The sequence below is a fragment of the Equus quagga genome, chromosome 7, assembly GCF_021613505.1.
Source record: "Equus quagga isolate Etosha38 chromosome 7, UCLA_HA_Equagga_1.0, whole genome shotgun sequence".
Taxonomy (NCBI): Eukaryota; Metazoa; Chordata; class Mammalia; order Perissodactyla; family Equidae; genus Equus; species Equus quagga.
In genome coordinates, this window is record NC_060273.1 from 48,378,466 (window position 1) to 48,448,828 (window position 70,363).

Here is a 70,363-nt window from a genome sequence, read left to right on the forward strand (position 1 = left end):
TGCTAGCAGACTCTCTTTATTGCCTCAGGCTTGCTTGCTGTGATGACGTCAGCTGCCATGTGGGAGAGGCCTGCGCAGCGTGGCACTGATCACAGCCAGCCAGGAAGAGAATGCTGCCAAGGACCACTGAGAGCCTGGCAGCCGCTCCTTCCCTGCTGAGGCTTCAGGTGAGACCGCAGACCCTGGCTGACGCCTTGACTGCAGCCTCCTGAGAGACTGAGAAGCAGAAAGCCCAGCAGAGCAGGTCCCAGATTCCTGACCCTACAAACTCTGAGACACCAAGTGTGTGTTGTTTTCAGCTGCTAGGTTTTGGGGTAACTCATTATACAGCAATAGGAAACCGGTGCCTACACAAACTATTAAATTAAATATGCTGTGTCCTTTGACTTTGACAAAGTGTACGCTAAAAACTGCCTAGGAGCTCAGGTTCAAATCTGGAATCTTTGAAATCCTTGGAGTTCTGCATCAGAACATGGTCAAGCGGGAGAGCTGGAGCTGGGCATGAGGCTTCCCCGCTACTCTTCCCCCCTTCGCTCCATCCCATACACCCCAGGTCTTCTGCACGCCTCAGGGTTAAAACTCCACACATAGCCCTCTGCACATTCCCACCCCTGGGCTGAGCCACGTGCACGCCATCAGCACGGTCTGCCCTCATAAGGCTGGATGAGGGGACGAGGCCCGCACAGGCCCTGGAGCTGGGCTTTAGCACAATTTGGCCCAGGAATCCAGGGTCCAAATTCCTCCGAGTGTGGTTTAGGAGGGAGGGATGGGCTCCCGGTGGGCACATCCTCTTCTCCTCTGGGACTCCTGACCCTGTGAGATGGAGCCTGAGGGCCAGGGCAGGATTTTCGAAAGCTCAGGGACCACAGCAGGGGCCCCTCGTGCCTCAGTCTGAGGGTGGTCCTGAGAGACCCCTTGTTCCAACCTTCTCAGACAGGGGTGAGGCAGCCCCAGGGACTTGCCAGAACCAAAGCAACCCTGGAAAGAGAGGGAGGATAGAAGGGATTAAATAGTACCAGTGCAGAGGTCATTGGGGCCCAGTCTGTGCCAAGCACTTGCCAGGCCCTGGCCATCATGGATTGGAAGGACACCGCCCCCGCTTCCCAGTTAGCAGGGGAAGATGACGCTCTAAGCGGACCTAGGCCGTCTCTCCAAGCTTGCGGGTTCTTGAATAGCAGAGGTTTTGGCTCGACGGTCTCTCATCAGTTAGAATCCACTGAGTACCTATTACATGCCAAGAGCTGGGGATGAAGCAGGAAGGGATTTATTAGCACAGGGGCTATTAGAAAGCTCACAGATTTGTGACAGAACTGGCTGGCCAGAGCTGTGGCTGCGTCCCGCCCACCAGCCTGATGCACGGCTGCCTGAGCCCATGGCTTTCTGCACGGAGCTTATTTTTAAATCAAAGGTGCTCACTGCCTTTGATCAGGAGCTTCTAATCCAACCACGTGTCTGAACATGAGGGGCGAAGGAGGCTGGGAAAGGCAGCTGTTTAGATTCTACATTGGGCAGGAGGAATTCACAATAGGGGAAACTATGAAAAAGTGAGCGAGGGCTCGCAGATTTGGGCAGCCATGATTGACAGCTGCCTGCCACAGCAAGAAGGACGTGGAATAGCAAGCTGAGCAGGAGTAAATCCAGCAGCCTTAACTCAGCAGCATGCAGAAGTGAAGTATTTACGTTTTCTTCTAATAACATGTCACTTTTGATTTTCAGAGGCCACTGATTTGAGGAAGAAGGATGGATCTGATCTTGCCAAATAAAGGATTTTCAATCCCTTCCAATTTTTTGAAAGTCACATTCTATTTCAATTCTGGATAAATATTTAAACAACCCCACGAATGAATGCTCACTCTGGCAGTTGCCGCAGTTTATAACCTCCAGCTCAGGACTTCCTCCCCCTTCTCACTGGTTTGTCACCCTCCCCCGTCTAGCTTTTGCCTGCATATTACCATAAAAAAAAAAATTGATTCCAGAATATAAAAATAAGACTGCAAAATCAAAACCAATCAATGTTTATATTTAAACATATTCTGCAAGCAGTAACATTATGCCAGCTGGTGAACTGCACTTGAATAAAGCACTAATAGAGTCATTTAAGGCTGCGTTCAAAAACATTTTAATATGTTGATGAGCTGTGGGGCAAGTCCTTCCCAATGAGTGTACCTGAACAGAAAGGACCTTCATCAGACGTCAAACTACAGGGTTTTTTAAACCTGGAAACCTTTACTATCTTGTTTGGTGACATGGGAAATAGTGATTTACTTTAAAATTGTGTGACTTTTAAAGCAAGTATTTACTAGGTACACAGAGGTGCTGGCACTTTGTATACATGACCTCATCCGATCCTGACTCGATCCTTAGACTAATGGTCCCTCCCATTTTACAGATGGGGAAACTGAGGTACAGATGAATAAGTAACAGCCCCCAAAGTTCCCTTAGAACTTGAACTGGAGCCAGAATTCAGCTCTTAGGGTTTTGAGGTCGAGAGAGGAGTGAGGGTCCTTCTTGGTAAAAACCTTGAGACCTGCAGTTTGCGTATTTGTGCTTTCTTCTTACCTTGCGTTGAAATAGAATTTGGTTTGTCAACAATGGGATGGTGGGCCTGGCCACACTTTCAGAGAAGTGAAGACAGGGGCCCTAATCTTCCCCCACAGCCTTAAGAGCGATTTTGGTCTGGTTCAGTTTCTTGAGCTTGAAACAGGTCGTGCTATTTTATATGTCACTTGCTGTCCATGGCAGACCAGAATTGATACTTCTAGGTAATCAAAATCAAAATTAGAATCTTTAAAAAAATGATTAGTGAGGCTGGCCCCGTGGCCTAGTGGTTAAGTTCAGCCTGCTCCACTCCCGCAGCTGGGGTGCGGCTCCCAGGTGCGGACATATAACACTTGTTAGCAGCCATGCTGTGGCGCCAACCCACTTACAAAGGAGAAGAAGAATGGTACAGATGTAGCTCAGGGCTAATCTCCCTTAAGCAAAAAGAGGAAGACTGGTAACAGATGTTAGCTCAGGGCGAATCTTCCTCAACCAAAAAAAAAAAATTAATTTGTGACCTTGTGGATATGGAGATATGAAATCCCTGTTGAGACATCTTCTTTGCCTCTAGGGGTTACCATGGATACCAACCTATGAATGGATTACCCAGAAGACAGCTCAAAAACAGAACATTCTTAGTATTTCTTAGTGCCAGGTCCTCACAGCCTGAAGCAAAGATTTGATGAAGCCAAATCAGTGGAATTGCTGTTGTCACCGGGCAGGACACTCCTACCGGTATGCTTTCCCATAAAGTTTGGTGGGCTGTGCAGAAGGGGAGCTGGATCTCTTGTTGCCCAGATGGACTGCTGACTAGTGTCAAGACCGGGGCCCACCTCTGTGTCCCTGAAGCGTGACAAGGACCACAGAGAGATGGCAGAGCGTCTTGGTGATACAGGAAGTCAGTGAGAGCATGCATGTGCCCGCCTTCTCCCAGCACGTCCTAGCGAGCCCAGGTGGGCTCAGCCAGTGTTTTCATAATGCGGAGTCAATCTCATCTCAGAAATAGGGTGGGTGGACCGGCTGCCCCTCCAAGAGAATGTCCCAAGTGCATAGGTATTTTTATTTCCGTCTTACATTTGGTGAAACGACACACACAACATGCCTTCCTCTTTTGTCTTGACAGATTGACGAGATCAGAAGTCGTGACCACTAAGAACATCCCTTATTAAAAGTACTTTTTATATAATCTTGAGTTGAGCTGAGCCATGGTTGACAGGTTATACTTGGTAGACATTGAAAGTATTGTATTTTGTAGATATTTAACTAAGCATTTATTAATTTTTTTAATTTACATTTTTCTTTTCATATTTTGGAGGCTCTGAAATTTTTTTTCAGGTCCCAAGTATCTTTGTAGTCTTGGAAAATCTTGTGCCTTTAGCGACTGATTGAAGGAGTGGCCCTGCCAGTAGGGGGCATTCCTGCCCACGGGCTGTGGTTAGAAACTCAAGATTTTGTCCAAGTGTAATTTTCAGAAGATTAAAAACATGACTCGTAAAAATGTATGGTCAACACGTGACAGAGATTAACTTAACCCATTAATGAGGGAACAAGCAGGATGCTGGAGCTGGCTCAAAGAAACATCTGAGGGACAGCTGTATATCTGGAAAGGAAGAATTTTGAAATAAGATTGATAAACTAGACACAAAACTGGGCAGTGTCCTACAGGACAATAAACCGTCCCCTTTGGTGTTCTTTTCTACTGGACAGAGATCATTTGCATTTCTACTGGGTCCAAAGAAGATCATTTGCAACTTATCGATCTTCCACAAGTTAACATGTAACTTCCTGGCCCCTAATCACAGAAAATAGTAAATCTACAGAGAGACTTTCCCCTGGAGAATCAGATAAGCCTGGTTGGGCCTGCTAGATACCCTCCTGGATGACACTCAGCGGACATGCTGTCTCCTGTTAGCCTTATTTCCAAATTTTGGATAAATTTTCCCAACAAGAGAAAAGGGCTTTTCTGGGGCAAGTCCTTGCAGGGGTCAGGGCTGGCCCCCGAGAGAGGGTGCCTGGCAGGTACACGGTTTGGCAGCCCTTCAGATCTACGCCTCTCACGATCTGGTCAACATTTATTCAGTGGAGTTGGGGAGAATGGATTTTCCTGTTAATAAAAACTATACATGGAAAGAAAGTCATTACTCCTTCCCATCATGGTCCCAGTGGAGTCAGTGCTGAAAATACTCAGTGAAACATTTCTCAACTTTTTGTGGTTATTCTTCCTTCTTTAGGCTGCCTTTGAGGAGTATCCAAATCAAATAACCTAGCTGGAGGCATAGTAGAGAGTTCCAATTTTAGGTAATACATGTTTTTGGGTAAGCAGCGTGATTTTCATTGACAAGCAGCAGGGACGTCACTGTGGATGCCCAGCTCACTCTGACTGCATGCGTCTATGGCAAAATGTCCAGAAAAGGGAATCTGTGGAGACAGAAGGCAGGTTAGTGGTTGTCAGCGGCTGGGAGAGTGACTGCCAGTGGGTATGAGGGTTCTTTTCAGAATGATGAAAGTGTTTTGGAATTAGAAGTCGTGATGGTTGCACAACTTTGTGACTATACTAGAAAGTTCTGAAGTGTATACTTTAAAAAGGTGCATTTTATAGTATGTAATTATATCTCATTTAAACAAACAAACAAACCCTGAGAGGGGATTTTAGGAACACCCCATCAGAGGGCACCATTTGCTTTGTCGTGAGTGTAGGGATCAACGAGTGTTTTGCCCACTAAGAGAGAGAAGGGCTCTGAAAGCCTCGTTAACATATTTGTGGTCTATTTCCACATTGTTTCAGGGCTCCCTACCCCACCTGGCAGGCTCAAACCACAGCTTGGCTTGGGCTGGCGTGTTTCAGCAGAGACAGTTTCCAAGAGCCGAGTGGACCCTCCCACCTCCTCTTCTCGTGGTGACATGAGTCTCAGCTATTTCAGACTGCTTGAAGCACCTGCTTAGATCTGCTCAGGGCTTTAGCATTCTATGCTGTGTGAGAGCTGATCTTCAAATTGGAGATTTCTATCATATTGTGTCTGGCATTGTGAGGCAGCCATTTTCTGGAGGATGTAACCATGAGGAAAACCCACCTCAAATAATTGTGTCTCTAGGTGTCCATCAGATGCTTTTATTCATCAGTTAATCCTCACAGCAACCTACAGGGTAGACTTTATGAACCCTGTGTGACCAAAATCACATCTGAGGGCTCCCGACCCCTTGAGAGATGGGCAAGGTTGGTTTGATCCCATCCATTCCCTACCCTCTTGGTAGTCCACAGTCTTCCCCGAGACTCTAGTGACTTCTCAAAGGGCTCGGATTCTTATGGTCTCCCCTGCCTCTTGGCACTTGCCTCCTCTAGGACACCTTCTGTTGTGTTCTATGTGGATACACATATGAAACTCTGTCTCCTTCCCAGATTCCCCACAAACGCCACTCACAAAAATATGCATGAGTGCAGTGAACTCTCCTGGAGATATTTTTGATGGAGGAGAGGTGGAGAAGGGTTTAGTGGATACAGTGCACACAACCATAAAGTGAACACTAGGCATTCCCTTTTCCTCAAATTGTTGTTTTGGGAATTTGCATAGTTAACTTCATCCTGTTCCCATCTTAGTGGCTCTTGTCTCTTTCCTCTTTTCCCATCCCTCCTCCTTACCATCTGCCACCCCAGACTGTGCCTTAGGAACTCCAAATTCTTCTCCCACCATTATGCAGATAAACGATTTTCAGATTCATCCAGGTGCTCAACAGAACAGGGGACCCAGTTACCAGTAAAGGGTCTTTCTCCTGAAAAGGCTGTTTAGGTTATAAATAGCATTAAGGAAAATGTGCCCAGTACCACTATTTCATGGGTGAGAAAATGAGAGTCAGAGAGGACTGCGTCTGTCACTCCCACTGTCCTGTCTGGCTCAGGCCCCTAGATCAGATGCACACTGGGTCCCTGGGAGAGAGCTCGGGGTAAACTCAGAATGAGCTCTGTCTTTAGATCTCTATGAGACGTTGGGTGCCCAGGGCAGCCGACTTGGTCTCACATCCTGGACTGAGTTTTGAGGATGGTGGGGGATCTTCCCACCTTTGGGAGGGGGGTCATCTGCCAGGTCTTGGCATTCAGAAGGCTCAGAACTGACAAAGCAGGAATGCACAGCCATTCAGAGCAGCGTGTGGACATCTCATGGCTGGAAACTACGCCCATGTGAGATCACGGGGGGAGGAAGTGGCCTAGGTCAGGCAGGGCTGGAAATGCCATGCGGAGGAGCATGTGCTCACAGTTGGTGAGAGCCACGTGGGTGTTTAAGCAGAAGAGTACTTAGAATGACTTGTATTGTCTCTGTGGCAATGGTTGACATTTACAGACCCTGTACTAGGACCCAAGTTCTTTTATCGCAGTGTTGTCCTAAGCACCTTGCAGGCATATCTCATTGAATCCTCCAACAACCCTGTGAGATGCTGTAGTTATCCCCATCTTATGGATGAGGAAACCGTGTGCAAGGATGTAAAGTAACTTTCCACACAGCCAATCAGGCACTGTGACCCACTCAACTCTAGGGTGCCTTTAGTGGTGCAATGAGATGGCCAGACATGTTAGAGGAGGAGAATGGGGACTGGAAAGCTGGTGAGGAGCTCAAGAAAGCCACGGCAAGGCCTGTCCCCCAGTGCTGACCATGGAGGTGGGAGGAGGACACACTGAAGACCCTCTCTGAGGATCTGGAGGCTCGTTAGATCTTTCTTGAGCACTGCAGAGAAACCTTGGTCGAGACAGAAGAATCCACATCCTCTCTGCACTTCTTCTCTGCTCTCCCCCCTCCCTCTCCAGCTCGCCCAGAGGGATGAGGGATGCACGGAGGGCTGGCAGTGTGGAGTCTGCTCTGGGTGGCAGGCCAAGTGCCACATCCCCACTCCTTCCTCCAAGGGCTCCCCCAGGTAACAGGGCACTTATCCTGTATCAGAGGCTAGGAACTGGCAGCCTTCTGGTCAAATGTGGCCTGTGAAAAGGCTTGGTTCGGTCTGTACAGTATTTTAAAAAAATTTCATCAACTTTTCAAAGATCGATCGATCTATCTGTCTATCTACCTATCTATCTATGTATCTATCTATCTGTCTCTATCATATCTATCTATCTATCTATCTATCTATCATCTATCTGTCATCTTTATCTATCATCTGTCATCTATCTATCATGTATATCTATCCATTCATCCATTTATTTTAACACTTCTACAGCATTTACTATGTGATGAGCGCTTTTCTGAGAGCTTTAGAAATATTAATTCATCTAATGTTACTAAAATAAATCCAGATTCATGGCTTCTCCTAAAGACGAGAACCTCAAACACATCCCCACGAGGCAACATCGTTGTGCAGCAGAGTTGCTGCTGCCCCTTTGGCCACCCCTTTTGGCCAGGTGATCCTCAGAATATTTACAGTAGTGTGGCAGGGGCATAGACAACAGCAGGGATGTGGGTTAGAAACCGCTGATGGTCTTTTCTGTTGTCTTTACCAGGGAACTTTGGTGGCCCCTGCAGGTGTCCAGGTCTGGGAGCCCCTGGGATGTGTGAGATGTGTCCGGTGACAGAGGCAAGCACCAGGAGGAGTGGTGAGCTATTATTAGGAAGCGGGACGGGGCAGTTTTGAAATGGAGGCGATGCCCAAGCTGGGATTTGAATGATGACTAAGGACAAACCAGGTTGGGAAGGCAATTCTGCTAGAGACACAGCCAGAGAGGGAGAGGACGTGAGAGAGCGTGGGCAGGGTGGGAGCATGGAGCAGAGGGAGAGACGTGTGAGACGAGCCGGGATCGTTCGGCAGAGCCACACCACGGGGCAGCACTGAATGCCCTGCCCCAGTGATTATAATTTAAGGGGGCCGTGGAAATGGCGGGGGTGGGAGCATTGAAGGGCCTTCAACCAGGCGGTGCCAAGGCCCAGGTTTGAGTGCTAAAGATATTGCTGCAGGCCAGGGCAGAGGATGAACATAGAGTGTGCAGGAGACTGGAAGCAACTGTAATACTGGGGAGTGGGGAGACTTCAAGAGCCCCAGGGAACTTCCAGTCGCTCTGGAGACCCAGGGCTCCTCCCCACGAGGGCCCCGCTCTGCAGAGCTCTGGAGCCAGGCAGCTTTCAGGTCCTCTCCAGGCTCCCCCTCTGTAGTGGACTAGATGGTCATGCGGGAACGTTCCCTCCCACTCCACCTCGATTCCATGGTAGGGAGATTTACTCACTCCAACCATGGCTTGGCCGTGGGATGCACTTTGGCTGATGGTGTGTTTGTAGGCCAGGTGCTCAGGAACTTGAGGTGCACTTCTGCTGCTGGGCTTGCCCTCGTGTGTCCCTGTCATTTCCACACAAAGCCTGCTGGTCCCAAGAGAGGATGAGAGGCTCGTGGAGTGAAGCCCAACCGCTCTAGCAGAGCCCATCCTGGATTCACTGGCCTACAGACTCGTGAGCTAAATGAATGTTTACTGTCATATGCTGAGAGATCTTTGTGGATGTTTGTTATGCAGCACTACTGTGGCCATCGCCAGCTGATACAGCTCTCACCAGCTGTGTGTCTTGGGCAGGCAGGGCTGGCTTCCTTCAGCGAGACCCCGAGGAGAAGGCAGGGCTTGGTAGAGCTCATGGAAAGCCTGGGGTGAGCCTAGGGAAGGCTCTGAGAATTCCTTCTGCCTCCATATCCTGTCCTGCACTCACTGGAGGTAGGACACCTCCAGGAGGAATATTCTCACTTCTAAGGGATAAAAGAAGCCACAGGCCATGGTAGAAAAGGCGCAGGTGGGATGGTGAGGCTGTGGGGAGCCAGCCCCCTCAGTATTGTTGGTGGGAGCTTGATTGAGCCACGCCTCTTGGGGGCCTATTGGACAGCACGTATGCCCCATGTCCAGAGGTACACTCGTAAGCATGCTAAACACATGTGCACACACACATAGCACCAACAAAGCCCACGTGCACATGTGTACAGGAAAACATTGTCAGATGATCAACGTATTGCTGTTTAAACAGCTAAAAATTAGAAAGGATTCAAATGCCCATGGGTGGGAGGACAGCTAAATGAACTGTGCGGTACCCGTCGCCTGGAACACTCTCTGGAGGTTACAAAGAGTGAAGGAGGCCTCTACGTCCTAATGTGGTTGAACCTTGAGACAAAAGATTGAGCTCAGTGCCTTAGGCGCAGTATAATTTTTATGTTTAAAACCAAACAAAACTAAACAGAACGTCGCACAGCAAACTGGGTACAGTGGGTGCCCCGGGGGAAATTGCTAGGGGAAAAGATGGGGAGAGGTGGCCAAGGAAAATCAGGCTTTCTCTGTAATGTCGCAATTTTGAAAAGAGGCTGTATCTATATATCACTTAATCTTTAAGAATTAATTTTATAGTATGAATGATAAAGAAAAGACCTGGATTTGGAGTGAAGCAGCTCTGGGTTGGAACCCCAGCTAGGTCACTTACTTGAGTTTTCAACTTTGGGTCGTCGTGTCCCTCTTCAGGCCCCAGTGTGGATGTCACGTTTACCTGGTAGGGCCGCCCAGGGGAAGAAATGAGCCAGTGCCCATGGAGAGGCCGACACAACGTCTGGGTGCACTGAGGGGCTCATAAATGTCAGTTGAAAGTGAAGGACAGGTTTATCTGGAGTCACACGGCCCAGGCAGCATGTCCCGCTGGGGCCCTATTTTCTTGGGAATCCAGCCAGGCCCCCTGGACTCTTGAGAGCCTTGGCAATGCCAAGTGAGGGCTGTAGTGCAGCCAGGCTGGAGCTCCGGCTGGCACGGGGGCATCTCGGGGTGTGGGAAGCATGTCCGCTGCGTGACCCTGAACTGGGAAGCCAGAGACATGGTGCCAACATCTGTAATGACCTCCAAAATCAGGAATTCTGAGCCCCTGAGGGCAGGGTGAAGGAGGACTTCTTCTAGTGACCCTGCAAGCTGTTGGTGATGGTTGAGAGCTTCTGAGTTATCACCGGAATGCTTGGAATTCTGGTGGGATTTTGGAAATCTGGTGGGAGATGTGTGTCCTCGGCTATCATTTCCTCCTTGAGTGACCTGGAAAGAGCCCCCTCAAATGGACACTGAAGATAAACTCTCCCAACACGCTCCAGATGGAGTTGAGTCAGCAAAGTGTGAACAGCTGGCTACTTGGCTGAGATGGCATTCCAATGGGATTTCCTCAATCCAGGCTACTGAGCACTCCCCACCACCCACCACACTTCTAACCTGAGTTTAAATGCAGCGTGGGCCAGCGTGCACCGGGTCCAGTGAATACCAGGAACGTTTCCCTTTAGAACTTGCAGGCTGCCATGGCACACGTCCTCCCACACTCCACACACTACCCCTTCCTCCTGGCCTTGGCGACCCCAGCACTTGTTCCCATGTCCCATCCCTTCCCTGATTCCCTGGTAATATTTAGGGACAAGGCCATCTCTTGGGCGAGGAAAGGAAGGACTGATTCCTTTGGGTTCCCAGCATGCAGCCCGACGTCTGCAGCAGAGTTCGGGTGGATCCTAATAAACTGTGACTGTGGGTCCCCCCGGGAGCAGGGCTGCTCACGCTCACTGTGCCTCCGCCCTGCTCCCCCAGTTCATCTTCCAAACTGGAGTCTGAATGATCTTTTCATAACACAGACTTCCTGATCCTGATGAAGACCGTCCAAAGCCTTCCCTTCATCACAGGTTGAGACAATGGTCCTTAATGCAGCTCTCTCTGGGGCCCACTCTGCTCCAGGACTCCCCGCGGCAGCCCCTTGCAGCCTCCCTGCCTCCTCTCTCTTCTCCCAGCCCTCCCCACCTTGCCTACGTAGCAATAATGGCTTTGCTTCTCTTCCGCTTCCCACGGGTGGAATCTAAACCTGTTGGAACGGGAGTCTGGAAATTGTGGCTCCCAGGCTTCCAGCCCTGGCTGGTTGCCTATAAAGCACCCCAATATTCATTGCACCCACGGTTATAGCCCAGGGGACATTTCCCTGTCATTTCTTTCCATCTACACAGAACTGCTGAACATCACCTACTGACTCAATCTTCCACTTCATCTTTCCCAAGTCTCCCTTAACACAGCTTTGTCTTTTCTGCCCTGAAATATATTTAAACCTGTTTCAGGCAGATCAGCTCCCATAAGCTCTGCTTGCGATGACTCACAGTCTCTTCTCCGCTTCCTGTGGAAATTCACCACATATGTTTTTACGGGTTCTGCAGCGAGGCCAGAAGTTCAGAACACCACAGTCTCCTACAGCCTCCTCCTCCCAGCCAGGGGACATACTGCGGTTATCAAAATGTGTCGTTGACTCCGGCCAGCTCCCTCCCTTCATTTTCCAAACCCTTTCCTTGGTGCCTTTGCGATCATTCCTTGTACGGAATCCATGAATGTTTTCTTGACCTGGTTTCTCACTTGTGCCTCACCCACCTACTCTCTATTGCAGAATTCCTTGATTGACGAGTTTTCCATTTTTAAGCTGTCTTTTTCCCCCATTTAAAAAAAGGCATGTCTGAACACGACACCTTCAGAAACATTCCATTCCGCAAACACGTGCTGAGCATCTGCCATGCACCTGGCTCGCCAGATGAGCAGGATGAAGGCCTGGTCCTTTTTGTCAGCCCATCCCTCATGTCTAACATGGTGTTTTAAGATGAAACTTAGTTTCCTGAAAACTCCTTTACTTTTTAAGGTAATTTCCAAGTTGTCCTTTACCCCAGCATTTTGTCATAACTTTTTCTAAATCAAGACGTACCGTATGATGAAGTTTGGGAAGTATTCCCTCACCAGGGAGTTAAAAATAAAACCGTGAGGCAGCATCTGTTTCGATAGCTTTATTGGAACATCATGAGAACATGGATTTGGGGGCCCACTGCAGATGCTCCTCTCTAGACAGCATGCACCCCACTTCTGCAGCCAGCAGAGGCTCAGGCCTCTGGAAGGGTGGGGGCAGCTCAGAGTCAGAGTTGAAGGAGCCCCATGCAGTGGCAGGTGGTGAGTGGGCACCTTGACCTCAGCCCTGATCAGCTGAGCCTGTGATCAGCCAGACCAGTCTTAGGGCTCCATGGCTTAGAGGCCCGCCTGGCTCAGACTCCTGGGAAAAATTCCCAAGATGGGATTCTGGGGCTTCCGGAAGAAAGCCAGCTGGGGGCCACTGGGGCAAATCATGCCTTCAGGGGCAGTGGCAGATAAACTGCTTAAAGCTCCTACTATGTGTCAAACACTCTTCTAGGGGCTAGACATACAATGATCAACAGAAACAGCCAAGACCCACGACCTCCTGAGTGGGGCAGACAGATAGGGCTCGGGGAATCACACGTACGATTGTAAATTACAACCACGCCAGTGGCTTCCAAGGTCACTTCTGGGATGAGTGTTGGGGGCCTGGTCTACTAGGAAGAGTCAAGGAAGATTCCTCAAGAAAGTGCTGTTTCAGCTTAAATCTCGTGGCTGAAAGGTCGGGAAGAGCATTTCAAGTCATGGAAACAGCTCTGGGCATGGCCTGGCGGCTGGAAGGAGCAGTGAGATAAACGAACCAAAAGGAGAAGGCCAGGAGGGCTGCGGTGAAGAGACAGAGGGCAGTGTGGGGCAGGCGGGACACGTCGGGTGAAAGATGTTTTCCTCCAAATGTGTGACATGATGGGGTTTGCATTCTGCACAGCCCACTGTGCCTGTGGGCTGGAGAGTGGACTGTAGGAAAGCAAGTGGGGAGTGCAGAGAGCTGTCAGGAAGCTGTCTCAATTATCCCCACAGTGGGGATGCCAGTGGGACCGCGTGATGACAGGGCAGGTGGAGAGCATCAAGCAGACAGTGGATACATGTGGGAGGACTCGAGAGGATTGACCATGAGGAGTCGGGAAAAGGGAGGTGCCAAGACCCTCAGCCTTTGAGGCCAATGGCAGGGCCTCTGTCTGAGAGGGGACCCCTGGGAGAGGAGCAGTGCAGGGACAAGATCAAGGTGCAGCTGTGGACATGCTGAAGGTGAGACGCCTTTGAAACACCCACTGGAGGGGCCATCTGGGCAGCAGTGGGTAGAAAGCTCCCAGAAGGAGCCGGGGCTGTAGGACGAATCTGAGAGGAATCTCCTCAGAGGTAAATTCCATGGTGACTTGAGTTACAAGGGTGCAGACGAGGCCATGGAGGGAGAAAAATCTCCACGAGAAGAGAAGGCTCAGGACTGAGCCTCAGGGAAGGACCACATCTGATGGCCAGGGAGAGGACAGTGAACTGCCAGGGGGACTGGAAAGGCATAGGTGGGCAGGGAGGGGACACCAGGAGGGGGTCTTGGAACCAAGGGAAGAGTGGGCTCATGGAGGAGCAATGGCCAGAGAGGACTGTCCCTTGACACTGTCATCACTCTGGGGCTGTCACCACCCCCACCTCCTTGGGTCTCTTCAACCACCCTGTCAATAGGAAAGGTAGCCTACCCACTTGGAAGAGAAATAAAGAGCTGCTCAGAGGGGTCCCCTGACATGCCCAAGGTCATGCATCCAGCAGAGGGCACTGTGGGGCCAACTCCCCCACTCAGGTCTGTTGTGCCCCCAACCTCCACCTCTCCTCCCTGTCACGGGGCACTTTCCCCAGCAAGTCCACGCCATGCCACTTGCTGCTGACAAAAAGCACCAGAGAGGGTCAGGACTGCAGCATGAAGGGCCCCGGGCTCCGGGCCTGAGCCTCGCTAGGAGGAGGGAAGGCTGAGTCAAGGAAGCATCTTGACTTCCCTCCTGAGAGGCAGTGAAGTGTCCTGTCAAGAGCGTGGGCTGGCGGCCTGGCTCCTCACCCATCCTCCCACCCGTTCATTTATTCATTCAACAACTATTTTCCGAGCATCTTCTATGAGCCTGGCACACGTTGTAGCGAGTGGCCTTGGGCAGGCCCCATACTTCTCTGAGCCTCAGCTTCCCCATCTGTGGAGTGGGGACAGTGACCCTTACTGCAAACGGTGTCATAAGGGTTCCGTGAGTCAGGCAGGTGAGGACCTCGCACAGGGCAGGTGCTCATTAAAGGCTTGTTTACTTCCTTCCCGTTCCCTTCTCTCTCCTGGCCGTCATCCTGCAGAGCCCACGGGGCAGTGAGAGGCTAACACTTTATTGGCAACACCCTCTGCTCAGAAGGCAGCGTGCTCCAGCACGTACACATCTGTGCACACACGTGCACGCATTCCCGAACGTCCCGCCACCCCTGCTCATGACTCAGGGCCAGCACCAATGTGAGCTTTGAACCCATGGGATTCAGCGGACCTGGACCCAGGGGGTCCTGAACATCTGTCTGGGAACGCCGAGCACAGAAGGCTGCTCTGTCTTGGGCCCGAGGACCCTGGCACCCCACTGTGTGCTCTGGGAGTCCCCAGACTCAGCCTCAGCTGTGACTTTGGGGGGGCTGCTGGCTCCTTAGTGGCTCCAGGAGTCAAATCTTGGTGGCCAGGAACAGTATCTTCAGCGTCCTGAGGCTGGGTCTAGACAGCCTCGGAGGGCAGTGTCCTCACCGCTTCCTGGGGCGGTGTCCTCAGTGGCTCCTCAAACAGTGGCTCCCCCGGCTGCTCCTCCGAGGGGCCCCCCACATGTCTCTGGAGGAACCTAAGCCCCCACAGGCTCTTGCAGCAGCTCAGAAGGTTGCTGGAGCACATGGTGCAGGAGAGTGCTGGCTTCCTGCGGAGACACAAGCACAGATCAGGGCTGAGGTGACCACTGAGCAAGGCCAGGGGGCAGGGCCTAGCCACTGGCTTTTGCTTCTTTCAAGCCAGGCCCTGGGAAGGCTGGGGTGGGAGGGGGCAGGAAACCTCCCCTGTGCTATAGAGACTTCTTCCCTCAACCCACAGCGGGAGCATCCGGGAGAGTCGCTCTCAAATCCCAAGTCAGCTTCTAACATGCTGTGCACCCTTGGTCAAGTTACTTAACCCCTCTTGACCTCAAATGGAAGTAAAAATAACCATCTTTCCAATTCTCGAAAGGGTTAAGTGCTATAAAAATATTTCTAAAAGTATCCCACACATTGCCTGGCTCACAGCAGGGGCCCACCACATGTTTGCTATTTCTGAATCTTAATGAAATGATGCCTGAGCATCTACAGCAGGCCTTGCATGAGTTGGGGGAAGGCTGGGAGAAGACGACACAGAGATTTACTCAGCCTTGCATTAAAACCAGCTGTGAACACATCTATCTCTCCACTAGATGTGTGCTCCTCGAAGGCAAGGTGCCTGCCTTTCAAGGCCCTGCAACTGTGGCTGCACGCAGTAGGTCCCCAGTCAGTGAGTGTTGAGTCAATCTGATTGAAGGTCGCTGAAGGGGAGTGAGCCAAACACTTGGCAGGGAAGTGTTAAGCAATGTATACATTTTCAGAAGAAAGAGGATTTGCTCACTTCTGGGCATACAGACGTCCTCTCCCTGCCGCCTGCTAGGCCGTGGGTGTAGATCGCTTTCTCTTTCACTACTTCCCGGGAGGAGGAATTCCTTTGTCACTTTTCTTTCAAGCCTCGTGAGGTCAAAGGGGAAGGGTCGGCGTGGTGTCTCCACATGCCAGCACCTGGCACCTGCACATCTCCGCTTACTGCAGAGACAGAGCGGAGGCTGGGTTCAGTGCCTCTACCAGGCAACTAGCTCTGATCTGTGTCATTTATCTAGCTCACCAGTCTGTGCCTTTCCCACATGAGACGCTGCACTTCCATTTATGGCGATGAGGTAAAGTTTTCTTATACATGCATTTCAGTGAAAACAGTGAATTGGTGTAGAGATTTAAGTGCACATAATGCTGGTGGGAGAGGACTGCGGGCTGGATGGGGAAGCGATTTGCAAGCACCTGTGATTGGGGGAGTCCCCGGCCCATCCAGCTCACACTACGCCCAACACAGGGAAGCCGAGCTTTGCCTGGGTCCCCAGAGACAGTGTGATGGACCTGCGGCCCCAGGGCAGGACGAAATCCGGCTTCGGCAATGTCTGAGGCCACGAAGGCTACCTACTTTCTTGCTTCCCTCTTAGGCTGGAATGGTAGCTTTCCTCGTCCAGTCTCAACCTGGGAGCCACCCACGGCTTGTCCTGAGACCACTGCAATTCCTCTGGATGTGCCATGAAACTCCTGCCTGGCCTCAGCTCTAGCTGTCACCCGTTAAGGTCATCTGGCCACCAGAGGAATCCAGTTCACTGCTCCTTCCCCCTTCCACACAGGGAGAGAAAAGAGCATCTTGCTTCCCTTTAGAATCTATCAGACGGGAGCCGTGGATTCAGACACCTGACTTTGAAAGGCTTTGGGAGTAAGGACACAGCCAACAGCCGTGGCCAAACTCACACGCCCCTCAACGCGCGGTATGGTCCAGCTCAGCCTTTGCTGGGGCCCTGCGTGGCCCAAGCTCTCCCTGTAGGCCTGGCCAGCCCCTCCCTCCGCAGAACACCTGCGCTCACCTGGACCTCAAGGTCACACCCTTCAGAGGAACTTCAGAGGCTCCAGACCTGCTCTGCGCCAGCACGGCACATATTTGCCAAGCAGGCAGATAGCCGCTGTGGATTAACATTCCAGACGCAGCCTGCAGCTCCGATACAGTGACTTTCACTGAAATTGCTGACAGGAAGCTAGGTCTGGGCTAAGAAATAACCATCTCTCTTCTTCCAAATGGCTTAAAAATCACTTAAGATAGTATTATTAGGAGAGTATCACGTTCACGGTAAAAAATTCAGAGCGTAGAGATTAACAAAATGAAGAAAATAAACATCTTAGTAACTCCTCTACTCAGAGCTGTTACATGTCTATTCCATCCTGAAAGATTTTAAAATGAAATACGTCATACATCCAAAGAGACTACATAAAAAACACATACGCAGGGTTTCAAGAACAATACGGAATATTAAAATCGACACGAGAGCGATCACCTCTCAGGTTAAGAAACAGGACTTCCTCAGCGCCTGACTTGTTTCAGCAAATATTTTTGTATCCCGAAATGATATATTGTGTTGTTTTGCCAGCATTTTACTTGGAAATGGAATCATGTTTTATGATTTTTTCTGTAGCTACCCTTTTTTTGGTTAACATTACATTTTTGAGATTAAACTGTGCTGATCGTATACCTGTAGTTTATTTTCACTGTTACAAAGCATTCACTGTGTGAATCACTCCCATTTGTGCATCCACTCCCCCGCTGATGGACATGGGAGTTGTCTCTCATTTTTTATGGTTTCCCTTCTCGGGCTACTTTTGAATCGACACTATGATGTGGCCTCATCTGATGAATTGGAGAGTTTCCCTTTTCCTTTCCCCTGATAGAGTGTGTGCAGGACTGCAGCGATCTCTTCCTTGCGGGTCTGGGAGAAGTCCTTTGCAAAACCAAGTACTACTGATGTTTCATCTATTTTATTTATTTTTAATGATCATAGGACCATTCAGATTTTCTATTTCTTCCCAAGTCGGTTTTGGCAAGTTCTGTTTTGCTAGGAAATCATTCACTGCATCTGAGTTTCCCCTGTTTGAGGCATAAAATTGATCGCAATGTTCTTATTAACTTTATTAATCTCTGCAATGTATAATAGGATCTAACTTTTATTCTTAATATTGTTTACGACGTTAATGATTAACTTCTCCTTGTAGTTCTGTCCATTTTACTTGACCTATAAGTTAGTTTATGGTTACATACAAGTTTAGAATTATCATTCTGGTGAACTGAACCTTTTTTCAAAATATGGTGACCATCTTTATCTTTAGTAACACTTTTTGCTTAAAGTTCACCTTGTCTGATATCAGTGTAGCTACTCAGATTTCCTTGGCTTAGTATTTGCCTAGTATATCTTATTTTTCCTTCCTTACACTTTCAACGTCTTTGTTTCCTTAAGTCTATCTCTTGTAAAAACATTTGTTCGAATTTAAAAAGTCAAATCTGACAATCTTCATTTTTTTTAATTGGCCAGTTTGTTCCATTTACACGGACTCTGATTACTGATATATTTTGACTAAGTTTTTCAATGTGATTTCATGTTTTATATTTGTCCCACCTTTTCTAAAATTCCTGCCTTTTCTTGCTTTGTTTTAAACTGCCCTTTTTTTCTCATTCTCTTTCCTCCTCACCATATGGAATTTCTACCCTCTTATGAAAAATGTTGTCATGCATATTTACCTTGACGAGGTCTAGGGGCATGGAGGCCTGCTCCTGTGCTGAGTTGCCTTTCATGCCAGTGTGAGTTAGGGTGCAACACGAAGCTGGATTCCCATACTGTGTAGACTCTATCACATTACACATGCCCACAGATACTAGGAGGTCTAACATCCTTGACCCCTTTCACGGCCCCATGGCCCATCTTCGCCCTGAGCCTTGGAGGGAGGGCATGTTAATGGGGTTTTAGGAGAGCACGTAGTACAGCGTCTGCCACCCAGCAAGTGCTTATGGTGAACACCTGTCCTTTTCATCTTCCCGTCCCCAGCTCCCCTTCTCTTGGTAACAGCACCTTGATTCTTTGGGATCCAACCCTCCTTCTCTTTGTCCATGTGGGTCAGGTGGGTTGACCTCTTACTCTGTGCCCTGGCTCCAGGTCTCAGGGTACTGGACACAAGACCAAGTCCAGCCAATGAAACTCCAGCCTGAAACTTTTTGTTGAAACAGTAGGAAAGGGACATATTTTGCACTGGGGCTGCTAGGGTGAGATGTAAGCTGCTGAGACGGTGAGATGGTGGAGCTGCCGGTGGCACTCTGGGAGACTGACTGAGAGTGAGGTCAACACAGTGTGAAACTGCGTTGAAAGCTGGAGAAAGACAAATTTCTGATGACTTTTGAGCATTTGGATCCAGCATGCTTGAAGCTACTCCTGGTCTCTTCATTCTATGGGCCAATTCCTTACCTCCACCCATCCCAGCCTCTTTGAACTGGGTTTCTGCTGTGGGCAGCTGACAGTGTCCTGATGGGTAATATTCCTAAGTAAACGTTCTTTTGATCCGAACCTCATCTTTCCACATTGAGGGTGTTATAACACGTTCAGCCACCAAGGGTCAGGACCCAGTTTCAGTGCTAGTCTGTCAGAAGCCCTGCTCAGGTCCTCTCTGAATATCAGTTTTCTCATCCGTGAAATAAATTAATAACAGCAACCTCACAGGACTGTTGTAAGGACTACAGATAATGAATGTCAGTGCCCTTTTGCATTATCCTCTACTGCTTATAGTACAAATTATCACACAGAACAGCTACACGCACATGTTAACTCTGCTATTTCTTATATCCATCCCTTTGCACACGTTGCTTCCATTGCTTGAAAATCCTTTGTTTTCTTCTTTGCTGTTCAACTTCTTCTGTTTCAAGATTCTGTTCAGGCATCACCTCCTCTGGGAAGCTGTCTCTGAGGTCTCCCAGGTTTACTGATTCCTGCTGGCCCCTACGGCCCCTCTGCTGAGGGACTCACCTCCTTGAATGAAGCATCAGTTTATCCGTCTATCTTCCAGACTAAAAGCAGCCCTTGGATCTTTCATCTTCTACTCCACTGTCCAAGTTTATAGTAGATGTTCAATTATGTGTGTGAACTAACGAATGAAAACCCTAACAGACCTCAGTTCAGACAGCAGTTCTCCGATCTCCTGACTTTGCCAGTTCACAGATGGACAGAAGCAGAAGCACTTCTCCTGGCTCCCTGGCAGCCTTCGCCCCAATGTGCCGTGTCTCATGCCGGCTTTCTTTCTCTATCTACCTTCCCACTCTGCTAGCCTGGAAGAGCCTCGTGGGCAGGGGCCCAGGAGAGACAAGGAGGGACATTTCCCATGTCAGCCAACACCTTCTGGGCACCAGCCGTGTGCCAGGATAACGGGGAGAAAGTGTGAGATGTGGAACCAGGAGTCCTGGGTTCGGCCTGAGCCTTCTTCATTCCCCTGCCGTCGGGTCTCAGACAACTTCATCTCCTCTCTCAAGTCGCTCTCCTCATCTGTAAAATGGGCACAATTCCAGTGAAGGGCTGTTGAAGCCGTGAGACGAGATGGGAGAAGTGAAATGTTTTGAAATTCTAAGAAATTCTCCTCCTCCTCTGTTTCCTGCGCTGGGTACGGGAGAAGCTGCTTTGCCCCCCGAGGGTCACCAAGGACTGCTGGTTGAGGGACTGTGTTGAGGGTCTGGACCGATCCCTGGACGCAGGCCCTCGCCCTCCTCCAACAACACAGGAGAACCGCCAAACCCGAGGGTCAGTTTCACCGACATCCGGGGAACTGGGTCACCAGGAAGTCTCCTCTCCTGTATGAGGAAATGGAAGCGGAGGCTACCAGAAAGGGGAAATGGCTTTCCCGTCCTGGGAGCCAGCCACAACCCACCAGGGGACATCCTCCGGGCCTTGAGCTTTGGCCAAAATCAGCGGGAACCTTCTTCTCCAGGCCAGATTAATTTCTGGTTGTCCTAAAATCAGCTACAAGGTGGACATTTCAGGACACCGAGTCACCCAAGAGCCAATCAGAGTGTTTTCTTCAGATGCCTTTGTTTCCTACCACAAACCAGTAGAACCCAATAGGCTGAAACGACCAAACTTCAGCCCGCTGCTCAGCAAAGAAATGACTTTTTCACGGCCTCTCATAATTTTCTGGAAGTAAACACAAAGGTCTGCCTGCGCCAGCACCTGTTTTGAAGGGAGGAGGCCAGGGCAGGACGACGGGCAGGGACGGCACCCCATCGCAAGGCCATGGGGGAGCCCTCTTTCTGTCCTTCAGGAGCAGCGTCAGGTGCACGCAGGGCAGGCTTCCTGCAGGAGCTGTGCAAACACCCTGTGTTCACTTTCACACCAAATAAGGTGACATTTATCCAAGAAAGGCACCCCCAGAGCTCCCTGGGACTTAGCTGAGATCAATAGGTAACAGCCACAAAACCTTGAATCCCCTTTTGTTTTTCCCATGACGAGGGAAATAGATGCTGAGGGTCAGGGAGCTTCAGGCTCCTACAAGGGTTATGATGAGGGACTTCCCAGGGCACGATCCCTGAACACTGGCGGGTCACAGCCTGTGACCAGCCTGGGAGGTCATCAAGGGAGGGGTTGCCTGTGACTTTAGCAGTCCGGTGGGGCCCGGCACAGAGCTGGCATCTGTGAATGAATCAATGATTGACAAAAACTAGCATTTACTGAGTGCTCACATGCTAGCTCCCGACGGGGTATTTTGCATACTTTTTCTAGTTAACCCTCTCAGTGGCTATAGGACAAGTATGGCTGTCCCCATTTCACAGACCAGGAAACTGAGGCTCCGGAGGGTAAGTGATGCCCCGGGGTCACTCAGTAGCAAAGCCCAAATTTGAACCCACAGCTGTCAACTCCCAAGTGCCCTCTCTTCCCACTGTGGCATGTGCCTTCCTGAGGACCAGACCAAGTGACTCGACAGAACGGGACCCACAGGTAAGATGAGAGATGCGGACGATTAGGGCAGGTCACAGGTCTCAAGTAACTCATGAGTGTGAGTCGGTGTGTGGTATGTGTGTGCAAACACACGTGTGGGTATTGTGCACACAAGAGCGTGAGTGTGTGCCAGTGCCTGAGTGTGCGTGGGCATGCACGGGCAGGATTCTGTGGCACAGAAGCCATTTTTGGTCCTGGGGAGCAGGGGAGGCTCCACGGAGCAGGTGGCATTAGAGTTGGGTCTGGGCGATGAGTGGGGCACTGGGGAGGGGAGGCTTCCTCAGGCCGAGGGGCAGCGAGCTGTGGGCTGTGCTCTGAGAACACATGATCTAGTCCAGCTGGAGAAGAAGGTGCCAGGGACATAGCGGGAGAGGAGACAGGAAGGGACACAGCAGCCAGAACGGTTGGGTCATGGTGGAGGAGTCTGCGTGTGACCTGGCAGGTCCTGGAGTGCTGCCGAGGGCTGGGGGCAGAGGAGTCAGGAACCGACCAGGGCGCGGTCTCAGCTGGTGGCCTGGCCTGGCCCTTCTCTAGGAACTTAGGACTACATGGGTCAGTGCGATTGCAGCTGCCTGTGCACTGAGACCCCCTGGGCGGGTGGGAAGGAGGGTGCCCCTCTGGCGAGGAGCATGCACCCAGCACCCGGGAGCCCAGGCTGCAGGCATGGGTCTGGCAGTTTTCATGGGTGTCTTCCTTAAGGCCCTCGGCCAACAGTCACAGCAAACGCTCATTGTGTGCTTGGCCTGCCAGGTGGGCACCGCCACCCTTATCTCTACAGATGAGGGGCATAGCCCTCCAGGGAGTTAAGTGACCTGACCAAGGTCACACAACTAGTAGGTAGAGGAACCAGGCTCTGTGCCACGTCTGCTATGTCCAAAGCCTGTGCTCTGAGCCCTAAGAGCAACTCAATGACAGTCACCACGTGCTGAGCTCCTCCTGAACGCTGGGCCCGACTTGAAACATTTTGTAAGTATTAGCTCAGTTAATCCACACACCAACCCCATGGGGTAGGTACTGTTATTTTCCCCATTTGATGGAGGAGGAAACTAAGGCACAGAGAGGTTAGGAAACTTGCCCAAGGTCACAGCCAGCCAGGGGAGCTGGGTATGTTACAGCACGTTGGGCTCGTTGCCTGAAGGAGACGTGGAGGCATGGGGAGCCTGGCCTCCAATGGACCCCTCCCCTGCCTCCATGTCTCCAGCTCCTACTGCTCACGGCCAGGCATCAACACCACTTTCACAACATCCATGTTGTGACATGTGTGACATGTGTTGTGATGTGTAACATAGTCCTTATAGCCTTATTGCTAAGAGATGAGCAAGTCTAGGCCGAAAGAGCTTTAGTCACTTGCCTAGGAACTCACAGCAAGTAAGTGCAGAGCCTCGAGAGAGCCCAGCGTGGCCCGACCTCAAAGCTCGCCATGCCCCCACCCCCATACACAGGGGATTTGGGTCACGCTCAGATCTCCCCAGTCCCGGCCTTGTGTTCCCCCTGCCCCGCTGCTCGAACCCTCCAGGAGCCCCCATCTGAGAGTGCTATGTTTTCTGACAATGAAGGAACCCCAAAGACCCTGCACACTCTCGCCAGCGGATGCTCACGGGAAAAGAACCCACAGGGCCGAGGCACCTCTCAGTCACTTCGTATCACTCATTCCATCCCACCCTTGAGCGGCAGGTGAAGAGTCAGGCCCGTTTCATAGACGGTGGACTGAGGCTCGGGTCCTCCAGGACCCTGGGGCGCCGCATCTCGGGCTCAGCCCCCTGCAGCACCATTCTGGTCTCTGATGCAGACTTATCGGCTCTCTGGTCTCTGAACGGCTCAGGTCTTGGACGGGGACAGGGTCTCCCCTCTGACAGCCCCTCCTCAGTCCTCAGTCCCTTCACAGACTCTTCTCCTCTCCTCCCTGGCCCCTCTGCCCATCCTTATGCGCTGGTGGCCCCTCCTCCTTGCCGTCTATACCCTCTGCCCTCGTCGGTCCCCTCACAACACTCCCCAGGAGCCTCCCCCTACGCGGCCTCGAGGAAGCGACAGCTCTGACGTGGCTGGTGGCAGGGAAGCCGTGCAGCCTGCCTGGAAGACAATTTGGCCAAGTATTACAACAGGCCCAACATCCCTCCCCTCTGACTGGTAATTGTTTCTAGAAATTCAGTTTCTAGGGAAATAATCTGAAAGACAAAATGTTCTCTGCATGGAGATGTTCATCACAGGGTTGCTTATAATAGCAAAAAATGTGGAGACAACAAAGGACAACAATCAGGACACATTCCAGTCAATCACGAGGCTCCTCATGCACCTGTCCCTGCCAGCAAGCTGCCGTGGCCGGGGTGCAGCGGGCTCTCCACCTGCCGGATGCCAATCTTGGGTCTGCGTATTTATTCCCTCCTCTAACCCTTACACAACCCTGTGAAGTGAGTACTAGCAATGTCTTCATTTTACAGATGAAGAAACTGCAGCATGGGGAGGCCAGGTAAGGTCAGTCAGCTCCTAGGCAGCATCTGCCCCCGCCAGGTTCAGCCACCTTGGAGCAAAATGCTCAGAGTCCCCCTCGCCGGGGAGCTGGGTGTTGAATGCGGGCCACTGTGTAGGTGTGTGCTGCGTCTCGGGGGGTGGGATAGGACATTATTTTAGATGTCAGGGGTTGTGTGGCTTCTCACCCTTGCTTGTCCCCTCGCCAGTGCCGCCCCCGCCATTCTGGCAGCAACTGCAGGTGAGGGCAGAGACCATTTCTTAAGGCCCACAAGGAAAGAGTGGTGGGAGAGGCCAAGGTCCTGTGGGTTTCCAGAGCCTGTGAGAGTAACGCCCCACCACCCCAACAGGAGGCTGAGGGTGAGGTGCCCCGGGCCCCTCCTTTGGGGTCAGAGCTCTGACCTGAGGAGCTCTGGTCATTATAGTGGGGGCCACTGAGGGTGAGTGTGGGGCCTGAAAGCACAGGTCCACGTGCTCCTCTTTCCAGCTGGAAGCTGGGACGAGGGAGGAGCCTCTGCCCACTTGGCAGTGAGGAAGCTTCACATAGCTGCTGTACCCCAAATCCTCTGCTCCCACAGGAGTTACAGGAGGTCCCTAAAATCTCCCTGCACCCACAGTGAACCCCAGCATGTGGCTGGGCCTTGGAGCCTGCCTGCTGGGGGTGCCCCAGAGGGGCTGGGGGCCTGCAGCAGAGCCAAGGCCCATAGGAGGATGTGGCTGGTCCTCAGCAGGGCCAGAGACAGCCCAAGAGCAAGCCAGCTGTGTCCCCCTGGGCCCTGCATGGCGGGCACCATGGATGGAGAAGCTGGCCCAATAGTTCTAGACTGGTCTAGAGGATGCCAGACAGTCTCTGGGAACTTAGCTTGCCCTGGAGGGAAGGAGCTGGGGAGGGGAGAGAATCTTGTATTGGCTGCGTTCAACTTCCAAAGCTACCATGCTTACAGCTGGAAGTGACCGAGCTCCCCTGACCTAGAAAATTGTGTTTCCACCACCGGTGAAATGGTGGCCTGTAGGTGCCCTGAGCAGACTGAAACAAAGAATCTCACAGCTGGGTGGACTCGGGGCTGTGCTCCAAGCTTCTGCCCCAGGCACAGGCATTGATGCCCTTGCTCCTTTCCCAGCTCCTTTCCCCAGCTCTGGGAAGGAGGTGCTATCATGACTAGCCCAGGTTTTCAGATGGGGACAAGAGTTTTAGAGAGGAAAGGACTTGCCCAAGGGCCCCCAGGCCAGCAACACAGGGAGGTCAGCCTTCAGAGCTCTCTCAATAGCCCACCGCGCTAAAGCATGGACTGGCTTCCCACTGCCGGTGAGGGCCCGCCCGCCCCGGCCTCCACACAGGCTGCCCCTTTGCCGGGACCCGCAGCTCCCACCTCTGTCCCTCAGCTTGGGAAATTCCTGTTGTGCTCCAGGAGTCAGCTGAGACGTCACCCCTTCCAGGAGGCTTTCCCTGAGTCCCAGGCGGGGCCCCAGGCCCTCGCTCTCATCACACGTGTTTGTGCCCCTCCCTGCTCATCTGGCGCCTCCCTTATTGGCCCCATCCCCCGACAAACACCTGCTGGGAACGGGCGCCAAGGGGGAGGGAATGAGTCAGCGCTACTGGCAGCCCTAGTATGGGACACACGTGGCCCATGTAGGGACACAAGGTGTGGGCCCTCCTGTGGCCATGATGTTAAGGCCACACCTGCTTATGACAGACAGGAAGGGAGCATGGAGCCGTGACTTCAGGGGTTGCGTAAGACTGCAACAGGAAGGGGCTTGCTCTCTGACTTTCACTGTGAACGTTCCACTTCAACAAAATGTAAGTATTCATAATTATTCTGTGTCTCCCAAGTCGGTGTGGAAAGGGGAAGTTCCCTGAATGTTCCGGGCACTGGGGATAGCCCTGCCACCCACCCATTTCCATCCCTGGGTGACGAGGGTACGTGCTCAGTCCTGGAACTAGAAAGGCCTGAGCCTCGCCCACGGGCCCTCCCCGCACGCTACCACCTTCTGCACGAGAAGCAGGCCCAGTGATGCTTTGTGGAGCCATCAGCCACTTTTTGGCAGTTGGGACAAACTCCCCCACCTACCTCCCCATCTCTGGGCAGAAAGGGAGTGGTCTTCATACTGTAGGAGAGCCTCAGGGGCTGTGGGCACCCCGCAATGCCCAGCGGGTCTCAGGCATGCCCCGTCCCTGTTCCCCGACACTGCCACAAACAGCCCTTAGGGGTTTAATAAACACCAGCGTTGCCCCAAAGCAGAAAGCCCTGTGACTCACCGAGGCTTCTTTAGGAGCGGTGGCAGCCACCAGAAGGTTTAGCTGTCTTTCACAGATAAGGAAACTGGGGCTCAGAGAGGGATGTGATCTTCTCAAGACCACACAGCCAGTCAGTGGCAGAGGCAGAGAGAGACGCAGGTCCCCTGTCTTGTGCCCAGCCTGCACCCCCACCTGCCCCTGGACCCCGCCCTTGAAGCTCAGGTTGTGACAAGGACACATTTCATTGCACTTGCCTCCACACTCGGAGCGATTCATTAGTATCAAAAACATGTTCCGCACCACCCTTGCCAGAAGATTCTTGACACATACAAAGTTGGGGGTTTGGCATAATTCCTCTCCCTTGTTAAGCATTTATGTATAATGAGTGCTGGAGTCACCCCTTGAAACTGTCCAACGCCCCCCACTTTCAGAAGGCGAGGCTCAGGGTCAGGGTCAGGTTGGAGCAATTCAGTGGCACAGCGGGGACACGAGTCCACAAAGCCCGCCCTGAACTCTTCAGCTGCTCCTTTGCAGAGGGGCCATGAGGAGGAAAAAAAAAGAAAAAGAGAAAAGAAAAACTACCACTTACAAGCATCTACTCTGTGCCAGGCGCTTCACGTAAATCGGTGCTAAGCCTCCTCGTCATCCTCATGCGGAGGCATCCTTAGCCCCACTTCGCCGATGAGCTGGCTGAGGCTCAGAGAAGGCAAGCCCAAGGGCGCAGAGCTACACCAGGGGTTGGCAGCCTATAGCCTGGGGACCAAATCCAGCCCCAAACCTGTGTTTGTTGAAATGATTGGAAAAAAAAAATAAATAGAAGAATAACATTTTGTGACTGGTGAGAATAATATGGAATTCACATTTCGGTGTCCATAAATAAAGTCTTACTGGAACACAGCCATCCCCATTCGTTTACGCATCATCTATGGCTGCTTTAGACCCATAACAGCAGCAGGATTCAGTTGCAACAGAGAATGTATGGGCTGCAAAGTCTAAAAATTATTTACTATCTGGCCCTTTGCAGAAAAGGTTTGCGGACCCCTGTCCCATACTGTGCCATCTCCCGCGGGGTCTGGAAGGTCTGCAGGACCTCCCTGTGGCTGCGCAGACTGTTCCCAGCAGAAGGGCATCAGGGCTGACATCCAGACCTTCTGCTTGCAGCCGCGTGTCCTGGGGTTGGGTCCCCTGCAGAAGGGGCCTTCTCCGAATTTGTTCACCTGGAGTGCACTTGTTCTTACGGGGACAAGGTTACCAGCAGTGGTACCCACTCCTCTGCCCATCACCGTCCCTGGGGAGGCAGCCTCACAGCACAGCCCCAGAAGGAGCTAGAAGTGAAGGTGGGGAAAGGGCAGGGGCAGGAGATGAGGAGAAGCCAGAGGGAAGGAAGGGGTGGCTGGGCACAAGCTAGGCTTCCAGCTGGCTTCAAAGGCCAGTCACCAGGGGCGAAATGAGAATTCTCTACCTTTCAAGTGACTCCTGGTGGTGGGGGGTGGGGGGGGGGGCAACGATTTATTCTTCTCGACTTTTGAGGCTATAAAAGGCTTCCCACCTCCTCTCCCTCTGCTCTCCTTCCCCTGACTTCCTCCCTGGGGGTGTGAGGGGGTCTCACTCCCCAAACTCTCTGAAGAGAGAAGATGAAAAGGACTGACTTCTGCTGTGGCCCCCGGGCTCTGCGGTGGTGGTGGCGGCGGCTGCTCGGTGGGGCTGTGTGGCTGTGCCCTGCAGGCCTGAGAGCAGCGGAGCCCCCTCCCCTCGGGCCTGGGGGCGGTGAGCTGGGGGGGACTGGTGGTCCAGGACGCAGCCTCAGGCCTAGAGCTCCCTGCGCAGGACAACAAACGCTTGCTGAAGGAGAATTGGGAGCATGCGTGGAAGGAGGTGGAGAGGAGAAACAGAGGGAAGGAAAGAAAACAAAACCAAATGGAAGAAACAAAGGGAGAAGAGGCAGGAAACGAGGAACGTGGAAAACATTACACCAAGTGAGACAGCCAGGCACAAAAGAGCTGCATTACCTGGAATGTCCAGAACAGGCAATTCTATAGAGACAGAAAGTAGACTGAGTGGCTGCTTGGTTGGGGTGGAAATCAGGGACTGGGAGGTGATGGCTAAAGGCTACTGGGTATCTTCTGGGGGTGATGAGAATGTTCTAAAACTCATTGTGGTGGTGGCTGCACAACTCTGTGAATATAAAAACCAGGGAATTGTACACTTGAAATGAGTAATCGTATAGTACGTGAAGCGTATCTCAATAAAACTGTTATATAAAAGAAAGAAAATAAAAGAAAAGAGACAAAACGAGAGGAAGAAAGAGGGAAAGAGATGGATGGTGAAGGACAAACCTTCGTGGCTGTTAAAGCACCTGCCGCATGCCAGGAATTGTGCCGAGTTCCTGCATCCCCACTCCCTTCGTTCTTACAACAACTCTGCAAAGTGAGTCTGACAGTGACCACAGCTCTATAGGTACGGAGACGCAGCTCACCTCACCCAACCCCTGACTAGTGGTGGGGCCCGGACTCAGCTGGGGCTCCCTAACCTCCACGCCCGAGGTGGGAGAACACCCCAATGGCCTTGAGGTGTGACCACCGCAGCCAGCAGGATTCCAACATGTAGGGGCAGCTGGCCCCTTAGTGAGGCGCGAGCTGCCCCGGGCGCCTGTAAGAGGAGCGCTCATGAAAGCCATTAAGAAAGGATGGAATCAATGTGCCAAAAGGTTAGACTATTTTAGACTGACAAATAGAAATGGTAAACAATAGGATATATTGGAGAATATGAGGAAGTCATTTGGTGTAAACCTAATTCGGCCTGACTTTGTTTTTCCAAAAGGGGCTGACGTGGCCGTGGCTGTTGAGCATGTGTTATATATCTGCTTAAGCATTTGCTCTGTCCCAAAGACAAGAACAAACGGCCTTAAGATAAAGGTGAAACTTCCCCTCACGTTGGCATTTCATTAAGGATAAGCATCTTTGCCTAGGCTAGGAACTGATTGCTGTGCTCACCTGTGACCACCCAGCTTGAGACAACACACCTGCCCCCCTGCTGTGTCCACCGAGACAGCAGACCTACTACCTGCTGTGTCCATCAATCGCTGTGCTGACAGAGCAGTCTTGTGACTATTGTAAAAGGGACATTTCAATCCTATGTGGAACATCCTCTTTGAGGGTATACAACCACTCTGTACACCCCAATTCTTTGGTGCCCTTCCTTCCTTCGAGAAGGAAGGCCCCGGGCTACATGGTCCTCACATTTTGGCTCAGAATAAACTCACCCCAATTTTCATTTATAGATTGGATATGGATTATTTGTGTCAACAAGAACCACAAGTGACACAAGTCAGCAAGTCTGGGCTCCTAAAGGGGTAAGTTATGCAAAACTTCCTTTCTGAGCAACATCTTCTCCAGAAGCCTGTGTGCATTAGTCACGTCCCCTTTCACTCCCGTGGTACCGCAGCCTCCTCTGCAGAGACTGGACCCTGAGCTGACAGACAGTCAGCCATGCCTCCCCTGGGCCACCGGCCTCCGGCCAAACCAAGACATGCAGTGGAGGTGGACTGGACAGCTCCACGTCGTCTGGAACTCTGGATTGCAACCCCAACTTGGAAGGGCACTTCCTGTGCTTTTGGCACGAGTCACCTCACCTTGCTGGGCTTGTCTGTAACACAGCCGGCAGGGCTCGCGGCTGGGCTGCTGCCCAGGATGCTTTTCTACCCGGAGACTGTGATTCAGAGCTGGCAGTGAATTCGGCTGGGAGGCCTGCCCCAGTGCCATCATTTAAGGGAAGCCCATTGTGACAGCCAAGTTAAAAAGGGAAACATGAATTTCTGAGTCCCCGCCGGGTTCCTGGAACTTGCCTCTTTGAGACTTGTCTTCCTGATCTCTAAAGCGGGGGCAGCACTTCTCATGGCTCTTGGGAACTTAGAATGAGGTATGTGCTCATTCACTCATTCATTCATTCAACAAATATTACAAGGCCTCTCCTGAGCCAGGCACAGTGCTAGGTGTTAGAGAGACAGCAGTGAACAACAGAGGCAGGGGCCTGTCCTCGGGGAGCTTAGGCTCTGGGGGAGCAGACATGAAACAGATGCATCAAGAGGGATGAGAGGACGGCCTGGCCTGAGGGGAGGGCCCGTGGGGCGCCAGGGCCTTGGCTGTGAGGGTAAGACTCTGTACTGGGTTTTAAGAGCACCAGGAGGGGCAGGGCACGACCCCATTTCTGTTTGGAAATGCTCTCTCTGGCTGCCGAGAGAAGGAGAGCAGAAGGAGGGGCCAGGCCCAGGGGAGAGAGGTGAGCTGGCCAGAGGGGTTTGGGGCACCTGCATCCCTTTGCACCTCTTCTCCAGAGGTCTTTCTCCAGGTGCCTGGGAGCACCGCCGCCCGGGCGCAGGGCTCTGCAGGAACGAGGCGCGCCCTCTGCAGAGGGAGACTGCAGATCTCCAGGTGCTTGTGAATGTTATTTCCCTGCCATGGGAGATTACCCAGAGCAAGAGAGTGTGGAAAAGGGACCCAAGAGCCCCAGGCAGAGGTCCAGAGATAGGGGTCTATTCCCAGACTCAGATAGGTCGCTTGTCTCCCTGTGCCTTAGTTTCCCCAACTGCCATCCATGGGACTAGCACTGAGTCTGGGCTAAGTTCAAGTCCAGGCAGCACTTCACTGTGGAAGGAGCTGGGGCTTTGGGGTCACAGGGGCTTGAGCTCGACCCTAGCTCTGCACACATGAGGCCGAGGGGCCGAGGCCGGCTGCTATGCTTCTGGAAGCCTGCTGCTGGCCAGGGGGCCCACACTTTGAGAGCCACTGCCCCAGAATAACATCCTTCAGGGATCAGGGCCTCTGCTTGGCTCAGTGTTGGGCCCTGAACAGTGCTGGCCCACAGCGAACCCTTGGTGAGTGCCTGTGGGTGAATGGACTCTGAGTGGCTTGTTTGACGGGGGCAGAGGGGGTAGAGGGTGGGTGTGGGCCTGGGGAGGGCGGCAGAAGGTGGTCAGGGACCAAATCATGAAGGGCCTCTAATGCCAGGTTAAGGAGCTGGGACTTGTGGCAGCTGGATGTGGTCTCCAGAGATGTCCACAACCCCATTGCTGAACCTGAGAATGTTACCTCACATGGCAAAAAGGACTTTGCAGACGTGATTAAGTTAAGGAATTTGGGATGGGGAGGTTATCCTGGACTATCCTGGTGGGCTTTAAATGTGCCCTTATAAGAGGGAGGCAGAGGCAGCTTTGGCTATAGAAGAGGAGAAGATGTGACCATGGAGGCAAGAGGCTGGAGTGATGTGAGGAAGGGGCCGTGAGTGTGGGCGGCCCCCAGAGGCTAGAAAAGACAAGGAAATAGATCCTCCTGTGAAGCCCCAGAAGGAACCAGCGCTGCCACCACCTTGATGTCAGACTCCTGCGCTCCTGGACTGTAAGAGAATACATTTGTGTTGTTTTCAGCCACCAACTTCATGGTCATTTGTTGCAGCAGCCCTAGGAAACGATCATGGGCCTATATCTAGTAGGAGCAGAGGAAGCTGCTGGGCAGGGGTGTTGGAGCAGACAGGGCGTCCAGGGGAGAGGTGATGGGGGTGGGGGGCAGAGGCAGCCAGTCGGGGTCAGGAAGGGGCAGGCAGAAAATCCTTCTTCGGAGGTGGCCGCTGGTTTGCAGCAGGGAAGGGAGGACTGGCCAGCTCAGCAGTCTCTCCTGGAGGCTCCCTTCCCCCCGCCAAGGGCAGGCCCAGATCAGTCCTAGGAATTCTAGGCTCAGGCACACACTCCTGCCCCCTTGGCAACGATAGGGCTTTCGGTCAAGTCAACACTGGCTTTTGTCCCCACTGGGAGAACAGGAAAGACACGCTATCAGTCATGGGGGAAGCTGGGAGCTGACCTTATGGAGGGCCACACGAGGCCCTGAACGTCCTGACAGCCCAGTGGGAAAATTATCCTCTGGCTGTTCCTGTTTCCTGCACCCCCATGTCCCTGCCATGATCTGAAGCCCTCTGACTGGTTCCCCATCCTCCTCTGCCAAACCCCTCTGCCCACGCTCCCGGGGGGCTGGAGGAGAGAGCACGGCTGTGGACCCGAGGAACATGTACTCCACGGCTGCTGTGTGTGACCAGGACATGGCCTTTTGGCTGGTCTTAGCTTCTCCACAGCCCCCACCCAGGGCGGCCATGAGGATCAGAGGAGAAGTGAGCAGAGGAGAAGTGTGTCCCCAGAGGACAGTCAGTGAGGGGGGTTGCTATTTCTGCTGATGCTCAGATCTTGGCTTTGGCTGACTCCCTAGCTTGTTGCTTGGGCAATTTACTTAACTTCTCTGAGCCTCAGTGTTCCCACCCGTAAAGTGGAAACCAAACAACCACCTACTCCACAGGGTTGTGTGAAAAAAGAGATGAGGCCATGCGTCTACAGGGCCTTCACCATCTGCATTTAAGGCTCAACTCAGAGGTCTGCTCCCTGGCCCGTGCACTGCCTCATTCGGGTGCCCAGTGCCCTGGGTTTCACTCCTTGGCACATGCTGCACATGCTGCACTGCACCGTTGCCAGCCTGCTCCTCAGCTGGACTGCGAGCCATCACAGGTAGCATGGGGTGGGGCTTTGCTTCATCTCCCTTCATACCCTTAGGACCTGGCACAGGGTTGGGGACGGGATGCCCTCCCAGAGGATTAACACAGAGAAACAAGGGCCAACAGGTAAAACTGGCACCTAGCGGGTGTTCTGTAAGTGTTAGTTATTGGTGTTAACGCTTATTGAATATGCTTCCCTAGGGATTAGGGGGAAAGGCAGCCCATTAGCCCTGGGGTCGCGAGTAGGAAGTGGTATGCATGGCTAGACTGAACCATGATAGCTGCTTTGTCCTTTGTTTGCTTCATGAACTAAATGGGCTTTGCACTGGAGGCTGCTTCCTGAATGAGGGGGTGTGGAAGGACGTGGTCAGATGGGCATCTTATCCATCAGGGCTGGGTGTGGAAGTCCCCAGATCTGCATTTTGGAGAGACACCTTTGGGTGGCTTGGAGGATGGATTTGAGAGGGAGACTCTAGAGGCAGGGAGGCCAGGAGGAGGCTGAATGTAAGAGCTTATTCCAGCAGGACAGCACTGCAAGGGTGGAGGGCCCGGGGCCCAAGGCTAGCAGGGAACACTCCGCACCTGGCTGCTGCAAGGACCAGAGGGGACATGAGGCCCGGGTGTCTAGTTGGACAGTTTGGCCCCCACAATCCTCCACAGAGGGCAGGATCCACAGTGTGTGTGGGTCTGCAGTGTCTGCCCGTTTTTCTCGAGGCTGCTGCTCACTGCTCGAGAGGGGACGTGCATCCCAGGAGGGATCGTAGGGCCTGTTCGCATCCCTTAGCTCACGTGCTTCAGGTAACTCTGGGAGGCCAGCAGGGCAGGCTGCGTGAGGACAGACCCCACACTCTAAGACATGAGGAGACTGAGGCCCGAGAGGGGCAAGGACTTGCTCAAGCCACAGAGTGAGCGAGGGCAGAGCTGAGATCGCGGCCACGCAGTTGACTTCCCATACCTGTTCATCACAACAAAGGCCAAAAAGATCATTTCTACATCCCCAGTGTTCAGCACAGTTCCCGGCACGTGGTGGGAAGCTGACAAATGTTTGCAAATGAATGAATGAATGAATGAATGAATGGGTCAGTCTCATAGACCAGCATTGTGGGAGGCCCAGGCATAGTCTGTTGGAAGAGAAAGGGAAGTGCCATTTATGGAGCCCTTCTCTGTGCCAGCTGTTCTGCAGCATCCTTTCATCTACTCCTCTCAACAGCTCGAGCTGACTAGACTCTACCTTCCTCTCCAAGCCGGGAGCTTCCTCAGCACCACTCAAGTCTTTGGTGGGGTTTCCTATAATACCCTGCACTGGCTTCATCACCAGGGAATTTATCTAAATCTCGTTCCGATCCTGTTTATCTTTTCAGCCTGGATACCTCTTGGGGATGGAATCCCCAGGCGTCCTCTCTCTTGCATCTCCTGTATCCTGAACATGCAGTGGTCTCCAACCTTATTTTTTTATGCCACCTTGATTTTGTTCTATTCTCTTCCCGTCTCTCAGGGACCAGTGCCACATCTCCCTTCACTGATGTCCTCATCTCATGTTTCTGGTTCACGTCTTAGAGGTGAACCAGAGCCCTCTTCCCAAAGCACAGATCTGCCTGGGTTGCCCTCACCCCAATTCTAATCCTTCCATCTTGGCCTAAGACCTATGAGATAATGTCCAAGCCCTCAGCCTTGCCTTCAAGGCCCCGCCTTCCCCACTCAGCCAGTCCTCTTTCTCGAGTCCTCTTTCTCCTGCGACTTGAGTGCCCCCTGGGGAATGAGCTGATGCATAGTAGGTGCTCAATGAAAGCACACAAGCTAGGTTTCTCATGTGAACCCCAGGTGGCAGCATGTGTGCATGGCCATCCGAGGGCTGTCCTGGGTGGTTTGGTAGGTGGGCCTTAAACTTAGGGCTCTTGATTATAAGGACAACGTAGCTAGAAAACAGGGCCCACATGTTCTGGAGTTGGGGGACTCCTGTCCAGGTCCCAGCTGTGTGGCCCTGGCCAAGTTCTCTGAGATTTAATGTAGTCCTTTTAAAATGGAGGTGAAAAGTTCTATCTCAGGGGGCTGTTGAGAGGATGGCATAACATGAGGTTTGCAAAGTGCTCATGAAGAGCACCAGCATCTTGTGAACAGTTGCCACCTTAATGGCTACCATTAATGGGACCTCCTCCCCATGCCCCCAACCTGCATGCACACGGCGAGGGTAGTTACCTGTCTGTGGCTCCCCGGGGGACCGTGACCTCTGTCCCACTCCACACCTGGAGCTTCAGGGGCTTCTCTTCCGGCCTCCTGGGTTCTGGGCTTTGATTCCTGGACAGCTGAGAGCTGTTGGACCTCAGAAAAGTTTCGCGGGCGTTGCAGCCAGCCAACCTGCAGTGGAAGAGCTGCTGGTATGCTGTGCGGAAGTCTCTGTTCAGTGCAGCGTACAGGATGGGGTTCAGGGCCGAGTTGGCATAGCCTAGCCACAGAACGACGGCTTCAATGACCTCATTGACGGCTTCATCCCCTTTCAGCCCACGGTAGACAAACACGGTGAAGTAGGGGAACCAGCAGATGATGAAGGCTCCCATCACAGCGGCCAGCGTCACTGTGGCTTTGTGCTCCTTGATGGTGGCTGCCTTCCAGGAGCCGACGTGATGGATCCTCCTGGCCTGATCCCGGGCGATCTTGAAGATGCGGTAGTAGGTGATGCACATGACCAGCAGAGGCAGGTAGAAGGTGACCAGCCCGTCCACCAAGCCGTACACCAAGTTGACCTGGACTTTGCACTTCGAGGCAGTGTGATTGACCCCTGTCAACAGCTCTGACGAGCTGTTCTCGCTCCTGCTGTTCCAGCCCAGGTGGATAGACAGGAAGGACAGGGTGATGGAGATGACCCAAATTAAGACCAGGGAGATGACCACCCGGACAGGAGTGACCAGCACGGGGTAGCGCAGGGGGTCCGTGACAGCACAGTACCGGTCGAGGCTGATCATGAAGAGGTTGAGGATAGAGGCTGTGCAGAGCATGACATCGAGGCTGGTATAGATATTGCAGAACACCTCGCCAAAGCCCCACGTGCAGGACAGCTGGTAGAAGGCTGAGAAGGGCAGCACCAGGAGGCCGAGGAGCAGGTCAGTGATGGCCAAAGATACAATGAAGCAGTTGGTCAGACTGCGGAGCCGGCGGTTCAAGCCCACGGCCAGGCAGACCACCACATTGCCAGCAATGGTGATAAGGATGAGAACAATGAGGACCACGCTGACAGTGACCTTGCATGCGGTAGAGTCCAGACAATAAGGAGGGGCTGTGCCATTGGACGCCATCCTAGGACCCTACAGCACCTTCTTCCGCACGGCCCCTGGCTACTTTTCACCCAGCTCCCCACCGCGTCAGTTCCGTCAACCCCTGGGCTCCGGGCTGAACAGAGCCAAAAGAAAGCGTCCAAACATGAGGAGGCTACAATGACCTAGGCTGTTTCTCTAGAAATAAATAAAGCAGTCTCCTAGGAGGTGTTGGGCAGGAGTATTCATGAAGAAGAGGGAAAGCAGACAGGAATTCGTGGTTCACACTCCAGTCCTCAGATGGCCCCCTGCAGAATGGGCTCCTCCGCGGACTGGAGCGGGTCTCCGCTCTCCAGGGTTTGCACAGAGACTGGGGCACTGGGGCGTGTGTCCGCAGGTGGCTTTGGCTTTATGCGGGAGGGATCATGTGGAGACATGGGCACATCCTTCTCCATAGCTGGCGGCTGCTCCCATCCATGTGACAGGGGTCAAGGACTGCTGCGTCTCCCTCTCAGGACCGCTGGAGAGCAGGAGCTGAAAACGCAAAGGTCGAGGGTAGAGCACTTTGAAACCAGATCGAGAGCTTGACCTGATTCAGGACGGGTCCTTCTAGACCTTGACCTCCCTATGAGACACCAGGAGGCATGGGGTCATCTCGTTAGGAGCAACAGAGGCAATCAGGATACACAGTGGGAGGAGGAAGGGAGGCAGGATGCAAGGGGCTGGACCACTGTGTTACCACGCAAGATACAGGTGGAGGGGCTGGGACTGCTTATACTGGAGGAAGAGAGATCTAGACACAGATTCTAAGCTCCAGGAGAGCAGGGGCTGCATCTGCCTGCTCACTGCTGGCTCCCAGTGCCTGGCCCACAGGTAGGCATTAAGTGTCTGCTGGATAGATGATAAAATGAATGAATGACTAAGCCAGTGTAATGAATTATCTTTGAAACTGCTGAGGACAGTGTCTGACACTGTTTTACAAAACGTTGTCATGCTCTAAACCAGAGGCCAACAACGTTTTCAGGAAACAGCCAGGTAGCAGATACTCTCTGCTTTATATCCCACAGGGTCTCTGTCGCAACTACTCAACTCTGTCTTTGTCGCACGAAAGCACCTACACTGACAGTGTGCAAATGAATGAGCATGCTCCAATGAGATCTTACTTATGGACACAAATGTGAATTTCACATAATTTTCAAGTGTTGCAAAATCTTCTTCTTCTTTTGATTTTCTCCCACTCTCTAAAACTATTTCCAAACTATTAAAAAATGTAAAAGCCATTCTTAGCTCATGGGCTGCACAAAACCAGGCAGAGGGCCAGATTTAGCCCACGGTCATAGTGTGCCAACCACATCCCCACCCCACATCTGCTTGCTCTAAACATCTCTCTAAATCTTACTTTTCATATTTAGCAGCACATGTGGGCCCACATCCAGGTCAGCTGGTACGGAACTCACTCAGTCTTTCTAATGACTGCGTAATAGTCCCTGGGGTGGCTGGCCAAGGTTTATTCCGCCATGCCCCTATCATGGGCAGTTGGGTGGTTTCTATTTCCTCTCTCCCTCCCTCCTTTCCCTCTGCAAACATCACTTCAGTAGAATGGCTGCACACACAATGCTTCTTGGTTAAATCTCAGATCCCCTCCTAGTGGTAACATCCTACGATGCCAACTGATGCAAAACAAGCTAAGGCCCTGCTGATTCCTGGATCCTTTCACGCAAGATGATCCTGGTTTCCCAGAGAGCAGACAGCAAGCAATCTCCTGGGGTTTGGGACTGTGCAGAAATCACATTGACAGCGGAACCCCTCTCAGAAGCAAGCTAAGTGCCATGTGACATAAATTAAGCCTCTCCTAGTCTCTTGCCTGAAGCAGTTTTGCAACCCGAATGTGAGAAGCCTCACTTAATCACAACCACTGTAGTGGTTGAGGGAGCACAGCTCCTGGTCACCTTCTGCTGCTCCAGCTGGCTTGGCCACGCTGCCTCACAGGCTGGGCCTCTGGGTATTATTTTTAGAAGATCTTTTCATTACATAAATAGCCCATAAATAATTAAGCTCTCACCGCCACGCTTAATTAACTTTGTAGGGGGTAGCAGCCAGGGTATGTTTTTTGAGAATCCCTATTTCTGATCAAAATTCTCTCTGAGTTTCCTTAACAGCCAGGTATAGGTATTTTGACATTGGACTGATGTTTTAGCTAACGTTTGGGGGGTTTCAAATCTGAAGGAACCAGCCTCATATAATTAGAAATTAATTCCTCCCTCCCTGCTTCTCTCCCTTCCTTCGTCCTCTCTGCCCCCTCCCTCTGTTCTATGTGGCAGATATTTCTTTCAGAACTTACAATGTGCCGAATGCTCTTCCAGGTGCTGAGGCACAACGATGAACAGAAAGCAGCGGTTCCTTTTTTCATAGTTTCAAAGAAGAACCACTTCTACTGTGTTTCTATTTTGCATCCCAGGTCCCAGAAGTTTCTGGACCCTTTGTGAAGGCAGGGGTCGTTGCATGGAGCTCAATCCATCCTGCACCCCGTGGGTAGAACGCCTGCTGAGAGGGCCATGGCACCCAAGATTATCGCCATCACTGCCACAAGACTGTCGTCATCACAGTTAACATAAAACATACTTTGTTGAACTTTCCTTTCAAACTTCCAAAGCGATGACATGTTTATTGCAGTAAACGGAGTATCCTGAGGTACAGAGGAAGGGCCAGCTATTTGGGCTGTCACACACCCAAGCCCTCCTGCCGGTGTGAGGGGGTGACTGCTGCTGCCCGTTTGGCACGATGGGGGGGGGGGCTTCCACTCCTGTTCCCTGCCCCTAGGTGCACACAGGCCCCGCAGGGCACTGCTTCACACACACTCCCCACATTACTCACCTTTCCTTAACTTTAAAATTCCCATTGTATAATGGATGCCCCCTTAGGGCGCTGAGATCTAACTCATTCTTTTGGGGACCTAGGCCGTGGCAACACAACCACTATTGTGCAAAGATGTACGTCTGTGTCAGCAGGTTTGCAAGTGGCAAAAAATGAGAAACCACCTGAGTGTCCATCAGCAGGGGGACGGTTCACCAAATTACGGCCATCCGTGCTGCAGGACAGTCCGGGGCATGGTGGCGCCACGCACAGTCAATGGAGTATCGCTTCATCCTCACAATGCCCCGCGAGGGAGGGAATCACTGCCCATTGAGCAGCCGAGGAGATGGACGGTCAGGGGCAGAGTGCCGTCACACCCCATTAAGTGGCCAGAGAGCCGATGAGCGCGCAGCTCCTGCGCCTTCAGCCTGCCTTCCCACCCGTCCCGGGACCAGACCTCAGCCCGGCTTTCCAGCTGGATCTTACCTAACACCCCGCGTTCGTCCCCGGCCTCCCCATTCATGCAGCCGGGCCTCTTCCTCCTGCCCTAGCCCTGCTGTCTCCTTCCCCAAAAGTCCCGCTCCCTCTGCTCACGGCAGCTGCTCTCCTTTCAAGGCTGGGCTCCAACACTGCAGTCCCCTGGGAGCTCCCGTGGTGCCCGGAGGTGCAGGCACCCTCCCTTGTCCTTTGTACCGAGTTCTGCTGTGGGCACCTGTGGCCTTGTGTTGTTAATATGGCTCGGCATTTGTCCCAGGTAGGGAGTGGATCTTGCCCACCTCTCTCCACCCCCCATCCACCCATCCATCTGTCTGTCCCTCCGTCCATCCATCCAGCCAGCAAACATTTTCTGCTGTCTATATAAGGGAGAACTATGAGGCACAGGGAGCGTGTGTGTGCACGCGTGCATGTGTGCGTGGTTTCCTCACCTTGGAAATCTAAGGGTGCTCACATGGGATTCAGTGGGCTGGGTTAGTATGTCTGAATGGATGTGTGAGAAAAAGGCTATTTTCCCCAACATTTACAGTGAAATTTTTCAAACACAAACAAAAAGTTGAAAAAACAGTACAACATACATTAGATCTCATGCAATGGTCCATGCACATTAGATAATTGTCTGTTCTCTCATTCTGTGCGTGTGTGTGAAAATCACATGAACTCAGTGGAAACAGAGTTCAGCACCCCATCTTGCGGGCAGCTGTACGGGTCACACTGCTCACTCTCGCATCGTCTCGTCTTTGCCTGCATGGCCTGTGAAAGGCACTTTCTGGAGAACTTGCTCATGGGTTGTGGTGCCCCACCCCCAGCCCCCAGGGAGGCTCCTGACCTCCAGCTGGTCATCACCAAGCACTGAAGCCATGAGAAAGAGCAGTGGCCAGCTTGAGCCGCCGCACGGCGCACCTCTCCGAGGCTGTGCTGGCCCGCCAGCCCTCCAGAGCAGCTACAGCTCAGTATGTTGAATGCACTCAATGAGCTCGCAGATGTGTGTTAAGCCCACTATGCTGGGCTCTGCCCACAAATGCTGGGAGGTCTGCTCCAGTCACTTCCCATGACCAGCCTTGGTTGTCTCTAAGTACAGATCCTTGGTGTGGCAATCCAGGTCATTCCTGACTGGTTCTATCTTCCCTCTTTAGTCTCAGTTCCTGCCTGCCAGTTGTCCTTTAGTGTTTGAGGACAACACTTTGAGAAACACAGCTCCGATGGCATTTAATTCCTCCTGGTTTTGGAAAGTGCCGGGCCAATTCTGACTCTGTGTCTTTGCACATGCTGTTCCCACTGCCTGGAATGCCTTTCCTCCCATCCATGCCTGGTGAACCCTCACTCTTCCTTCAAATCCTGACCTCCTCTATCACCTCCTCCAGGAAGTCTTCCAGAAATAGTTGCTCCATCCTCTCTCACTTCCTCCTCCCACTTGTACCACCTATGGCAGAGGCTTGTGCTTTCTGAGGGGCACAGGGTCCCCACTGGGTAGAATTCTGAGTTTTCAGGGCCCCAGGAAATCTCTCCTCCTACTGGGGTCCTGGGTGATTCACCATCAAAGTGTGTCTCCCCAGGAACTGAGTTGTAGTGGGTGGGACCCAGAATACCATTTCCCTTTTCCATCCTCCCACGCGGCAGCAGAGAAAACGGGGCTTGGAGGGTCACCCCACGAGCAGGGGTGTAGGTGGAGGCAAACCCAGGTCTGTCTGAGGCCCCAGCTTCCCTCTCACTGCTCCTCACCCACGAAATGCCAGAAAAAGTCCTGCGGGTGGTACGTTCTCTTTGCCAGCTAGAAGAGCCAGGCCACCCAGAAAAGCACGTCTGGGCCCCGGGGTCTCCTCCCCTCCAAATCTTATCAAGCCAGGTCCACCACTTTCTGTTTCCTTTTCACTGGGCAGTGAAATGAAGTTTCCCTTTCAGGATTTAAGCACCTAAACCTCAGGCGCAGCTGTGATGAGCTGGCAATTGCACAGGCAGCCAGCAATGTGGGGGAATCAGTTAAGGCTCCTTTGACTGGGTTTCTCACTTGGCCTGAGAGATGAATCTGATCTCCCATGCGATCATTTACAACAGGAACAGAAAACGGTCTGCATCCAGCAACAAGTGTGTGCTGGCACCTTCTGGGGAGACAGTGGGCAATCCTGCAGAGGAGGTGGTGTGACCCTTACTCTGCAAACATCCACACTCAGAGAAGTGAAGGGCAGCCTCGGGGCTGAGGGCAAGGCCTCTGACATTGCCCGGTCTGGGTTCTAACCTCTGTGCTGTCCTTTCACAGCTTGTGACCTTGGGATAATAATGTGTCCTCACTTGGTGGATGTGAAAATGCAGGGAGGAAAGGTCTGTAACAAGCTTAGTGCCTGGCACCTGGTAGGTTGTATTATTTATAATAATGCTATAAAGTTATTATTTTATAATAATAAAAATGTTATTTGTATTGTTGTCTACAGCCACACAGCCAGGAAATAGCCTTCATGCGCTGTCTGTATGTTTACCGTGTGCCTTCCCGGGGCAGACACTGTGCTGGGTTCTGAGGATGGAGTGGTGAGTGCAACAGAGACAGACTTCTAGAAGCTCCTGTCGTGGCGGGGGAGAGAAACGTGAACAGGTCGCTGTGGAGCTGCTCACTGAGCTGCAATCGTGTTAGGAGTCCTATAAAGGGGAGCATATGGCGCCACAGGAAGCCACGAGGGCGACCGATCTGGTCTGGGGGATATCTGAGTTGAGCTCTGCACCTGCGGGAAGGAGGAAACTCAGCGAAAATGAGGGACAAGCAGGTTCCAGACAGGGAACTGTCCCTGCAGAAGCTCAGCGGCAGGAGACAGTGGATTCTAACCCAGAGCCACGGGAGCCTCAGGGGGGTCGGGGGGTGAGTGGAGTGGAAGGCAGGGGGCTACGTGTCTTCCTCTCCGCTGCACACCAGGGCCCGGGGTGTGGCAGCTGGGGGCAGGCCTGGGTCCGACCCTGCTGACCCCCACAGTTATCACTGCAGGTCATGAGACACCGCTGTCACTGGGTCCCAGGAAGGTAGTTCCTTGTGTTTATGAGCCATAATTTCTCAGAACTTTCCCCAAAAATCGGCCATTCCAAATGTTCTGGGTACCTGTGCTGAGGGCATCAGAAATCAGCCCAGCCTCAACCCCTGAGGAGCTCTGCCCCTGCCAGGAGTCCCAGACGGCCCGAGAAGCAGGGGCTACGTCAGTGGGGCAACGTTCACTCTTTAAGGAGAGCACCGAGCCTCTGCAAGCCCCAGAGGGGCCACACTCACACGAGGCACTGAGAAAAGTGCTTGAGGCCTGGAGGTTGGGCCTGAACCGGCTCTGGCTGCCAGGAAGCTCTTCTTCTCCCTTACAGATGCTGGACCCAGGTGCAGCCCCACCTGAGAAGTGCCCACAGCATCCACTGCTGGGAGCTCAGGGGCCCCTGCTCACCGCAACTCCGGAGCCTGAGGCAAGCTGTGGGGTGGGGGCCGGGGGACAAGGGGGTCCAGCATCCTGCAGTTCAGATACAGCCAAGTGATGGGTAATTGGGGCCATGGTGGGGCAACGAGGGGTTGGGGGAACTCAGAGGAACGGAGTTTGGCTCTGCAGGCGGTGGCGGCAACAGTTTTGTGTGTGTGTGTGTGTGTGAGCATGTGTGAGCACACATATGCCAAAGGCAACATTCTAATGGGCCTGGAAGACCCCATGAATGTTGAAAACACTCACAGTGCTGAGCCGGCAGGTGCACTTCTAGGAGACCGTCCTGGGATTCCCCACAGCACTGTGAGCGTTAGCCGGGGCTGGAACCGGTGGGAAAGTGCACACGCAGCATGCCATGTGGCCATCCGAAAGATGCACCGGGTTGTCTGGGTGATGAGGGATGGTGTCCAAACGTGCACCGAGTGAGACATCTGAAGGGAAGGTATGTGTGTGTCTCTCACGTGGACACACGTTGACACCGGCAGACGGCTGGGGCGGGAGGGGAAAGGTGGTGCACTTTGTACCCGCAATATCCTGAATAGGCCCATCCTGAGAGCCAGAAAGCAGGCTGGCGGTTGTTGGGGATCGGGGAGGGGGGATGGGCTGACTGCTTCATGGGTGCAGCGTTTCCTTTTGGGGTGAGGAAAATAGAGGTGCTGGTTGCACGCCGTTGTGAACGTCCTGAATGCTACCGAAGTGTACACTTAAAACGGTTAATTTTATCTTATGTAACTTTCCCCTTAATTGAAAAAGAAAGAAGGAATAAAGACTGTCTCAGACAAACAATAGCTAAGGGAATTTGTGGTCACCCGATGTGGCTTCAGTTTCCCACACTAACTGTGGGCAGATGCCAGGCAAACAGCGTGGGGTCTCTCACTGATGAGAAAACATCCCAGCACGAACTGGTCACACAAGTAGTCAGGGAATGATCTGGACCAGATGCGTGCCTTGGGGTGGGGTGGGGGCACCTATGGACGCTCAAAGACTATGGGACCAGGCCTGGTTCAAAGCCCTGCCCACCTCTTTACCAGCCGTGTGTCCTTAACCTGTCTGAACCTGAGTTTCACCATCTGTCAAATGGGAATAATGATAATCTCTGCCTCACAGAGATATTAAATTATCTGTATTGCTCAGCAAATGGAAGTGGTCAGTGTCCTGGCTTGTGGTCCAGGTCCCTTCCTCCTCACTGTGATGCCAAGCTGATTGCATTCCTTTAAGAAAATGTCCACTTTGATCCCACCATCCCGTTCTGGGCTGGTGGAGGCATGTCCAAAGGGCGGGTGGGGCTCACACGACCTGCGCCAACAGTGGTGGTTACAGAACCTGCCCCACATTCCAGACGACATTCAGATCCATTCCCCTCTCAGCCTGTGCAGAGGGCCCGCCTAGGGGCTGCAGTGCTTGGGACGAGGCGCCTGGAAGACGGAGAAAGACCATGCCTGGTTTTGGGCCCCAGTGGCTGCAGGCCCCGGAGACCAGGCCTTTCTCTCTAATGCCCAGCCTCCCCCAGAAGTCTTTTACCACCTTGAAGAGGTGTTGAGCGACCATCTAGCCCACAGCAGTAAGGAGCGAGAAGTCCAAGCGGCACGGATGCCGTTGCAGGAGGGGTACCTCGAAGGAGGAGGATGGGTGCCAAAGCGCAGGCGGTCACTGGGTCCCTTTGAAAAGGCCAGAGGGTTTTTGTTTCTTTTTTTCGTTGTAGGAGAAGCTAAATACATGGTGGTGAACAGGGATTCTGGAGTCGGATGGACCGGGTTCAAATCCTGACCTTTCCGCCTAATGGTGTTGGGACTTTGGGCAAATTCCTCACCTTTTCTGAGCCTCACTCTTTGCATTGTAAAATGGGGGGAAATAAAAGTCCCTCGCCTCAGGATGTTGTGGTAAAGAGTAAATGAGACGTGCAGAGTGCCCCAGGCCTGCCATGAAGTGCCGTTTTCTACATGCTGATTGGTGATGGTATCCTCATTGCTTGTCAGCTGGCTGGCATCCAGAGACGTGGGTTCCCACATCCGCTGCCACTTCCCTGGGAAATCCTGGGCCTTGCCTGAACCTTCAGTAGCTTCCTCCTGCCTTCAGCACTAAGTTCAAACTCCTCAGCACTCCTCCCCAGGCACACTTCTCCCCTGAGGATCAGCTGGAGCGGCTGGCAGAGGCCAGATCATGCAGGCTTTGTCATCTTGATGCCAGGCACAGGGGAGCATTGCAGAGGCACGGCGAGACCAGAGACCAGCACAGTCTGATTCTGAAACCGCGCAATGAGCCTGGAAGAGGAGAGGTCCCTGAGGGCCATGAGCGTGGAGTGGAGGCCTTCTTATAAAGGGCTCTTGGCCTGAGCAGACCAAGTGGCAGCCCTGCCCTGGAGCCCTGACGGGCCACGTGGCTGGTCCTGCCCCTGGGTGTGACCTGATGGCCCAGCTTCCACTCCTTTCCCTGTCGCATCCCTCCCCTTCACTTCTCCACCTGTCAAACTATGTGGCTGTCAGGTTTTGAACCGGTGATACGGACCTGAGGTAAAAATATTCCAAAGGTCCCAAAGGCATATGGCACAAGTCTTCTCCCACCCTTGGCCCAGCCCCAGATCCCCATCAGCTTGGCATCACAGTGAGGAGGAAGGGACCTGGACCACAAGCCAGGACACTGACCACTTCCATTTGCTGAGCAATACAGATAATTTAATATCTCTGTGAGGCAGAGATTATCATTATTCCCATTTGACAGATGGTGAAACTCAGGTTCAGACAGGTTAAGGACACACGGCTGGTAAAGAGGTGGGCAGGGCTTTGAACCAGGCCTGGTCCCATAGTCTTTGAGCGTCCATAGGTGCCCCCACCCCACCCCAAGGCACGCATCTGGTCCAGATCATTCCCTGACTACTTGTGTGACCAGTTCGTGCTGGGATGTTTTCTCATCAGTGAGAGACCCCACGCTGTTTGCCTGGCATCTGCCCACAGTTAGTGTGGGAAACTGAAGCCACATCGGGTGACCACAAATTCCCTTAGCTATTGTTTGTCTGAGACAGTCTTTATTCCTTCTTTCTTTTTCAATTAAGGGGAAAGTTACATAAGATAAAATTAACCGTTTTAAGTGTACAATTCGGTAGCATTCAGGACGTTCACAACGGCGTGCAACCAGCACCTCTATTTTCCTCACCCCAAAAGGAAACGCTGCACCCATGAAGCAGTCAGCCCATCCCCCCTCCCCGATCCCCAACAACCGCCAGCCTGCTTTCTGGCTCTCAGGATGGGCCTATTCAGGATATTGCGGGCACAAAGTCCATGTAAATTGGGAAGTGTGGGACTTGGGGAGAACCCTGGTTCTCTTTTCACTCTCTGCCTCCCCTTCATCTACCTGGGTCCTCAGGCTAGACACTTAGCATCATCTTGACTCCTGTCTTTCCTTCATCCTCAACAGCCAACTCATGAGCAAGCCTGGTGCATTTGCCTCTGAAACTCACACCCCCAGGGTGTGTCCGCCTTCCCTGGCCGCAGCCACCACGCTGGTCTCATCCAAGTCAGCACCATATCCCGCCTGGACTTTCGTGACGGCTCTTGACTGGCCTCCCTGCTGCTCCCTTTACCCACCAACACCACCACCGGCTTATGTCTCGCCTGTGTGTCCCATTGCACCCTCTGCTCAGCTCACAAGGCCCCACAGATCTGCACCCACCTCTCTGATCTCCTACCTCACCCCCGGGCCTCAGTGGATACCTGGCCGCACTGACCTTGTTCCGGTGCCCTGGACGTGCCGCTCACTCCACCCTGGAGCTCTGCTGTGATCCACGCCGACATGGACAGTCACATCAGGCTGCAAAATCAGCTCCACAGTGGGCCCTCCTTGACCCCCGCAGCTGCTCCCTCACCTCTGTCCTAGCCCCCTTCATTTGGCTTCCGCAGCACCATTTTTCCCTGGCATTTTCCTGGCTTCCCTATTTGTTTATTATTTCTCTCTCCCCACTGAAAGTGAGCGCTGCTGAGGGCCAGGATCCCTGCTGCCTTGTGCCCCGACAGGCACTTCAGGGCAGCTCAATTAATACCTACTGGATTGCCTAAAGGCAGATTGAAAACAACCATCGTAACAACATCATATCCCATTTATCGGGCACTTTGGAAGCGCCAATCTTTACATGCCTTATCACGTTTAATCTCTGCAACACAGACTACACGCATGCCGTTACTCATCTCTGTTTGACAGAGGAGGAAATCAAGGTTTATGGTGCTGTGTGACTTGGCAAAAGTCCCCAGCCGGCAGCAGGCCGGCAGATGTGGGAAGGCCTGCGGAGGGCGGTCTCAGGGCAGGAGTTGGACTGTGCCAAACGAAGATCTGCCTTGTCCTTCTGGGGGAGGCGACGTTGCAGTGTTGCAGCGAGGCCCAAACCTCTGCCATCCAGCGGCAGAACTGGCCGGGGAGGCAGGGACCGGGTGGAGAGGGCATGGGCTGGGAATCTGGACTCTGCGGGTGAGTCCCTGTGGAAGTCTGACTTGCTCTGTTACCTCTGGCGAGTTTCACACCCCAGGTTCCTCCGCAGAAAGCTGGGGACATGTGCTTTGGATGGCAAAGGCCTCTTCCAGCAACTTTTGTTTGTGTGTGTGGGAGGGAAGGAATCCGAGCCCCGCAGATGACAAAATAGGAGGGCTCTGGGTGGAAACAAGACACAGGGGTCACCTGGTGTTTAGGAACTGCTTTTACAGCATCCCAGAGAGGCATACCTCCAACGACAGGGGGCTTACTATCTTACAACTTATTTGTCAGTCAGTCATGGCCATTTAAAGACATTTATGGAGACCTACATATTCTTTTTTTTGGGAGGCCATACCCTACGGCATAACAAATATATTGTGATATATGCACATTCCATAGAAGATATAATTTGCATATAACTACTTTTGGGTTTTTTTGGTGAAGGAGATTGTCCCTGAGCTAATATCTCTTGCCAATCGTCCTCTCTTTGCTTGAGGAAGATTGTCACTGAGCTAACATCTGTGCCAATCTTCCTCTTTCTTATGTGGGCTGCTGTAAGAGACGGGCTTGACAAGCGGTGCTAGGTCCGCGCCCGGGATCCAAACCTGTGAACCCTGGGCCACTGAAGTAGAGCGTGCAAACTTAACCGCTGCGCCACCAGGCCAGCCCCACATATAGCTACTTAATATAAACTGCCACGGTCTAGCTGCCACAGTATTACATTTGCAGATGTCTGATTAAACATTTATTACTTGCAAGTTTGTGGTTTTCTTTTTATGTTTTAGATCTGGTACGTGTGTGCGTGTGTGTGAGAAAGAGAGAGTTTGTAGATATTTTGTAGGTTCCTGAAAAGCTCAGAGGCCCCGGAGAACAAGCCTAAGTCCCTTTTTCCAGGCAGCCCTAGAGAGGTCCATGTTCTCTGAGTTTTTGCTTCTCTATGACTGAACAGCCCTCAGGTCCTTAAACTTGACCCATCAGCATCACCATTGCCATCGTGGCTACTACTGTCCTCACCATCATCCCACCATCATCACCATCATCACTGCCCTCACCATCATCCCACCATCATCACCATCCCATTCACCATCATCTGCACCAGCAGCAGCCGCTGCCTCATGAGCTGGGCACCAGAATGCCCCCGCCAACACTGCATCTTCCTTCCTCTGTTCTGCTTTCCGCCGGCCTCACTCCAGGAAGGTCTTGCCCTCCAGCAGGGTGCAGCTTGCTCTCACAGGCAGCAGTCCTGCAGCCAGCTGGGCCACCTTAACACTATCAGCAGCCCACAGTCAAAACTTGCCAGGCACATTCGCACACACCGGTTACCTCACATAATTCTCTCGGCCCTTCCCTGCTTTCCACCGCCCCTCCGCCTGCCCCAGGGCTCATTTTGAGTCCTGTAGGAGAACTCTGTGGAACTGCCAGGGCAGACACTGTTACCCCATTTGGCAAGTGTGGCACAGATAGGCTGAATGCCTAGGCCGAGGCCACACAGCTGGTCACAGTCGGGAAGACCCTCTCGGCTTCTAACTCCCGACAGCCTATCCCGTCCCACACCTCCTGGGTTTCTCAAACCTCATCTGTTCACGTTCCACCTCCACAATTTTTGCCAAACCCGTAAAATACTAGTTCCATTTTTTACCTAACATTTTTCTTTAAAGTGACTAAATTTATTGCAAAAGGAATTTTTTTTATCATTTTAATAACCACCAGGATCACTTCCCTTCAAATAAGTCACCCTGAAAATAAATGCAGTGAAAACACACCCAATGTTGTTATATTCCATGTAGCTACTGCTGCCCAAGAGCCAGCCCAGCCCTGTGCTGGGCAGGCAGATGGACGGACGGACGGACGGACAGACAGAAACCTCACTGACATTTTTCTGTGATGTGAGAGAAGGCTTGAAGGAGAGCGGAACAGGCATCTTCTCACCGTATGATGGGAGGTCTGTGGCTCTCTATGCCACGACCCCCTGAGTCCACCTCGGGATCCCAGGCGGCCTGCCCCACAGTGGAGGAAGCGGTTCACTCACCCCAGGAGGCCAAGGCCGTGGAGGGGAAAGGAGCCGGGCTCCTCTCTGAGGCTTGGTTTTCCCACCACAGCACGGGGTGCTGGGAAGAGGAAGGTAAAGGTGGAGAGATGGTGCCAGAAGCTTCGTGGCTCCTCGGCAAACATTACTCCCCTCCCCACGGCCATCCTCTGGGCTTCATGTCCCAGCTTTCCTTCGAGAGAAGGCACCCAAGGTCGCCAGATGAAGAAGGAGCCAGGAGAAGAAATGAGCCGCGAGGAAACACGGGTCTGCATTTGGGAGCGTCCGAGTGCAGGCGGCTGGGTGAGGCTAGAGCGGCTGTTTGGGTGCGAAGGCTGACCCTCACCCCACCCCCAGAGCAGCGCCCAGGACCCTGGTGAGAAAAAGGGTCTTCACAGCAGCACAGCGTGTCCTAATCCCAGCTCTGCCGCTCAGTGAGGAGAGCTAGCCAGGTGGCTTTGCCTAGGGTCCGCTTTCCCTTCTGCAACCAATGCAAATGAAACCCAGGGTGATACCACTGCACACCCACTGAGATGGCTAGAATCCAGAAGTCAGATAAGAAGTGTTGGTGAGGATGTGGAGAAACCGGACCCCTCACGCACGGCTGGTGGGAATGTAACCAGATGCAGCTGCCGTGGAAAACTCTCTGGCAGTTCCTCCAGAGGCTAAAGAGCATGATCACAGGACCCAGCAATTCCACTCCTGGGTATGTACCCAAAAGAAATGGAAATACACATCCTCACAAAAACCTGTACACAAACGTTCACAGCAGCGTTATCCATAACAGCCCCAAAAGTGGAAACAACCCAAATGCCCACCAACTGATGAATGGATAAACAAAATGCAGTATATCCATAAAATGGAATATTATTTTGGCCATAAAAAGGAATGAAGTACTGACACATGCTACCACACGGATGAACATTGAAAACATTATGCTGGGTGAAATAAGCCAGTCACAAAAGGTCATATATTGTTCCACTAATCATATGTTATATGATTCCACTGATATAACGTGTCCAGAATAGGCACATCAACAGACACAGAGAATAGACTAGTGGTTGCCTAGCCTTGGGCGGGAGTGGGGGTGGATAGAGAGTGACAGTTTTGTGTACAAAGTTTCTCTTTGGGGAGATGAAAATGTTCCGGAATTAGATAGTGGTGATGGTTGCATAACCGTGAATATACTAAAAATCACTGACTTATGCACTTTAAATGGGTGAATTTCATGGGATGGGAATTATACCTTTATAAAGCTTTAACTTTTTTTTTTTAAAGACCAGTCTGGTTGCTGGTGGGGGCAGAGTGGCAGCAGGGAGGCCAGCGGCCAACAGTGCAGTCACAGGCTCTGGTGCCCAGCACATCGGTGAATCCCCGTGGGTGCCTTGTTGGGCTGAGCCCATCGGGAAACGCCCTTCTCTAACCGGATTTCTCAGCCCGGCACTGGGGACACACTGGACAGGACAGCCTTCCGTTGCGGGGGCTGTCCTGTGCCTTGTGGGATATTTAGCAGCATCCCTGCCCCCTACCCACTATATGTCAGCACCCCCCGACATGTGACAATCGAAACTATCTCCAGACATTGACAGATGTCCCCTGGGGATGAAACTGCTCCCAGTTGAGAACCCTGCTCTAACTTCTCTTGCTCATCTAGTGAATTCTTGCTTATCCTTCCAGAACCATTTCAGACATCTTCTCTTCTAGGGAGCCTTCACCCTTCCTCCTCTGAAGCCCCACAGTTTCCTAAACTACCCCCTCCCCCTGTCAGAGCCCCGAGGACACTGTTTACACACCACTCTCACCCCAGCCCTCTGTAGAGATGGCAGCTTGTGTCCCTTTGGGTCCCTAGCATCTGGCACAGAGCCTGACACTTCAGAGCTTCCTGCTGAGCCATTCTTCGCCTGTAAAGTGTGGAGATGCACTGCTTTCCCCAGGGTCTCTGCGACAGGTGCACACATGTTGGCAGTGGAATCTGTCACCCTCCTGACTCTGGGTAGGACTGTAGGCTCTGGGTTTAGACAGCCTGCGTTTGACACCCAGGTGATGCTGGGCAAGTGACTGAATTATCTGACTCTTGGTTCCTTCTCTGTAAAATGAGGATATTGATAAGATCTACCTCATAGGATTCTTGTGAGCACATAGTAAGAATACAACAAATGTCAGACGTTATTGGTATTAGTAATTTAGTGTTCCTTCTTTCTTCTAAGGGGCCTTCCAGGTAGCCCTATCATTGACAAGCATCCACATGCCAGCCCTGTCTTGGGTGCTGGCCAGGAGGAGGTGGGGTTGGGTGGGTTATATTGTCACTAGAAGCCAGACAGTTCTATGTCTACTAATTACTACAGTATACGCTAATTGCATAAAATCTAGAAAGTTCAGAAATTATAAAGAGGGAACAAATCTCCTATAATTTCACAGCCCACTGGCAAACATTGTTAACACTCTGGCTTACTCCCTTCCAGTCTTTTTTCTAAGTGCTTGCCACAAACTTGTGACCATGTCATACATATGCATATGCACAAGTGTGCCCCCATTTATTAAAAACTGTCCATTTTTAGTAGCCACATAGCTGTCCTGTAATTTACATAATTGATCCCCTATTGTTGGACATTTAGGTGCTCTCTGACTATTAACGAATATCGTTGCATTGGAAAGTGCCTTCGCTCATATTCCCATCATTCATTTGGATGTTCTCCTCTTCTTTTAAAACATTTTTGGCAAAGGAACCTCTCTAGCCTGCTGGGACGTACATTTTCCCATCATCAGGGATTTCCTGCTCAAGGGTGTGCTAAATCATTGGAATTGGGACTTAATCCTATTTCTCCTTCTTTGGGACTTTGGTGGAGATGGACCACAGCTGGCCTTGTTTTCCCGTCAGACACACCGCCTGGCAGGGTCAGTTCAGTTAGTCATCAGTGGAGGATGGAGAACTGAAGGTGCCTGTGAAGCCAGGAGAAGGGTCCCCGGCCAAGGTTAAGGGAAGTGAGGGTAACCAGGACAAGGCGGCAGAGGAAGGAAGAGAAGTCGGCAGGCTGGGGGAATTAGCCTGATTTCTGCTTCCTATGAGATGCCGAGGAGCGACCTTCCTTCCTTCCAGACCCCTAGAGAAGTCCCTCGGCAGAGGTCTCCAGCCCCACGGCCAGCCTGCAGACTCACTTTCTCCTGGGATGAGGCAGCAGCTCTTCTTACTACACATGGAACAAGAAACCAACGCTGATCGGGCACCCACAGGTGCCGGGTCCTGGGCTAGGCACCTTTCACAGTCCTATTTTGGGGCCGGTGTGGTACTGTCAGAAGCACTCCGGAGTCAGGCAGACCTGGGGCCAATCCCAGTGCAGCCACTTCCTTCCAAAGTGCCCTGTGGGGTCGCTGAGTCCTGGGAGCCTTGGTTTTCTCATCTGTAAATTGGGTGTGATGACACGGGTTTCCCATGATTATTGTGAGGATGATAGCCAACGTTGTAGACATAAGGCACAGAGGACCAGGCATGCACAGGACAGGTGCCAGAGAAATGTGCTTTTCTCATTCTATTCAATTCCTGTCGTGTCTCAGGGTCAGAGATGTCAATAAAAATAATCTACCTAGTTGCCTTTCATAACCTCCAGCAACAGGGACCTGATTAGTAGGTAGGAATTCATAACTTTCTGTTACAAATAAGGAAACAGACTCTCAGAGATTCAGCCAGGAGTCTTCACAGGACATAAACTGTCATTCCACAGAATTCACATCTTAGAGAACCATCAAGATGTGTGTCTGGGTTGGGGGGTGGAGCTCCCAGGTCCCCCAAATTCCCTGGGCCCTGCTTCAGGCCCAGCCAGGACACCGACCATCTCTGGCAAAGGAGACCAGAGAGGACCCGGCGCATATAAATGAGGTCCCAGGAGGCAACCAGTGCCAGCATTCTGACCACCCAAGTGAGGGCGTGACAACTGCCATTGGGGACACCACAACCCGCAGGTGCAGGTGCTTTCTTGCCACCTCCTTATCCTCACAGCCACCACAAAGGGGGCATTAGCATGCCCCTGTTCACAGGGAGGTAACTAAGGCTCGCATTTTCAAGGTCAACTGCACCACTTCAGCGGCGCAGAACTGGGTTTCCGAGCCCAGGGCATTGCTGGGCTCATCCCCTTATCTCGGAGGCGAATGGCTGTCCAGATGTGCCCAGAGGACTCCTGCCGAGCGGAGCGCTGCCCTGTCCTCGCTCCCGGCTCCCGGGCATCGGGCATCGGGGCAGCAGCCCGGGAGGACGACGGCTCCCGAGGGGCTAGCAGCCCCCTCCCCGCCCGTCCAGGCCCTCTATCGGCTTTCCTTAAGCAAAATCCTCCATGCTCCGACAGACACATCTCCCAGAGAAAACGCCACCGCCCACACCCGGGACACACCAGGGACTGTTTCGGCTCAAGTGGACTTTCTAAACCCACCCCCATGCAAGCAGAGGGGACGTACACCCGACCCCGCGCCCGAGCACTGCAGCGGACCTGGGCGGCATCCCGCGCTCGCAACGCCCCCTCGGCGCGGGCACGACCCGGCGGGTCACAGAGAAGGAAACTGAGGCTCGCAGGTGGAGGGACCTGCCCAAGGTCAGGCACCGCCAGCGAGCGGCGGGGCCGTGGCTCGAAGCCGGGGTCAGGGTGACGACGGCCGCGGGAACCCGCAGCAACCGCCGGGCGCGGTCCCGCCAGCGCCCGCCGGGCATCCCACTCCGAGCCGAGGCCCCGTGGAGGCGGCGGCCGCGTTACCTGGAGCTGCAGCCGCCGAGCGTGGCTCCGCTCTGGCTCGCCTCGGTCCTGCGCCGCGCCAGCTGCGCTCCGGGCAGGGATGGAGCGGGCGGCGCTGCCCGCCCGCGCCCCGCACCCACTTCCTCGTCTCCGCCCCCGACTCGCTCCTCCTCGCTCTCAACCGCTCCTTCCCTTCCTTCCCTTCCTTCCCTCTCCGTCTCTCTGTCTCCCTTTCTCTCTCTCTCCCTCTCCTCTCCTTCCCCCTCGCTCCATGCACGGCGCGCGCACACATTTTCTCTTCGTTGGCTTTTCTCCCTCTCTGCACTGCCTCTCCCACACTCTCACCCACTTTCTCTTCTGCTTTCTCCCAGACCTTCTTTCCTTCCCTCTCTGGCTCTGACACTTCTCCCTTCCTCTTTCTTTCTGTTACACTGCCCCCTCTTTCTCTCACTTTTTTCCCTTGTTCCCCCCCCCCCAGCCTGGCCTGGGACCCAGCATCCCTCCACCAGTTCCGTAATTGGCGGAGAGGAAGGGGCTCCCAGCTGTGGCGCAGCTGGGGGTCAGGTGGGCCCCACACCTTGAGTGCCCAGCGCCCAGCTACTTCAAACCAGGCTAGAAGTGAGAGAAAGAAGTAGTTTGTGGGGGAAAACCCTGGCTAATTCTGGGATCTGTGGAACTTCAGAAAGCCCCAGAGTGGATTTGTTCTAGTTGAAGAAAGGAATGGTGAGAGAGAAGAGGTAGGGAGGAAGTCCTCGGGAAAAGGAACTTTTTGGGTAGGGAAAATAACGTCCACATTCTAGATAAGAAAATAGAGGCTCAGATGGGAAAAGCTGTCTCTTAAATATCAGGATGTCAAGGCTGCTGTGCTAACCATGCAGACCTCAGTGGAGGGAGCCTGGGTGGGCAGGATGGCTAAGGGCGTTGTGCCAGGCCTGGAATGGTCAGCCAAGTGTACAGGAGGCAGGTGGTCAGATGGGCTGCTCCTGGTTGCTTGGGGAACCTGATACCTGGAGGGGTGTTTCTGCAGAAGTTTGGCAAAGGAGAACGAAAGGATGCTGGTTCAGCTGAATGTAAATTTCAGACTGCTGAGGATGATTGACACACCACCCTAGGCCATTCTGTCCCTGTGGGCCTGGCCCTGTGCCATGTGCTAAGATGCAGAGACTAAGGTCACAGTCATTAAAGCTCTGAGGTCACAGCTGCTGGGGAAGGCTATTGTAGGCCAGACATCCATGTCACCAGCATCTTGGAATGACAGCAGGAGCCTCCAAGCTGGTCTTATGGATTCCACTCCTGTTCACCTGCAATTCACAAAGCAATGTAGATAATCTCTAAAAAGTGTAAATCAGATCATGCCTCTCTGCCCCCCTGCTGAAACCCTCCAATGACTTCCTGCCGTGTTAGAATAAAATCCAAGCTCCTTACGACCATCGACGTGATCCGGCCACGGCCCTCCTCTGTGATCTCATTTCTCACCATTCTCCACCTACCTCCGTGGGCCTCAGCCACAGCAGCTTCCTGCTTGTGCCCAGAAAGGGCCAAGCTGTATCATACCGCAGACCCTTTGCGCTGGCTCTTCCCTCTGCCGAGAATGCTCTTTTCCACATCTTCCCATGGCTGCTCAAAGTCAGAGAGGCCATGAGGCCTGATCATCTCACCTAAAGCAGCCACCTCCTTGCTACAGTGTTTTTCGTATCACCCCTTTCTATTATAACAAAAACACTTATGACTATTTAAAATGATTTCATTTATTCATTTGTTTCTATGCGTATTGCCTGCTTTACCTCACCAGAATGTACCAGCGAAGGAGCAAGAACCTCATTTGTGTCTGTCCCTGTGTCTCCCCAGGACCTGGAACAACACTCAGCACTTAGTGATACATGCTCCATAAGTGGTGGTTGAATGAGTGAATGAATAGATGTTGTAATGAAGAGGCTTAGGAAAAGGAAGAGATGACTGACCTCACCAAGCGAGAAAAGCTTGTCATCAGAAAGGAGTGGTTTTAGAGCCAGATCTTAAAAGGAAAGCAACATTTCACAACATGGAGAAGAGCAGAGGCCGGTGAGGCAGAGGAAAAGGCGTGGAGACAGGCACAGAGCGTGAACAGCGTGGGGCATCAGGGAATGCAGAGCAGACGGGTGGCAGGCAGGTGCGGACCGTGAAGGGCTTTATGGACATGACTTGGGTGGGAATCTGGACTTGATCTTGTGAGCCAGGTGAGGCTATGGCAGGTTTTCTGGCTGCGAGGCTGGAAAGGCTGGGATGTGTGTCCTGGAGAAGAGAAGGCTGCAGTGACCTTTGTCTGTATGAAGGGCTATCCGGGCAGCGGGAGCACGTGCAAGGGCAGCACTTGGATCAATGATAGAAATGGAGTGAGACGGATTTTGGCTCTGTAGAATTTTCTTTAAGGATCCGAAGAGGAAAATGGGGTCAGTGTGGCTGGGATTACTGTCCACTCACATTCATTTGCCCCTCCCAAAGAGAGGAAGGTATGTCTGTGACTTGGCTGGCCACCAGTGTATTGCTGGGGGTGATCTGCATCACTTCTCTGCAGAGGCTCTGGGCCAGCCAGTGTCCGCCACATCCATTACCTCACCTTGGGTCCCAGAGTGAAGTCCCAGAACCCCTGCCAACCCCCAGTGGACACTATTGAGAATGAGAGATAAATTTGTTGTAGGCATTCAGGTTTCTGGAGTCGTTTGATATTGGCGGATAATCACAGTCCCTTGGTTCTCTTTACTGAGTTAGAGGTTCAGGCAAGCTGGTTCCAGCACTACTAGCCGTGATAGATTTCCAGAGATGGCCACAACAGTTTGGCCCAAGCTCCTTTGCAGTACAACAGCACCTCCCATCAAGACGTGGCGTCCAAGTCCCTTCTCCTAGTCTGGGTCTGCCTTGTGACTTGCTTTAGCTGATGGAACCCACTGGAAATGATGCTGTTCCACTTCCAAGGCTAGGCCTTAAGAGGCATTGGTGCTTCAGCTCTCACTCTCTTGGAATAATGCTCTGAGACCATCAGGCTGTGAAGACACCTGGGACGAAGGGCCACGTGGAGGGAGATGGCCAGCTGTCCCAGCTCCCACAGCCACATGGGTGAGCCTCAGGCAAGACCAGCAGAAGAACCACCCAGCCACCCTGCAGAACTGAACATCCTTGTTGCACTAAGCCAGTAAGCCAGTACGTTTTGGAGTGGCTTGTTAGAAAGCAATGATAACTAGATAAGGGGCCTTCGGAGGAATCAGTTCCTATCTCTGAGGCTATTTCCTTGACTATTAAATAAGCATAACAGTGATGTCTGCCTCAAAGAGTTTGGATGAGGCTCAAATGAAAAAGGGAGTTGATGTTAAATTCATTCAACACCTGTCTATTGGACCTACTACGTGTCAGACACTGGGTAAACCCTGTGTTATAGCAATGAACAAGGTAGACGAGGATCTGACATGCTAGAGGGAGGAGAAAGATGATAAACAAGCCAGATAATTTCAGCTAAAAAGAATTGCTATGAGGAAAGCAAAGCAGGGTGATATAATTGAAAGTGACTGGGGGCGGTAGTTTAAGATAGTTGGGGAAGGTTTTTCTGAGCGCATGACATTTGAGCTGAGCCAGGCACAGGAAGATGGGGAAACAGTGCCCCATGTGGAAGGAGCAATAAGTGCAAATGCCCCAAGGTAGGGACAAGCTTGGCCCTAGCAAGGAACATGGAGAAGGTCATCATGGCTGAGTGTACGAGGGGAGACAGACAGTAGTTGGAGATGCTGTTGGTGCAAGGCTGTGGTGAAGCATGTGGGTTTTATCCCAAATGCAATGGAGCCGCTGGAGGGTTTTAATAGGGAAGTGACACCCTTCATATGCTGTAAAGTGAGTTATTACTAGAAGAGGTTTGTGGCTGGCCACAAGAGATTGAGATGACATTTGCAATCGCTTCCAGCTCCAAAAGTTTCCAGTTCTGCACTAGATCTGAAAACCTTTGGAAACTGCCTTCGCAGTTTAATCATCTAAGAAGTCATCGTTATCACTAATAGGCTTCCCACCTTGCAATAGGGCTTTGAGATGTGGTGGCCCCAAGTTCCTCCCTACTCTGAATATGTAGTAAGAGCCATCTTTCAAAAGAAGCCGGAAGAAGCGTGTCATTCCGAGGAAACTCAAACCACTGCTTGACCAAAATAGAAAAAAAACGTGGTTTCTTTAGATAAGTAATCTCTGCTGAGTGTGATAGCTTAAAATTGAAAAAAAGAATTTGCAACAATTAAGGTTATGAATGACATAGCATAGCAGTAACATTTACTGAAGTGTTCTGCAGAAAATTTTAACAAGACCCACTGGTTTTTGTCATCAGTTATTTCTTGTCTCCATCCTGGGATGACTCGGGTTGTGGTAGGGCTCCTGAGACTGTGGTTGGGATGTGCGCAGTGCAGAGTTTCCTTGCCAGCGTGTGCTCTAAGTCTTGAGAGAGGTGTTGGAAATGGCACAGGGCTGGGAGTTCCAGCCGATGCAGCTGTTCCGGCCCCACCGGGGCTGCTCCAAGGAGGCCAGACTCGGCAGTATTCCCAATGTCTCTAAGATCACATGACGCCCCAGTGCCGGCTCACGAGAGAGGAAGGAACACAATCTGTTGAATATCTACCAACTTCTGTAGACTGTGCTGGGTTCTTTGCACACATCATCTCAAATAATTCTCGCCACCACCCACCCTGTGAGGTAAATGCTATTACTCCTCCAAGGTTACAGATGAGGAAACTGAGGTTCAGAAAGTCAGAGTTTTCTCCAACGTCCCATAGCTAGCTGGGGGATTCATTTAACCAGCTCCAAAGCCCCTGCTTTTAACTACTCTGCTCTCCTGGTTCAGGCCACTAGCAAAATAGACTGTTCTGTGGGAACCCAGAGTCAGAAATTATGTGTTTAGCCTGAGTCTCCAGCTGGCTAGCCCACCCTGCAGATTTTGGACTTGTTAGCCTCCATAATGGCATAAGCCAATTCCTCAGAGTAAATCTCTTTCTCTCTATGTCCACATCCTGTTGGTTCTGTTTTTCTGGAGAACGCTGATTAATATACAGAGTAGGAACTATTAGCCATCTCCTAAAGTGAGGATGGGAGAGAAGATTCAGAGCAGCTGGAGGATGTGTTGGCTGACACAGGCAGCTCCAAACTGGGACTCAGATAGGAGAACCACAGCCCGGAATGAAGGAAAAGCCAGATCCGGGAATCACGCGAGGCTGCCCCTGGGAGCCTGGCTGGGTGACTAACGAAGAATCCCAGGAGGGAAGGAGTATGGAGGTGAGGGTCAAGAGGTGAGCCTGGGGCCCGGCTGAAGGAGACTTGAGCAGCTTGTCCCCAGACCGAGTGAGGGTTCTTGTCTACCCCAGTGATTTCTACCCCTGTTCATCCTTGCCTTTTACCTTCTGTAAAGACTGGAAATTCAGATACTTGCTTTCCCATTCTCCATTACAGCTAGAGATTGTCACGTGACTCAGTTTGACCAATGAGACAAAGGGGACGTCTTTAGGGGATGTAGAAAATATCCCTCCTTTAATAGGAAAGAGGGACATGAGAAGGCACTCTCCTGTGCTCTGCCCACTTTTTCCACTACTGCCTTCTTTTGATCCTGCACCTGAGACAGCCATGTTGTGACCATGAGGGAAAAACCATGAGAACTGCAAAGAAGCTCAGAATACAGATATTGTAGGGCTTCCAGAGCGACTCTGGGAACACCAACTTCTCAGCTCTTTCGATTCTGAGATAATGAATTGTGAAAATGATTTACAGCTGTCACATCCTTATTCAAGGAGGAAATATACGGATGTGCAGAAAATACGGCCCATCCCCAGTTTGCTGCCCTTTGAGAAGATGGTGACTCCATTTTCCTCTGTTGGGACAGTCTTCCTCTCTAGTTTCCACCTGCCCCACCCCCCCGCCCCCCACCAAGCTTATGTGCTACTTCCTCTGGAAGTTCAACTTCAGGTTCCCAGGCTGGGTCATGTGCCCATCCTCAGAGCCTTCTTAGCCTGGTGCACCTTCGCTTTCATTGCACGTCATGTCGTGTAATGGCTTCTTTCCCACAAGCTGCTTCTCCTGGGTGCTCTGTGAGGGCAGGAAGAAAGGGGGAAGGGAGGGAGCCAGTGATATGCATCTCTCTCAGCCCACTTCCCCTTACGTCTCATTTGCCCAGACCTGCTGCATGGCCATGTCCAGCCACGAGGGAGGCTAGTGAAGTGACAGCCTTCCAGCCTCCATGGTGGGAAACAAGCAAAGGAGAAGAGGGCTGGGAAAGGATGTGTTGGGTTGGGCACTAAGCAACCTCTGCCGCAAACGACAAAATATTTTATTAAGTTCTTTGATGTTTTAACAGTAACTGTTTTTCTAAATGAAAAGACTTTTGTTATTTATTACTGATTCTAAAAGTAAAAAAGCTTGTTGTAAAAATTCAGACCGTATAGGTTGTGAGTTTCTTGAAATCTTATTTCCCTAGAGAAAAGCCTATGAATAATTTGATCTACATCTCATCCCAGATTTTTATCTATGCGCGAAAATATCTTTAGGCATTTGTTTGTAAAAATGGGATCATATCACACATGCAATTCTGCCATCGACTTTTTTTAAACATAAGAGTAGCATGAACATTTCCCCATATTTATACAGATAGAGCTAACTTAACCCTACTGAACAGTGACACAGTTCTGTATTAGTGATCTATTTCTACAAAACTAATTAGCACAAATTAGTGGCTCCAAACAACATGCATCTATTACCTCACACTTTCTGTGAGTCAGGAACCTGGGGACCACCAGCTGGCTCCTCTGGTCGGTGGCTCTTAATAGACAGCAGCCAAGATGTCAGCAGGGTCACGTCCTCCTCTGGAGGCTCAAGTGCGGAAGGGTCTGCTTCCCAGCTCACTTACGTGTTTGTTGACAGGATTGACTTCCTTTGGGTTGAGGGCCTGAGTTCCTCAGCAGCTGCTGGCTAGAAGCCACCCACAGTTCCTCGCCATGTGGCCCTCCCCAACATGGCAACTTGCTCCCTCCAACAAAGCCAGCAAGGCACAGAGTTGGCTAGCAGGACAGCAGTCTTTTGTCATCTAACCACAGAAACGATACCCACTCAACCTTGAGGTATTCGGCTGGTTAGAAGCGAGTTATAGGTCCCAGGCACTCTCAAGGGGAGGGCACCACACAACGATGTGAACACCAAGAGCCAGGGGGCATGGCCACCATCTGACATTGTGTTTTCTCATCAATATAAACAATGTCATCATCCTTGAACTTGTATCTTCATGAATTGGTGCAAGATTTTCTTTGGAAAATTCTTCAAGGTGGAATTTCCAGAGCTAAGGGCACATAGGCTCATGGCTAAGTGCTTCCCTGAAGGCTGACCGAATGAATACGTTCAGCAGCGGTGCGCGAATGTTAACTCTTCACCCCTCACCACACTGAGCATTCACTAATCTGTTAAATGTTTTTCAGTATGATAAGTGCAAATGGATATCGCTGTGTTCCAGTTTGCAATTCTTTGTTTCTCAGAAGGGTTGAGTATATTTTTATATGATATCAGCTACTTGTTTTGGTCAGGATGTTTTGGTTACCAGGAATAAAAAATTGTTTGAACTAGCTTCCGGTTTTTTAAAAACTGGAAGAGGGCATTTTCTCTTGGAACACAGAGCAGCTCCGTGAACAGATCCCTGCCTTGCCTGATGAGAAGGGGAGGGCCACCCACCCAACACCCCCCAGCCACATCCCCCTGCCGCTTGCTCTCTGGGGACCCCAGGGGTCTCTGTTCTCTCAGCCCGTCAGCTCTACTCCCTTCTCCTTCTTTACTGATCAGCTCCTCCACTTAGAGGAGAAAGCTTCCTCGCAGCTTTTGTTTGTTTTAGTTTTCAAACTAAAACATATCCATTATGAAAATGTTAACTAATGTGGATGTGTATGAAGCCAAATGTAATAACACCATCCCCACCCCAATCCTTCTCTCAGTGGTGGGGCAGTTAACAGTGTGGTGTGCATCCTGCTAGGCTGTTTTGTTCTGCGGATGATGATGATGACAGTTACCAGTTACCAAGAGTTTAGCGTGTTTCTAGCATTGTTCTAAGATAATGCATGTTTTAATCTTCGTCACGACCACCATTTGAAGATCATGCAGTTATTCCTCTCTGTATAGATGAGGAAACTGAGGTTATATCATTTGCCCAAAGCCATATGGCGGATAACATCAGAACCAGGATTCCAGCCCAGGCAATTTGAATCTTAAACACACACCCCCATCCATAAAATTACGATGTTGAAACATAGTTTTGTTAAAAACCAAAGAATAATATCACAGTTAATTTTGTGCATTTTTTCCTGTATATACAGATTTACCTCTTTCTTTTTAATTCCAACATGATATTCCATTTACAGATGAACTATAACTTTTTAGCCAGTCTCTTACTGATGGACGTTTAGTTGTTTCCAATTTGTCACTTTGCAGCGTCCCTCGTGATTACATCTGGCTTGAGGCTTCGGCTTGATGGCAATGACTCTGGCCTTGCCCTAAAATGACCAGTCAGCTCGGCTCCCCACCAGCTGACCACAAGCTCTGTGACTCATCTCTCCGTTCAGAGCTTCAAGAGAGAAGGTCCGATGGGTCCCAGGCCAGCAGGTGAGCACATGCGGCGGCCACTTCCAGAGGCCAGAGGGGAACAGGTGCTTCGTAAGGCACTGAACGCGGGTGCAGCAGCCTGCCCTGCAGCCACTGATCTCCTTCCCTGGCTGGATTTGTGTCCTTCGCCCATATTTCTATCAGACTGCTTTCTTGTCCTTATGGACTTATAAGAGCTCCTCGAACATCAACCTTTGTCTATCATCTATGTTGTGAATATATTTTCTCATTTTCTTCTTTGTGGCCATGCCTTGTGCCATAAAGAAGTTTTAAATCACCATGTGGTTAGATCTATTGATCTTTTCTTTTGTCATTACTCACCCCCATGTCAAGCTGAAAAAGTTTCTGAGTTTCTCAACTCAAAATTATAAATCTTTTTTCCCTTTATTTACTCCATGACTTTTATGGTTTTTGTCTTACATTTAAGTGTCTAATCCATTTCAAATTTGTTTTTAAAAGCAAAGTAATCGTCTTTCAAATGAGTATCCCAACATGACTGATGGACTAAGCCACCTTTCCCTACTCATCTGGGATCTGACGTCCTATCGTCTCACTGCCTGTCGTACTTACACACGGGACATGGAGTTGGACAGACTTGGATTCTGGGCCCTGCTCTGCTACTCATTGCTGTGTGACCTTAAGCACGTGCATGTCCTGAGGCTTATGTTTCTTCATGTGTTAGGTGGGGGTCATCAGGTCTCTTGACTCACAGGATTGCTGGGGGGTGCGATGAGGTGGCACCTGCACAGCGCTCAGTAACCCTCCGCATGATTATTATTTGGTAACCTCCTCCCCCTTTTCAAGCTTCTGTGCCTGGGCTTTCCCTGTTTCCTCTGCCTCAGCTTCCCCATGTACCGGCGCCTGGTTCCACAGCAGAGTTAGTAGTCACTACACCGTAAGCTTCTCGAGGAGAGGGTTGGTGTCTGTATCTTCAGCACCTGGTATATAATAGGTGCTCAATAAATATCCACTGAAAGAATGAATGAGTAGTGCGAGCTCCTCTCTTTATTCCATTTCTTGCACGTTTTCTTGGCTGCTCTTGAGCATTGTTTTCTTCCAAATTAATTTTAGTTAATTTGCCAAGATCATCTCTCAAGCACTAATGGGATTTTTATTGGCATGACAACCTTACAACCCCCGGAACGTGGCCTGCGCTCTTTCACCCAGCCGTCCTCCTTGTTGTGCTTTGCAAGGCTGCATCGTTTCCTGGCTACTGGCCTTGTCTGCTTGCCTGTAAGTCTATTCCTGGGTATTTTGCTGTTTCTCTTGCTCTTTTGAAGGCATCTCTTCTCCGTTAGAGTGACTGAGACTTAGGATCCTGGGTTGGACGTCTCTCGCTGGCATCTGTGGTTCAGATGACTGGCTGTGGAGCCCAGCAGATCTGGGTGCGAATCCACTTAAGGCATGTGACCTGGGGAACTCCCCCAACCCCCCAAGTCTCAGTTCCCGGTCTGTAACGGAGAGGAGGTAGCGTGTGCTCGGCGGGCGTGTAGTAAAAGGTGCTGCAGTACAGCTTTCAGGATGTTGCCTGGTACTGTGCACATAAGCAACAAATGTCTGCTATTATGATTACTTAGCAACATTGCTGACATAAATATTTGATAACTCTAAGTAATGTACCATCATGCTGGGTGTTTGTCATTACTCTATACAAAAATATTTCTTACCCTCTTCCCCGAATCTCTTTGACAGCAGGGGGACATTTCTGTTCGCTAAGCACACGTCTCGAGTACTCTAATGACTTTTCAGATTCTTGAAAGTGATGCTGTTGGGTGTGGAAATGCTGGAAGAGAGTAAAATTGCTCTGCCTAAGACCAGGTGGAGAGTGGAGCTGGGGACCAGGGAATCTTGGGAGGGATGGGAGGGGTGTGGGCAAAGGTTCTGGGCAGTGAGAGAGACAGAGAGAGAGACACACACACACACACACACACACACACACACACACACACACACACGAGGTGATGGGAGGGGAGGGCAGAGCAGAAGTGTCAAGTGTCGTGGGGATTTGGAAGGGAGATCCCACCCCTCCCTAGCTGCTCTACCCCTGCTCACTGTAGTGGCTACCATGTGTGTTTTTTTCTGACACCATAAGGCAATTTTCCGACACCAGCTGGGTGTCCTACAGGTCAATTCAATTCCGACACTATCTACCTGGAGATAGCATCAGGTCCCACAGGTTAAGGGCTCAGTCCTCCAAAACTGTCCCCACTTCTGATGCCAATCACAAGTCCAGGTTGTCACCTGTGCTTTTGACCGACCAGCTATAGATTGGAAGTTCCAGTGACTCCCCACTCGGGTTCAATTAATTTGCTACAGTGGCTCACAGAACTCAAACAGTTTACTTACTAGATCACCAGTTTCTTATAAAAGGATATAACTCAGGAACAGCCAGACGGAAGAGATTCATAGGGCAAGGTGTGGAGAAAGGGCGTGGAGCTTCCATGCTCTCTAAGCGCCACTCTCCCAGTCGGCATGTGGTCTCTGGCCTGGAAAGAGTCAGATCCTTTTGGGGTTTTATGGAGGCCTCATTATGTAGGCATGAGTGATTAAGTCATTGGCCACTGGTGACTGAACTCCGTCTCCGCAGAGGTCAGGCAGGGGCTGAAAGTTCCAACTTTCTAATCACAAGGTTGGTTTCCCTGGCAACCAGCCCCCACCTTAGGGGCTTTCCAAAAGTCACCTCATTAGCATAAATTCAGGTGTGGTTGAAAGGAGTTTGTTATGAATTTCAAGACACCTTTATTGCTCAGGAAATTCCAAGGGTTTTAGGAGCTCTGTGCCAGAAATAGGAACAAAGATCAAATATATATTTCTTATTATAAATCACAGTATCACAACGGCCAAGTAAGAAAGCTCTGAGCATCCCCGCCCTGACCCAGACCTCTCCCTGGTCTTTCCAGGGGCCCTTGAACCTCAAGGCAGAGCAGCGGGCCCTGCCTCTGAGCTGCACCTGCTGCAGTAAGGCCATGGAGGCTCCCAGGCCCTGCGGAGGCAGAAGCCCACCTGGAAGCCGAGCGGCTCCCTCCCACTCCTGGGGAGGCTGGCAAAGCGAGTGGGGAACTGGGCCACTGGTGCGGGGCCTGGCCTGGCCTGGTCGCAGAGTCCCGGCTCTGGGGAACTTGCAGCCCTGCAAGCCTGGGTGTGGGGAGGGAGGCGGGAGCCTGGCTCTCTGTCCCAGGGCCCTCCCCAGCTGGCTGCTCCCGCTGGCCGGCACCATTCAGGGTTGAATGGAAGACCTTAACATACACACACCCGTGTCTGAAAGTCAGCCCCAAGCCCCTCTGAGGACACAGTTCACTGCCTCTTAACACTGTGTTAACAAGGGCATTCTCTCATCCCTGGCGCCCAAGCTAGTTTCCTGACAGCCCCTACAGGGCACATGCGTGAGACTGTCCTGGCAGGAAATGGATGGCACCCTCCAATTGGGTAATTTGAGGAGTGTATCAGAGGGACTTTTTTGCAAAGGGGCAGGCAGGGTGAAGGGAAGCCACGAAAGATGGTGCGGCACCCTGGCTGGCCGCGGCTGGGCACCACTACTCCTAGGGCTGGAGGGGCAAGAGAGCTAGCAGGTTCCAGCACCTGGACACAGAGAGGGCTGGGCAGAGAGAACTGCCTGGAAGGAGCTATGACCTTTGGTGGAGGGAGATGGCCACCCTCCTGGGTCCCGCAGGGAGAAGTGGAGGACACTGACCCAGCCCCACTCTCCCCAGCCCTCCTGACAGCTCTGCCCATTGGCGGCACACGACGGGGAGCCAGGGGCAGGGGAGCTGTTTGGTAGAGTGGGCCTCTGGGGTGGAGAGAAGGGCTGGAGGGACAGAGAGAGGTCATCCACCACAGCGGGGAGCTGCACGTTGGTCTCCAGGAGAGTAAGGGCGAGTACACGTAACACTGACCGCGTGCCAGGCTCTTTGTCAGCACTTCATTTGCATTATTTAATCCCCCCACAGCCCTCTGAGGTGGGTGCTGTTATTGTCAGTATCCGTATTTTTCTCATAGTGAAACTGAGGCTCAGAGAGGTTAGGCACTTGCGCCAGGTCACCCAGCTACAGAGAGGCAGAGCTGGGATCTGGAGGTCTGGGGCCCTATACTGCACTGCCTCCCAACCCTCGTTCAGGGGTCCCCGGGGAGCTGCCTCCTGAGCTGCTGCGTGTGGCTGCCTTCCAGGGTGGCTCCGCACTGGGAAATGCACTAGGGTTGGGATGGATGCAAATGCTGAGACTCCTAGTAGGGTAGGATTGTACTCAGGAGCTGTACTCGGAGTGAGTCAATGGCAAAGTGTCAAGCCAGCAGACGATGAGCAGAGCAATCAGGTCGCCTGCATCAGTTGACGGCCCGTGGTACTGTGTGCATGCTTACATCAGCATTTCGGCTCCCACTTCCCAGCCAGAGCCCTGGACCCCAGCGCTCCTCTTGTGGAGTCATCCTGTATCCTGGGAACAGAGAGGCAGCCGGGTGTGAGTCTCCACACCGTCGCTTCCCTGCCGGGTCTGGGCTGCCATAGCAAAGTGCCACAGACTGCGTGGCTTAATAGCAGACACTGGTTTGTCACTGTTCTGGAGGCTGCTGCCAGCGCGGTTGGCTCTGTCAAGAGCTCTCTTCCCGGCTTGCAGAAGGCACTTTCTCACTGTGTCCTTGCAGTGTGAGCTCCAGTCTCTCCCTCTTCCTGTAGAGCGCTGTCCCATCCTGAGGGCCCACCCTCAGTGCCTCATCTTACCCTAATCACCTTCCAAACCCCACTTCCACATGCTAGTGCATTGGGGCTTAGGGCTTCAAAATAAGAGTTTGGGGGGACACAAACATTCAGTCCATTGCACTCACCTCACTTTTCTCGTTTGCAATGGGGATAATAATAGTATCCACCTCATGGTACTGTCGTGAGGCTTAACAGAGTGAATATGAGTGGTTAGATCCATTCCGGGCACATCGTAAGCACTATGTAAGTGCTAGCTATTGTTGCTCTTTATTATTATTATTATTATAGATCAGCTCTCTGACCACAGGCCTCCAGTCCAGGACTTCTCAACCCTGGCTGCACGTTAGGAGCCCCCTGGGAGGTTTAAAACGATACCCACACCTGGGCTCCCGGCAGATCACTCAGTCCGAATCTCTGGATGGGGTCCAGCCAGGGGAGCTTCAGCCTAGCAGGCGGACAGGAGGATTGGAGGGCCGGTGGGTGTCTGTGTTTGAATGTGAAGGGCAAGGAGCGTTGAAGCCAAGGGCACATTTCACAAGGGAAGGGGGTGAATTGGGGAGGGTCTTAGGACTTGTTTTGGACCGTGGAAAGGAGGTGGGCAAACAATTGACAGAACAGCAACAGGAAAGCTGGATGCACGTGCCTGTGTGCCACAGCCACTGCCTGGAGGAGGGCTGGGCACGTGGGTGGAGCTCAGTCAGTATTTGTGTAATGAAAGAGCACATGCATGCTTTAAACACTGCATTTGTAACTCTGAGATTTCTGTGTTTTCTGTCTGTATTAGTTTCCTATGGCTGCATAACAAAAAAAAATACAAACTGGCAGCTTAAACAACAGATGCGTATTATCTCACAGCTCTGGAGGCTGGAAGTGAGATCAAGGTGTTGGCAGGGCTGCTCCCTTCCGAGGGCTGTGAGGGAGGATCTGTTCCAGGCCCCTCTCTTAAGAGGGGAGTATAACACCGGTCATATTGGATTGGGTCCCTCTCTAATGAGCTCATCTTGGTCATCTGCAAAGACCCTATTTCCAAATAATGTCACTCTCAAGGTACTGGGGGTTAGGCCTTCGACATCTTTTGGGAGGACACGATTTTAGTCCCCTGAGAGCTGAGACATTTACTCACTCTCATTCACTCCCTCCTTACATTTATTGAGCACCAAATGTGTACCGAGCCCTGGACACCGGAGAGGCAAAGACACTGAGGATGGGTGCCCTGGTGCCAAGAGCTCAGCCCAGAGAGTCAGGCCATAACCAGGTAACGGAGGGAGGGGTCCGAGGGGTGGATGGTGGAGGTGGGCAGGGGTGGCGGGGGGGAGGAGGGAATGCTGAGAACAGGTCTGGCTGATGTGTGACAACAGGTCTCGGCCCCGTGTAAACAAGCCCTCAGTGAATCTATTTGCATTTATTATCCAAGTCACTAGCCTCAAGTTCCCCAGACATTTGCTGGGTTTGGTGGTGGTGGTAGGGGGGGGTTGTTCTTCCATTTTCCTTAGTGAACAGGAAGTTTAAAAAAAATGACATACTTCCAAACATATTCCAAACTGATTCTTTTAATAAATTCTTTAAAAGTTCCTTCAAAATCTGAACCTGGTGTCCAGGTTTTTCGAAATCTCTCTTCGCAGATTCTAATCCCGGCTCATGTCTTGCAGGAAAAGTGTGGACTCCTCTATCTGATTCCGCTCCAGCCCAACTCTGAAGAGCTGGGTCTTCCCTTCCGACCCTCAGCTCCAATTCTCCCGGCACAGGAAAGTCTCTTCCCAGAGGGCCCGCAGCGCCAGCTGGAGTCCTCAGAAAGACACGGGGCTGAGAACACTGTATCTGAAATATTTGCTTTGTGTCCTACATTGAGCTGAGCATATGTACCTGTGTAAGTCCATTTCCCCCAGAGGTACACAGATCACTGTCCCTGATTTACAAGGGAAGAAATGTGGGCTTGGAGAGGAGGAGGGCCTTGCTCATAGTGACATTCAAGACAACTATATACAGCTGTTCAGGTTGTGCATTGCACAACTCCAAGTGGTGACATTTGCAAACTATGTGAATTACCTGGTAAAAGCCTGTGTCAAGATTTGAACTCAGATCTTTCTGGCTGCACAGCCCATGCTCTCAAGCACTATGCTACATGCCTTTTTAGGAAAGGAGGAAGGGACTCAGAGACCACCTTGCCCAGAGGTTGCAAACTGGGGAACTAAGAGTTGTGTTCAGTCTGTTTTATGTGTCTAGCACATTGGAGTCAGTATTTACAAATTAGAATATTTCACCTAAAAATCTAGATTTTTGTCTCCTTCTAAAAAGTCAGACACTGGGCTAATTCTTACAAGGCAGCATTCCACGGGATCTGAGTGGTGTGCCTCTGTGGACAGGGCGTGAGTTCCCTCCTTCGCGGAGGTCCACACAACTCCTTTGGTCTCAGACGCCTGCCCACCTCACTCCTGTGCATCACCGCCCTGGGCCCTGCAGGCACTGGACAAGGTAACTTTTGCTGCAAATCTCCAACACCCATGCATGAGGCTGCCTTCCAGGTCCTCACGGAGCGAACCAGGCCTCCGTGCCATGCTTGTGCAGCTTCCTCCCCCGGGACGGCCTCCTCCCTGTCTCCCCTGAGAAACTCCTCCTCATTCTCTGAGGTTGGGCTGTCACTCAGTGTGATGAGCTCTGACTCATCCCCTCTTGGCATGACGGGCTTCCTGAGGACGCAGAAAGTGTCTTTGATCCCTGCATCCCCAGTGCCCAGCGTGAGATCTGGCCCAGAGTCCACCCAACACCCCTCGGA

General features: G+C 51.9%; 1 protein-coding gene and 1 long non-coding RNA gene across 11 annotated transcripts; one reads left to right on the forward strand and one right to left on the reverse strand.

Moving 5' to 3' along the window:
• Positions 1-12,304: 12,304 nt before the first annotated feature.
• HRH2 (histamine receptor H2) lies at positions 12,305-54,415 on the reverse strand. Of its 8 annotated transcripts, none has more exons than XM_046668242.1 (4): positions 54,291-54,415; positions 35,228-36,813; positions 15,834-16,021; positions 14,932-15,123 (listed from the first exon to the last, which is right to left on the reverse strand). In XM_046668242.1, exons 2-4 carry the CDS (start codon positions 36,319-36,321, stop codon positions 15,080-15,082), a joined length of 1,326 nt encoding a protein of 441 aa, XP_046524198.1. In that variant the 5' UTR covers positions 36,322-36,813; positions 54,291-54,415; the 3' UTR covers positions 14,932-15,079. The 8 variants fall into 8 exon arrangements, 6 of the variants coding, with proteins under 6 accessions (XP_046524201.1, XP_046524198.1, XP_046524200.1 ...); XM_046668244.1 differs by lacking the exon at positions 54,291-54,415 and adding an exon at positions 46,789-48,765; XM_046668243.1 differs by lacking the exon at positions 54,291-54,415 and adding an exon at positions 38,621-39,944.
• LOC124242862 (uncharacterized) lies at positions 25,883-43,060 on the forward strand. Of its 3 annotated transcripts, XR_006889532.1 has the most exons (6): positions 25,883-26,062; positions 29,781-29,852; positions 29,945-30,418; positions 41,885-41,946; positions 42,057-42,150; positions 42,961-43,060. It is a non-coding gene; the product is annotated as an uncharacterized LOC124242862 (long non-coding RNA). The 3 variants fall into 3 exon arrangements; XR_006889531.1 differs by having other exon boundaries at positions 29,781-30,418; XR_006889533.1 differs by lacking the exon at positions 41,885-41,946 and having other exon boundaries at positions 29,781-30,418.
• Positions 54,416-70,363: the final 15,948 nt, after the last annotated feature.

What these genes read in the sequence shown, in the direction of transcription:
- HRH2 (XM_046668242.1), bottom strand. Translation starts at nt 36,321, where the DNA reads ATGGCGTCCAATGGCACAGCCCCTCCTTATTGTCTGGACTCTACCGCA. An exon ending in CCCCGGGGAGCCACAGACAG is followed by an intron (nt 16,022 to 35,227) that starts GTAACTACCCTC and finishes CTGTCTCTGCAG; the next exon opens with TAAGCGGAGATGTGCAGGTG. An exon ending in GGACGTCTGTATGCCCAGAA is followed by an intron (nt 15,124 to 15,833) that starts GTGAGCAAATCC and finishes GTGTCTCCGCAG; the next exon opens with GAAGCCAGCACTCTCCTGCA.